This window comes from Pygocentrus nattereri, chromosome 19 (assembly GCF_015220715.1).
Source record: "Pygocentrus nattereri isolate fPygNat1 chromosome 19, fPygNat1.pri, whole genome shotgun sequence".
Classification (NCBI taxonomy): domain Eukaryota; kingdom Metazoa; phylum Chordata; class Actinopteri; order Characiformes; family Serrasalmidae; genus Pygocentrus; species Pygocentrus nattereri.
Genome location: NC_051229.1, coordinates 15896456 through 15958166, shown reverse-complemented (window position 1 = coordinate 15958166; position 61711 = coordinate 15896456). Strand labels below are relative to the sequence as shown.

The following is a 61711-nucleotide window of genomic DNA, read 5'->3' as shown; positions in this document are numbered from 1 at the left end:
AAACAATACGATGATTTGCAAATCCTTTTTAAACAATATTCATTTGAATAGAGAGACAAGATATTTAATGTTCAAACAGATAAACTTTGTTTTTTGCAAATATTCACTCATTTTGAATTTGATGCCTGCAACGAGTTTCAAAGAAGTTGGGACAGGAGCATGTTTACCACTGTGTTACATCACCTTTCCTTTTAACAGCACTCAATAAGCGTTTGGGAACTGAGGGCACTAATTGTTGAAGCCACACATTTTCAATGTGAGACAGGTCTGGACTGCAGGCAGGCCAGTCTAGTACCCGCACTCTTTTACTATGAAGCCACGCTGTTGTAAAATGTGCAGAATGTGGCTTGGCATTGTCTTGCTAAAATAAGCAGGAACATCCCTGAAAAAGACGTTGCTTGGATGGCAGCATATGTTGCTCCAAAACCTGTATCTTTCAGCTTTAATGGTGCCTTCACAGATGTGCAAGTTATCCATGCCATGGGCACAAACACACCCCATACCATCAGAGATGCTGGCTTTTGAACTTTGTGCTGATAACAATCCGGACAGTCCTTTTCCTCTTTGAATATCTTGTCTTTGTAGTGCATTCAATTGAATATAGGTTGAAAAGGATTTGCAAATCGTATTCTGTTGTTTATGTTTTACACAACGCCCCAACTTAATTGGAATTGGGGTTGTATCTGATTTTGTTCAACAACCGAAATAAGAGTTATGCTAACCCTATTGTATATATTATCGTTTATATATCAGTGACTAGGCAAGGAGTCAGGATTGGTCTATAACACCAGGGCTCGTACTCAGAATGATCTGTCTTGGGATATTAGATAAATGGCTCAAAATTGGGCCCAGAATTGTAAAGATGCTTAAGTAAAATAGAATGAAAGTTGCATTTTACTAGTGGCACAGATACATAAACAAAAGAGCTATGTGAAATTCTACAGTCAAGAGGTCATTTCAACAATCTCTTTAAACTTTTATTTAATTTGTTAACAAAATTAATATTGCAGTACAATATATTCCTTCTGTGATGTAGAAAATGTTCAGAATGAGTCAAAAGGCACAGTTGTTTACATTATGTACAGTTCTGTCTAAAGTATAAATATTTAGATAAAATAAAGAAGCCCAAAGTAAAAGTGCTTAAAATAATTTTAACTGGAAACAATAATAACAATAATAATAATAATAATAATAATAACATACATACAAACAAACATACATACATACAGTCAGTAGCAGTTGTAATAAATTTTGTATTTATTATCAAAGTGTTTTTGTGATTTCTTTTGTACTTGCCAAGATATAAAAGTTTGGGCAGAGAAAGGGTATAGAAATCAGATTCTACAGAAGTTCCTGACCAAAAATGGAGCTACCATGTCTCTTATGTCTCTAACATACACAGTGGGCTCTTATCTCAGACCAGAGACATGGTTTGTCTTTAGTAGAAATGTAGAAAAATTTCAAGGAGCAAATTACAATAACCCACAGTAAACAGTACAATGGTATAGGAAGAAGGAAGATATTGACTGTCCAATCAGTGGAGGACTTTTTTGGGTAGTTTCGTAAGTAATAAAACTTTTAATTCCTCACAACACGAGATATATGAATACCATTGGTTAGTCTGTGAAGTTTTCTCTGAAAAACTGAAAAACAAAGTTTAGAAATACAGTAGTCAGAAATGTACCACAGCCTTTCACTGTGACACATCGCTTAAATGATTCCCTAACTGTTCCTGAGATTACACGAGACCAAGCACAGACTGGAGGAGAAAACTTTGGTGTCACTGCATTCTATGGCCAAAGCCCAGTGAGCGAGTTTACACGTATATTGACTTAGTGTGAAAGATGACTGATATACAGACATAAACAAACATGTCAATGGTGGACAGCAGTGCAAGGCAGTGCAATAGATTTGGTGGCAGGTTAAAATAAGCTTTTGACTACATCTGCATTTGGGAATCAGGAAAAACAAAAAAACTAAGAAAAAAAACAGAACCCTGACAAGACATTTAAAAGTGTTAAACTACCAAACAGGATTATAACCATGACTACCCACTACTACAATGTCCCATGGATATAAATAACAATAATTATAGTTATAATAACAATAATACAAACACCAACAACAACAATAACATCAAAGACAATAAATTGCTTCCATTCCACCTATACAAGAACATGTTGACCTCATAAGAAGAACCTCTTTGAAAGATATCTTGGCTATCTTTTATATATTTATATATATATATATTTTTTTTTTTTTCTGATGCATCTGAAAACTGTTTCAACAGAAAACAAAGGCCTAACAGGAACACTAAACAAGCTATAGATTCATCCTCTAGCTTGAGGGGCAGTTTAATCTTTATTGCTAAGTGTTATGCTCCCTCTGACAGGAGAGGTCCAGTGGTTCAACTGTCAAGTCTTTCACCTTTCATAATGTAATAGGTTCAGCCTAGATACTAAACCAAAAAAAAAAAAAAAAAAAAAAAAAAAAAAAAAAAAAAAAAAAAAAAAAAACAACCCTCTTAATATAGCCAACTTGCCTAATAAATAATTTGGTGTCTAACCCCCAAAGCTAAAACAGGTCCATCTTTAGTTATTTTAGTTAAATAATAATTGGTCTGGACAGTAATAAGTTTATATTATACCTGAGAAAGTACAAAAACAAGCAGTAAAGCAATCAAAGTACTTCATTTGCCTATGGCTGAAGTTTTTAGCTTTCTTTATTTAGCCTAGATTTTATCAACCAGTCTTTCCCTCTACTCAGGCTCAAGCCCATGGGATAATAAAAAAAAATGCATGGGGTCAACAGGTAAAACAGCAGTCTTCAAATCGGTCAGTGAACCCCTCTGGTGAAGCTTAATAAACTTCATGATGGAGCGAGCAAAATGCTGGTCATAATAATAAATATCACTAATCTCTATGTGAGACAGACACACACACGCACACACAAAAACGAATAGTTCCGGTCCTAAAATCTGATTGGCTGAGCCAAAAATGTCTGCAGTAACTGGATACCAAGTGTCCTTCTCCTCATTCAGCGGTCAATGATTCATTAGCCACAATATGTGTAATTGTCAATTATTATTAATAATAACTATCTAAAACAATTGTATTATTTTATGTTGGCTTTGTGTCGTGCCAAAGAACACCCTTCCCCGTGATAAAATAGCAGTAACCCATGTCCTCTCATTACAGCTTTTATTTATTTTATATTTACACTTTTTTTTGTTTTTGTTAACAAGCAACTTGTTGCTACTTCGGAAAAACAAACTCTGCTCACTCACTGCACTACCAGTATGTTTTCCAGCCCTTTGTTTTGTTCCAGCCAGTCTCTAAAACACTTTACAGCCCATGGTGTATTGTATTGTTATTGTAATGGTATTCAATTCATTTCTGTCTAATTCCAGGTTGTTTAGGTGTTCTTCTGTCACAGATGCTGACTGAAAAGCTTGCTCAGTGGTAATGACCGTTTCGGAATTTAGTCTCATATTCAGAGTATGACCAAATCGGCTGTAGGTCAAATGTGATCTTAAAAGTATCAATTTTCTGTTTGTGCGCAAAGTAAGAAGTAAAAATACTCAAATGACTTGAGCGTCTCTTACAGTTGACAAAGTTGTTGCTTAGCAACGGCGTCTCAGTGAGTGATGGTATTTGTGAAAAAAGCATGCTGTGAGAACTCTTCTCAACCAATCAACCGGAATATTATTATTTATATATAATCTTTATAATATATATAAATAAATAGAAATAAAACATACACACACACACACACACACACACACGTTGAAAATTGAAAGACTGCATCTTAAAAATATGAAGGCACTGACTGAACTAAAGGCATTTTGTCCAGGTCTGATTGAACTCCCCACAACAGCAAATCATCAATGATGTGTGATGAAACCATGAGTGAATGACTAAAGAGGTCATGTTAATGAAAAAAATGCATCAACCTTAAAACTACTTAAGATGCATGAACTAGGATTGATCACCCTTTTCTGTTTGGTCAGTGCACTCAAGGCATTTGTAACAAAGTGTAACACACAAGCAAATCTGCCACATTTGGACAAACATGCCAAGAGCTGCATCCTTCAGAAACAGGATAAGAAGTGAGTGACAATTGTCAGTTAGTTACTCCCATTCAACACCTACAAAGAATTTGAGATGACTACAAAACCAAGAGCATCTTAACTAAATGTACCTTGAACTCTGAAAGTGTATGATCATTTTCAGTATAAACCGAGACAGACTGTGTGAGGCATGTACAGCGAAATCACTCCTAAAAGCAGCCAGGGCCGTTTCCCTTATAGCAGATCATGCTAGACAGCTCCAGTCTCATCTGAGCTATGAGGACTACCAAGTTGTCTAACTCCACAAGAGAATAAGAAGCATCCCTAGTTAATGGACCATAAATTTACTGATGAAAAAAACACTGCTGACTGAAACACCTTTGAAAAAAAAAACTAGCTTATAGCCAGTGGACGACTAGGGGAACAAATTGAAGAAAAAAGAGGGGAAAAAACCTCTTCTACTTCTGAATGAGAAACACCTGCTAGACAGACTTGAGATCACAAATAAAATTAAGGAGAGTCCAATTCTGGTCCTGGAGTGCCTTTGGCCAGCACATTTCAGTGATTTCCCTTAACAAAAACTTACTACACCTGGTGACTAACTTCTGAAATCAACTGCATGCGTATAAGCAGGGAAAGCCTCAATCCACACTTGACCACGGCCTTCCTGGACTGGAGTTGGACACCCCTGCAATAATGAGAACTGACAGTACTAACATGTGCGTGTACAGTGGTGTTGTAGATTCATAGGCACTCTTTTGAGTAGCCACTAGCTGTCCCAGTCTAGCGGTTTGTACTGAATGACTGACTGGCGCCGGTCAGCGGAAGCTCCACGAGTCATGAGGTCCAGCGGCTCACGTGCGTCCAAAGCATCCATGCTGCAATGGCCGTTGACTTGAAGGTGAGGCCGCTCGGAGGAGGGAGCAAAAAGGGAGGAGGAGACTGAGTCTGAGAGGGCAGAGGAGAAGAGCGACAATGTGCTCTGGGAGGAGCAAGAGAACAACTGAGAAGAGGAGGATGAAGCTTGAGGAGCTTGAGAGGAGAATGTGTATGGAAGGGGTGAAGCATGAACGGGCGAATCAAAGTCAAAATCGAAGTCATCCTGTGGTGCTGTGGAACTTTTTAGCACAGGCTGGCTGCTGATGGGTTGCGATGATTGCTGACATGTTTTTAGTGAAAGTGATGCGTGTTCGTTAACTGACACTTGCCTTTCTAGCGCATGCGGGCGCATGCTGGGGTTGTGGGTGTGTATCGATGCATGTTGATGACGGCCCTGCTGTAATGGTGAGGGTACCAGTGAATGAGACGCACGTGGCATGGTATCTGTGCGCTGCTGAAGCTGGTGACTGTGCAACGTGTGATTAGTTAGAGTGTTAACTTGCGGCTTATGCTGTGCAAGTGGCTTGCCCTCATTGTTCTGGAGCCGCAGTATCTGCGGGTTAAACCGAGCTACTGCCTGACTGGAGTCCTGCGAGCCGAACACACTGGGTGCGTGCGCCCTGCTTTGTTGAAGCACCCCTAATGCCGTGTGCTGCTGCTTCAGCGTGTGGATGGTCTGCGGGCTGTTCTTCAGCTGTTGCTTCAGAGCAAGGAAGTTGTGGGGGGCCTGTGACAGGCGTGACTGAACGTGGGCCATGACCCCCTGTAATGGAGCTTGACGTTCCCTCTGCTGCTCCTGTGAGATCAGTTCTTCCAGGTGAAACGTTTCAGGAATCTTTAGCCCTCCACTTCCTCCTCTTCTTTGCATCCCAAAGCCACCATTTATGCAAACTGCTCCGTTCAAAGCTGAGCTTCCATTTGCACCATTGGCTATGGGTTCAGGGGAAGGGCAGGGGCTGAGAGTGAGGTCAAGTACCTCGTCCACATTCTGGGTCTTAGGTGGTGCGGCCTGGCCTGGGTGGGTGCCTGGGTAGGGTGGAGGGTGTTTGCAGCTGAGCAGCGGGAGCTTCTGTTGCTCCAGGCATAGGAAAAACTGACGGGTGCGCTGCTCCTGCAGAAGCTTCTCATGTGCAAGCTTCTGCCTCTCCTGCCGAGCACGTTTCACCTCCGCATCCATATGGGACAGCTCACTGCGTATGCGCTCCACACAGTTCTCCGGGATCTTTATACCTGAGACACATTTAATACAACTTTACGACTACACAAGTGGCACTACTACACAACATTAGTCACCACGGAAAAAAATTGAAATATATTTCTGATACTCACAGTTAGACGTGACGTTTGACTAACTAATGAGGATTAACCGCCAAATTACTTAAACTGTCACTTCTAAGGTAGACAGACTCAATTATACGACTTGATTGAAGCACCCACACTGACATGGATTTTACTGTTAATGCAATGTTCATATGACTCCCATATGACTGATATGGGATGTGTTGGCTACAATGTGATCCTATTAGTGTTATAGCACATTCAATTTTTTTTATTTTAGACAGAAAATTTAATAGTGGCAGTGGGAAAAGGAAAGGAATTGAAGGTCACATGATTAGTTGCAGCCATAAACAGCTGAATCACTAAACAGCTGTGACAATTTTAATACCCACCAACTTGCTTGCTGTTCTGTTTGGTTTTGAGGCGCACAATTTGTAAGATGCTGGAGTTGGTGATATCAGACACCACATCTGCGACCCGCTTCCACACTCTCAGCAATGCTCCACATAGCATGTGATACTGCCGTAGACGCATGCCCAGCCAGCACTCCTGACCCTGTTCCACCTGCTTACACTTACCCTTCCTATATATGCACACACATAGAAAACACAGAAAAACAGTGTCAGGTTTGCACTCCTGGGGCCCCCTTAGATCATTGACAGTATTTTTAAACTGGACCCAAGACACCTCGCAGTTTTCAATGGCGAGTAGGAAAAATTGATCATGTCATTTCCAAATTGGCTTCTTGTGCAGAGGATTAAGTGAGACTGAGCAAACGCCTTAATGACGCAAACCTCTAGCGTGCAGTCCAAAAAACAAAAAACCCAGCAAATTCTTTAGAACATGCTGAAGGGAATATAAATCATCACAACCATTCACCTCCATAGTACACCATCACCAAACAACACATTAGTTGTTTGTGTAAAATATACTGTATAATAGCCTCAATTAAACATGTATGATAGCGCTGATCATTATAAAATAAATACATAAATGAATAACAATTGCAAATTATTGTAGCAACAATAATTTTTTTTGTTTCAATTACCATACAATAAATTTGCGTATTGATGAACTACTTCAAATAATACAGCATAAATCTTTTTTCAACTTTATCATATCATTTCCTACACCATCAACAATAAATATTTATTTTAAAGCTATATAGTGGTTGACAGGCCTGTGGAAGAGGACAGGGCCATAAGGTAATCTAAAATGGATCAGGTGTGCCTATTCTTATGGACTGAGACCTGAATAAAAGGAAGTTAATAAAGAGTTTCTCTCAAATGGCCTCTTGTGCCTAAGAAGCTCACTTCTGTTAACACGGTTTGGAAGAGAAAAGCTGGGGGCCTGACTTATATACATCATTCCTTCTATGGAAAGGGTGATCAATCCTATCCACAAAGGGACAGTGGGGCTGGAGGATTTCATTCCAAGCATGCTACAGCACACTTTATTCCACTTACTTATTCAGTTGAGTCGGTTTCTGTGCTCAAACAATAAGTCGTGTGCTACTGCTTTGCTGGAACGAAAACCTGCAGCCACACTGTCCTTTTGCAGGTAAGATTAGACTGCTTTTCTGCCACAGTCCAGCTGCTTACGCTTACACTCCAAGCATGAACATACATACAGCAGTTGTATGCTTTACACACTCTTGACCAATTACATATGGAATAATTATAACCAAATTTATTATTATAGCTCAATGCCTGTCCAGTGTTTTGACACTCACCAGTTGGCATGGCTGCATTTCTTAAAGGAGAAGACAAACTGATTCTCCCAGCAATCCTTGGCTTCATCTGCGGTCACCTACAGTAGCACAAACCAGAGAACAGTCCAATAGTTTAAAGGTTACTCTATAACTGCATCCTGTTGTACAGCAATTCAACCACTAGGTGTCATTATGCAACCTCCACTGGCTGCTTCAACTTTTAAAGTTAGACAAAGTAAGACAGGTTTAAAAGTAGCTTATTTAATATTAATTACCCTCAATTTTACACAGGGATCACCAATTCTGTTCTTGGAGATCTTGAAAACCAGCACAGTGTATCAAATTCCCTGCTCAAGCACCACAACTAAACATGGCAATTAACTTAAGAGTTCAATCAGATGTATTTGAGCAGTCAATCTCAGAACAGGGCTTGACTCTGGGCCAACAAACCCAGAACTGATCACCCCTACTTTATACTTACCCTGCTGCACTGTCACCATTTGGCAGCAATACAATATTACACTTATATATCGCTGTTGTCGGAACAAAACCTTGTATCTTCATTTTTGTCAATTTTCAGTTGTTGACATAATTTGAAAAATGCATGTTGGCCTTTATATTATGCGTAAATTTCATGAAGGATGGACTAAAATAAATGGGCAAAAATTACTTGGAAAAAAGTCTGGCTCCATCAACATTTTTTATATATATATATATATATATATATATATATATATATATATATATATATATATATATATATATAAAAATAGGGCTGTCGAAGTTAACATGATAACACAATCTCAATTTAACGCAAATTTTTGGAAAAAAAAAAGTGCCGTTAATGCAAATTCTGTTTGGCCCTGCGAGTCATCCGTAGTTGATGTTGAGACTGTGCACAGCATCTCATTAAGAGTAGAGGAGCGAGTGGCTGTGCTTACATGCAAAGATTTTTGCCAATCCGATTGAAAACAATCAGATTACAAATTCAGAGTGAGGTGTTTATTCTCACTCTGTTCAACAATCTGATGAAAATCTTCGTTTACATTCTCGCTAAAAGTAATCCGATGCAAAATGCCACGCATGCGTGGAGCAACTCTTAGAGTAAACGTTACCATGACAGCGAGCATCACGGGACTTCCAGTCGGCATGATATGAGTTTCCAGTTGGCACGCTTATGGTTTTAACTGCTTTAAACTGACGTTAGCCTCAAAGACATATTCTGAGACACATAAGCTGGACGTCTGTCCCACCGCTGTCTTTTAAAGATTAGAGCAAAAACTATGTCTCGCCTGTGTCTCGTTTCTGCTCCGCTATGTTGAACGGTTTAAATCTTTCGCTATGACGTGCCGCGCATGCGCAGATTATTTAGAGGGTTACGCACCTCATTTAATCGGATAAAAAATTGTATTCTGAATGGCCTCAATCGGACTAGACTATTCCGATTGAGGTGTTTACATGTATACATTCTATTCCGATTGAGCTATTAGTTGGATTATTAGGCTGCAGGTAAACGTGGCTAGTGAGTAGCCACGTTTACATGCTGTTTACAATGCTGTAGCACTGTGGTATGACACAAAGTCCAACTTTGTGTAATTTATTTTTGTTTGCGCAGTACAGTGAAGTCCTATATGCTGTGACTGAATACAACTTCAGCACAACTTAAGTTTTATTTAGTTTTTATTTTCTTTTGTTACACATATCTGATCTGAGACACAGTAGTATGTGACTACATGTCTTAAATTTGAGACCGCAGCTCCTTAATCTTTTACAAATCCAATTTTGTGTTTTGTAGGTTCAGTATTACTGCCTAGTATGTGAATTCCCTTAGTTTTCTTAGTATATTTAGCATAAAATGTGTTCACCATTTTAATTGTAACATTTCATGTTAAAGTCCTTATTTTCTGTAACATTTACACAGAAAAAATATGTGTATATAAAAAAAATGGGCATATATATATATATATATATATATATATGTATGTGTGTGTGTGTGTGTGTGTGTGTGTGTGTATACACACACACACACACACACACACACACACACACACACACACACACACACACACACACATATATATATATATATATATATATATATATACACACACACACACACACACACATACATATATATATATACACACACACACACACACACACACACACACACACACACACAGCTCAAAAAAATAAAGGGAACACAAACAAATCAAACTGTCCACTTAGGAAGCAACACTGATTGACAATCAATTTCACATGCTGTTGTGCAAATGGAATAGACAACAGGTGGAAATTTTTGGCAATTAGCGAGACACACTCAATAAAGGATTGGTTCTGCAGGTGGGGACCACAGACCACTTCTCAGTACCTATGCTTTCTGGCTGATCTTTTGGTCACTTTTGAATGTTGGTGGTGCTTTCACACTCGTGGTAGCATGAGACGGACTGTACAACCCACACAAGTGGCTCAGGTAGTGCAGCTCATCCAGAATGGCACATCAATGCGAGCTGTGGCAAGATTTGCTGTGTCTGTCAGCGTAGCGTCCAGAGGCTGGAGGCGCTACCAGGAGACAGGTCAGTACATCAGGAGACGTGGAGGAGGCCGTAGTAGATCAACAACCCAGCACCAAGACCGCTACCTCCGCCTTTGTGCAAGGAAGAACAGGAGGATCACAGCCAGAGCCCTGCAAAATGACCTCCAGCAGGCCACAAATGTGCATGTGTCTGCACAAACGGTTAGAAACATGTGCACGTGACAGACGTGACAGAGCCTGGAGACGCCGCGAAAAGCGATCTGCTGCCTGCAACATCCTACAGCAGGACTGGTTTGGGGTGGCATTTCTTTGGAGGGCGGCACAGCCCTCCATGTGCTCGCCAGAGATAGCCTGACTGCCATTCAGTACCGAGAGGAGATCCTCAGACCCCTTGTGAGACCATATGCTGGTGCGGTTGGCCCTGGGTTCCTCCTAATGCTAGACCTCATGTGGCTGGAGTGTGTCAGCAGTTCCTGCAAGATGAAGGCATTGAAGCTATGGACTGGCCCGCCCGTTCCCCAGACCTAAATCCGATTGAGCACATCTGGGACATCATGTCTCGCTTCATCCACCAACGCCACGTTGTACCACAGACTGTCCAGGAGTTGGCGAGTCCAGGTCTGGGAGGAGATCCCTCAGGAGACCATCTGCCACCTCATCAGGTGCATGCCCAGGTGTTGTAGGGAGGTCATACAGGCACGTGGACTTGTTTTAAGGACATTACATAAAAATTGGATCAGCCTGTAGTGTTTTTTTCCACTTTAATTTTGTGTGTGACTCCAAATCCAGGCCTCCATTGGTTAATAAATTTGATTTCCATTGATGATTTTTGTGTGATTTTGTTGTCAGCACATTCAACTTTGTACAGAACAAAGTATTCAATGAGAATATTTCATTCATTCAGATGTAGGATGTGTTATTTGAGTGTTCCCTTTACTTTTTTGAGCTGTGTGTGTGTGTGTGTGTGTGTGTGTGTATTATATATATATATATATATATATATATATATATATATATATATATATATATATATATATATATATATATATATATATATATATATATATAAAAATATAAAATACACACACACACACGATCTCCCAAAAAGCCTCAGACTAAAATCACATGAAAATGAACACCAGTTAATAATAGGTAAGATTCTGTTTAACATTGTGATGCATTTGGGGAAGGCCAGAATGAATAAACAGCGTGAAAATATAGCTCTGACAACCATAGCTAGCAGCTAAATGTTCCACAGAGATTACATGGGTTCAAATGAATGCGGGTGTCTGGCTCACTCCTGACCTTGCGGTAGCGCAGCTGCAAGTTATCCAGGTTCTCAGGATGGGCCTGTCTGCCAATGTTGGGCTTGTACAAAACGAGATTACGACCTCTGCCTTGCTCTGCCAACAACACGCATGGCTGGCTCCCTCGTAGCTGTACACACATACAGACAATTAAAAATTCTAGTTCTAAAATATATACAGTTGTATAATTTATTAAATAAACAAACAGCAGTTGCAAACACATCCTAATTAATAAAGATTAAAGTGATTATAGTTAAACTATTAAGTACCTTGTGGGAGAGATAAAAGCCCTCATGTTCCCTGGTCAGCATCTCTGCTTTCCTGCAGGCCTCACCCCATGGCATTCCCCGATCCACACTGATCTGAAAGCAAAGAGATAACGCATGTCAGTTTGTGCAGTATTACAAAACATTTCTGCAAAAACTACAAAAAGAGTGAAGTTTCAAAAGTTCCCATTGCTTCCCAGAGTAATTAAAAAACTAGGGACAACATGGGATGTGTATACCTTATACAGAATAACCTGGCCTTCCTGGGGGTTTCCAGGGGTTAGAAAAACTTCCTGTTTCTCCTCGTGGATCTCATCATTACCTGGAGCCAAATCTGATAACAGGACAACAGACAGCTTAACAAACATCCTCCATATACAGTCTCCAAGTAACAATACTACGTTAGCCGTTTCCCAGCCACAACCCCCAGGACTTCCCCGGTGTTTTCTCTCTTCTACTTTTTCTGATTCAATAAATGGAGGGAGTGGCATTGAACTTATAAGTTGTAACAGGTCAGAGAACAAGAAAAAAAAAACTTCACTGTGCAATGTCTGGGCATCCCTTACTGGGACTGGAGCTGGAAAACACTGCTGTGAGCAATACTTTCAGTTTCAATATTGCAGTATCTGCGGCACTGCCAACACTTGTAGTAAAAGCAGTATAAAAGGTAGTGTAATTTGAGACCAAGATGTGCCCAGAGAACCGAAATGTGGAAACACAATTTGATTTTATTAGAACAGAACCACTTCTGATTCCTAAAATGACCCATTAAATATTTGCATCAGTGAAGAGCACTGTGGAGTGCAATCAAATTTCAAAGTTAGAACCTTTAAGAGTACTTCAGTATACTAACATATGCGATACAGAACACAAACTGCAGGACATCTTGCTAATATGACAAAAGGGAGAGAAAGATATGCTTAGCTTATTTATGTAGTTATCCACTGTTCCACAATTTTGCAATTGAGCCATTAGCTAGGCACTGAAGTTTAATCTTATATTTGTAGCTTAACAGGTAGTGATGGGGAGAGAAGATATCCTATGCAATATTCAAACAGTTTGTTTACCTCACACCACTTAGGAGCACAAGCTGCTTACCAAGGATGCCCATGTCATATTTGCCTTCCTTCTTGTCCTTTTCAATCAAGTAGTCAAAGTTGTCTGTGAAATATTGGAAGAGTGAGTTCTGTTGATGCACTTCCAGGCCCAAAATCCGGTTCAGGAACTTCGTGATTGTGCAGTCTATGATATGACAGGAAAAACATGCCATCCCAATTAAGCTGGACCAATAAACTTCTTAGGAGAATTCAATCAAAACCAGAATAAATAAAAATGCAAGAGGGATAAACTGAATTCTAGCATGAACTTTAATTAAAGTTTAATCTGACAGTGACAGGCATTTTTAATCTTTAATGCTCTCGTCCACAAAGCTCCCAACCTGACAGCATTTCATATTGTAAATGAAGAAGCTCAATGAAAACTCAAGAAAGCACTGAGATTGAGGTCAGTTGAGATGATCAAAACGACTGTCGACCTGCCTGCAACATATAGACCAAAAGTAAGTTTTTATTGGATTAAGTGAACGCCTTGATTATAAATACATGATGCTATCAAAATCATATCCATAATTGGTATATAATAGCTTATAACAAAAATCGACAGATTTGATTTGACTGATCTCAAACCAGTTTTAAAAAATCCTTTTATACATTTTGCTATATTTGTGGCAAGCATCAGCCTAAAATTCTCATGTGTGTGCATCTCTACCCTTAAAAATGTAATAACATTAACAAATAACATACTGAGCACCCATACTATGAAGAACAATAACTATGATGCACTGGTAGAGCTTGCTAAATGCCATTAGCAGACAGTTGAAAAAGAAAGCAGCTTTAGGCAGTGTCACTGTGACAGCTTTGAACAGTGTATTTTTGTCATTATCAATGCATTACCATTACCCTTCTCTGTGTTGAGTCCAAATCGTGGTTCCTTACAGAAAATACCCACATCAATCATGCCTTTCTTCATTTCTGAAAGACACAAACAAGATTGTTTATAAGTTACACACTGAAATAAGGATGTTGGACCTCTTTAATGAGGCATCTCATTAACGATGACTAAAGTTAAATTAATTATCTAAGAAAACATCAACATAAACTAACAACACTGTATGCATACAGACAACATGGCTTTGACTAAAAAGTTGTCCCAACCTGTGAAGAACCTTGCTTCACCCCCTGGATAACCTTTTGGTGCAGGAACTTTATTTTCAATGTGTCCCAATATAGCTTTAGTGATCTTATCCAAAGCTTTGGTGCCATACTAAGCAAAAGAAGAGAGACAAACAGAAGAAATATTTATTTGTTTCAGGCAATATTTCACAGCTGTATTCCAAAAGTGAACTTCTGCCAAAACATAATTTTTATATACTAAACCTGGATCTAGATGCAACAATGCATGGAAAGAAAAGCTGTTACAAATGTAACATTTAACAGACCCACTACAGAACACTGTAAGAGATATAAATCTTTCAAATCTTACTAAATTGCCATCAATTCCTTTTTCATCACATTTATCTGGAGCATTTTTGTCCCTAACATGAAAGCACGGAACTAAGAAAGCCTGTGTTCACTTACTTTGTTTTCAAAGTTGTATTTGCTCAGGTCTCTGCTCTCTGTGGCTCGTCTGTCACCATGCGTCAGGGCACCCTGATGGGGAAATATACTGCCATGAATATCTGTTACATTTATCCTACTTCAGTTTTGTGCAGCATGTTTACATGAATGCTGAGCAGCAAAGGTCAGTGGCTATACTGCGTCATTACCAAGCTCTCCAGGCGCTTGGCCACAATGGATGCGAAACGTCTCTCTCCCGCCAACTCTGAGATCAGAAATATATACTCTGGAGCAGTCACCTGATTAGAGCGATGAGTGCGACCTATAGAAGCAGAAATGCACTTCAGCCAAAGCCATACTCTACTTCAAACAGTCTTCCAATGTTATAGAGAACTGGAAGAGAACTGTAGTCCTAACAATTCAGCAGGTACACTTTTTCTCATACACACGCACCAAACTGCTGGATGGCACGGTCAGCACTCCAAGGCAGCTCCAGGGTCATGTGTACCCTCCTCCTCTGGTTTTGCACTCGTTTATCTGCCTGTAGAGAGATCCCTGAACTTGCTGCCTCCGAGATGATCGCCACCAGCTGAGAGACAGAGAGAAAGAAATAACAGAAAGCGGGCAGAAGACAGAATAAAAAGCTGAGGCATGCTACACACAAAAAAAAAATATAGCAGTAAAGAAAAAGCAGTAAATATAATACATAGCCTGAGATAGAGGGCTGTCTTTACCTTCTCTCCTCCCATGAAACGCTCCTTCTCTTTGACATTAACGTGGTCAATAGTGAGCCCCTGCTCCGCCCGTGATTCATACTGGACCCTTCCATCCGGCCTTCGCACTACACGACCCTTGCGCCCTGTCATCTACATGTATGCACATTCAGTGCGATTATTATATCATTTATATAACTTTGAATATTTGAAATAAATGAAGCCTCATTACCTACACACCTATTTAAAATTACATAAGGTGACCGTTTGTTTTTAAAATCTTTACGAAGCTTGATTTGTAGTCATGTGAATATTCACCTCAGCCACTTTCTCTGGCCCTCCGAACCGGTCAATCAGCTCATCCAGTGTGTTAAGAGGAAGCTCTTTCCCCAGCTCCGCTATCTTAGCCAGCAGTCCATGCCTCAGTTCCTCCAGTTTTGCTGAGAGCAGGAGAAAAATCATAAGTCACACACTCGTCGACAAGCCCAGTTGAGAGACGGAAGAAAGCTGAATTGCTCCCATGTGATTTAGTAGTCTAGACAAGAAATTACCCTCCGATTTAATAAGCACACCAGAGCTGAAATCAAGACAGACTGAAACACTGGGTTTCAAGGCACAGATGCCTAGGAGAGTCAGATAGAATGAGCTACTATGATACAGCAGAAATAAAGTGATGGAATGACTCGGCTATAAAGCCAGTGATTTTACACACTAGCCTGAATGATTTTTAACCCTCTTAGCTCTTAGGTTATCCATAGGGTTTGAATCACAAAAGCTTAACAATATTCTTTTTTTCTTTCTTCAAAACAGCCAGACTCAGTGTCCTGCTCCAGTCAACATACCAGTAGGTCCATTGATGTGGTGGACGAAAATGACGTCGTCGTTGTCCTGCAGTGATTCAGGTGAAGAATTTGAGTCACTGTCTATATCCTCAAAGTCCGAATCAGAGTCATCACTAATCTTAATGACCCCTCCCACCTCCACACAGTGCTTTGGGAATTTGGGTGGTCGACCTCTGGGCTTTCCTATGAAATCCAAATCAGGAACTATTACTTACGACAAATTCATGAGTCACATTCCAGTGCCAACACAAGAAAAATGTGTGCATTTGGGTAAATACATTGCCCAGCATATTAAAGGGCAAAATATTTGGTGTATTCAATTTAATTATCAATAGGTGGTGGATGGTCACCTACGTTTTCTTTTATTTCCAGTAGCCTTCTCTCTCTTCGGTTTCTCTAATGGAAAGTGCTTCTGAACCAGAGAATGGAACACACGCCTAGAAGCAAACACCATAATGAATCTCTCCCATATCTCTACCACAGAACCACTCATAAACATGCTATTCATTTAAAGTAAAAATCATATTTATTTGCAATTCTGTATAATCTTATAGTTGGACCCACAATGCAAATACATGCAAGTATATTCCTATTACTGTACGTTAGTCTTAAACCTATGTCTCATACTATGGTCCAGTAAAGAGAACTTCAAGTGGTAGTCTTGATGGTAGCTTTGAATTACACATTGTGAAACCTTGTATGACTGGCAAAGAAAAGTACACACAGCAGACATATTTTTAGACTTGAAAGAGCATTAAGCCAAGCCTCAATATTAAGCATATCAGGGATATCAGGACCTTCAAGGGATACTTAAAACTGTCAGCAAATTTCAAACGACGGAGGAACTAAACGAAACAGAACTACTGCCGAACACTGTATTTTAAGCACACTTAAAAATAACTAAGCATTGGCTCCCGCGTGGCTCAACCATCTAAGCTTTGACCCTCTCATGACGACATCGTGAGTTTGATCCCTGGTGATGCTACAGCCATCCGTAGCTGGGAGTCCAAGAGAGCACAACTGGCCTCACTCTCTGAGTGGATAGGATGGCCCTCCCTTCTCCCCCAGCACTCAACATGATGCTAGTCAGCGCAGGCATCTGTTGGCTGACATAACAGATCTGGTGGCTGGCACTTTCTTCCGAGTGTGTTCAGCTGTCCAATGACGTTGCGTGAGCGCCAGTTGGAAAAGACTGGAAAAGACCCTCCTAGCGTTGATAGTATCATGTGATTGGGGGAGTCAATTAGAGGGTGGAATTGGAGACAACTAAATTGGGGAAAACTGGGTAAAAATAACAAAAAAAGAAAAAAAAAAAGAAAAAAAAAAAACTAAACAAAAACCCTCAGCATCCCTAGAACCTACTCTGAGCCATGGACCATATGACCAACGACAGTCAGAGGGTGGTCTCTTTTTAAAATAAAAAATTTTTTTTAAACAAATAAAGGAATAAAAATTATGCAGTGACTAGGAATTCCATGTCCATTTATAAAGAAAAAAAATTTTTATTTACAGTTAACTGCAGGCTTTAAGTGTCACTTCCTTGATACTGCATGGCAGTTACTTCCAAATTGCGTACATTACCATAAAATCCATGAGAGTGATTACTGTTTTTTTTTTTAATTTGTGGATAACATTACTATGACTAAGGCTTAAATGCCAGCTTATCTCAATCTTTCTCATATCAGCAGAAAGTTTAATTTATATTTCTGGCAGCTTCAGAAGAACTGAATCTGGTCATCTATCATGAAGCAGAAAAAAGTACTGTAATCGCATGTTGACACACATGCACTCTTATTATATGGTCTGCAGGGTGCTTATAAAACTGTAATTCTTTTAGCAGCTGTTCTGCTCAGACATCATAATGACCAGTTAGCTGCTCTGCAGAACAGGCTCATGTTACAAAGAGAATACTTTGGTCCAAAACTGATAAACGGTCTGAAATAAACCCTGATTCACATCCTAGATCAGAGTTTTGCTCTTTGAATTCCTTGAAGAAAAAAAATCAAATAAAAAATACCGGCCAAATAATGTCGATTATCTCTTTGATTCATCCCAAGGATTAGAGTTTGGTCACATATGGACGGAGCTCCTGTCAAGTTCATACTCATGTGGCTAACAATCACAAATTGAAAGCTAATGCAACAACCATGTAATGGATTGTAAAGCATGTTAAGGTAATTTTGGGGCGACTATATCCCTTCCAGAGCACAAAGGCAAAAACCAACACAATGTGAATACAAAAATCTGACATTTACCAGCTCACAATTACCAGTCCTAATATTCAAGCTGCTGCAAATTACTAGTCTGTTTCACACATGAAGAAGCTGCCAAGCAGTCATCTAAGGAACAAGATGAGGAGAGCCAAAGGTGGAACTGGAGTACAGAGGTAAAGAGGAAACAGTTTGATTCAGTTATGGACTATGAACTCACTCGGCTGCGGAGACAAATCGGTCCAGGTGGCCATCGTTCTCATCCAGCACCTCTCGTGTACGGGCCTCACCGGTCGACTGTAGCCCAATCACAATGCACTACATATTTGTGTACACACACAGACACACATACACACAGCAGAGTCATCAAAAAAACTGATTGGAGCTCGATGCTGAAGTACTTACTTCTCCATCACAATTGACAAAAAACATCAAATTAACCTATTTGCCCATACTTACACTGTAGGCTCTGGCTTTGGTTTTTCAATCACAGTGGCCATTTCAAAGACCGCTCATCTAATCAGTAAAAACAAAATTTAATTTACTGTCTCTCACCTTGCCCTGATCCATCTCAGCCTGCGCAAGCTCCACCAGGCGGCGCACTTTGGCAGCAATGCAAAGGTATTTAAAAAAGCGCTGGTGAGAGGACCAGAACTGGCCCCAGAGGGACTTGCGCGAGACCAGTCCTAGCACATCCGCTGCCCTGGTGAACAGGTCCAAAGCTTCGGCCCACTGAGGGAGAAAAAACAGAAAGAAAAAAAGCCCAGAGAAAGCAAAGATTAGTTCACACATGATATGTTAAGCCTATGTTACTTCATACTGGTCCAAAATGCTGAGGGTAGGTCACACTAGAGCTTTAATTGGCTCTGAAATTTTGAACAAAACTTGAATACAGCCCAGGAACATCCTGCCCAAGTTTGGTTAAACCCCCAGAACCAAGCTTTGAAAAACAACCGAAGCCTGACAAAACACTGTCTAAACCCAGCCATAAATGTGATATTATACTACTGTACTTGCATCCATTCACAAGCACTGAATAGCCTTTGTGATTCTACCATGCCAGAATATGGAAGAATAAAGTAGGAAAAAAAAAAAAAAACCTAAAGCAGCAGTACATGTCTAATATCCGTTCAAATTCTGACTCAACCCCAGCATGACAAATATTTGAGAAATGACATCTGAACTAGGGCTGTGTAGATGTTCAGACATTTGTGCGTCCAAATCTCTCTCAATAATTCAGGCAATAATCGGCCTGGACCACATCGCTCTAAAGCCAGGGATACACTGTGTGATTTTGGAAATGTCTTCACACTGCACATTTGAGTATACCATTGTGTACGGACAAAACCTACAACTAGTACACTCACATTGTACAAAGGCACTCTGTCTGATTAACATGATACAAATTGAGTGCTCACACTTCATGTGAAAGGCAGCCCGAAAAGACATCTCTGTCTACGGACAATTTCAAACAAGCTATTTCATTCAAAATAACACGCCCGAGTACCAAGTAAAAAAATAGTAGGTTGAATCTCCATCTCCCTGCTCTCTACCTAGTGCACTACAAAGGCATTGAAATTCTCGCTCCCACACCTGAACAGTGCACAATGTCTAATACGCAGTCATTTGGGATTCAGCCATGTGTGCAGTTTTGATGTAGAAGGTGGAATTTCATAACTACCATAGTACACTATATGTAGGAATGAGGAAATCGTCTGAGATTGTGTGACTGACAAACTGTGATACAGGAGCTTTGCTAACTTGTGCCACACTGTGCACTGAAACAAAAACCAGGTGCTTTATTTTGATAGGACAATACAGCCTCTAAATACTGTATTAAGAGGTTTATACCTTACAAATCTACATCTAAATGAAACTGAAGTTTGGCCCAGTGATGAAATTAAGTCAGATACAAACAAATTAGTCTTAAAAACAGGCCAAAATCACACAGTATATGCCTAGTTAAGCTTAGGTTGACTAAGAGCTTAGTCAAACCATAAAAATCAAACCTTGCAGTTATCATGAACATATCTTAGCCTAACAGTCTTAGTGAAATATTTTACCACTAGTGTGCAAGTAAACACAATAAATTACTTTCTAATAAAACTGTTACTAAGGGTCACAATCCCCACTCCCAAAGTTCAAGCTTTGGTGTTATCATCCAGTGTAGGTTATATAGTACATGCATTCAGTTCACTTCATGACATAGAAACATTAATGGTCTAAAGAAGTGATCTCTCAATCAAGCCTGTTCATAGAGCATTACAATAATGCTATTCATGTTGTGTTATCTGGAATTCTCTCACCAGACGGGCCGCCTTGTTGTAGACCACCTTGAACTCCTCATCCAGTGTGATCTCCTCAATCCGGAACGACACACCAGAAAAGCTGAGCTGACGGGCTATGTACATGCCACTGACTTTCATATCCATAGCAACTATCTCCATGGCACCAACGCCCCTATAAGAGACAAGTAAGCATAGCTGTTGTTTGGCACCAAGTTTAGAATGGCAGCTGCTCATTAGCCATGGCTTATGCACAATTAAACGTCAAGCTAACAGTGAGAACATCTATACTTATTAAACAGGTATTTTTAGAACAACTGTGTTATTGGGACTAACCTCTTCTCGATGGCATGCAGGAAGTCTTCAAATGTCTTAAAGGGTGTTCCCTCTCCCCAGATCCCCAACCGGCTCATATAGATCATGTTCTTTGGCTCAGAGGCACCTAAAGAACAACAGAGAAAAGGCCAACACAGGACAGACATTAAAGTAAAAACAATGTAAACATCTAATCACAGTATATACACACTGTGTGCACAAACGTGTATTCCGTCTACAAACCTGTGGCACTAGCATAGACCACCCTGGCCAGGGGCAACTTGTTCTGCAGATCCAGTACAGCTTTGCCCATCTTAGTGGACGTTGCATTTTTGGCTTTATGGCATTCATCAAAAACAATCTGAGAGAAGTCAAACGTCAAGGCAAAAGTATTACTTAACATAACTAAAACTAGAGCTGCTCGCTAAAGAAGCCAACTCTTCCTCTGCATGGACTAATTACATTTACTCTCGGTACAAAGCCTTGAGTACATTTTTCCACTGTGATGGTTATGTTTTTAGTATGATTAAAATCATGTTACTTTTACTTGAACTGCATTATACAGAGTAAAAAAGTAAATGTGCGTTTCAGCAGACCCAAATATAAGGAACATTCAGTTCTGAAAGCCAATCAAAGCAGAAACTGATACATTAGGAGGCCTTATGTTATATTACATAACTCATAGATCATCTAATCACGATAGGCATGTAGTCTGAAGCAAACCTTGTGTCTTACACAGTACACAGAAAAATGTGTAAATAATGTGCACTGGTCTCAGGTGTCATAACATTTCATTAGCATCATAGTTGCCTGTATTGTTTGTACAGCTTATTTCCAATGAGCCAAGCTAACTATGAAATATTTTCAAACTGACTCACTGTAACTGTAGATATACAAAAAAAACAACTTGTTTACTTTATTGATATTTTCACTTGTACTCTTAAAGCATCACTACAGCAAAAGCATTCTTATGCAGTAATTTTCAGTGCTCTATAGACGTATGTGACCTAGGAGAATATAGCCTATGGACTATCCTGAACTAACACAGATTTGATAAAATAAAGATATGCATTATCTCAAGCTGAAAAGTGGGCATTACTAGCCAGAGGCACTATACAAAAGGATACAACTCCATCAAAGTCAGGTTTACACCAGTCCAGTATCTGTTTGAGTCTGGTGCGGTGCTGTCCTCCTGCCTGACTCTCCCCGATCAGCGCAGAGTACGTTGCAAACAGGACACCCTCTGAGGTAGCTGTGTCTCCATACTTAATCTGGCACACAAAAATATACAAAATAACTTTATACAAGGCACTGGGACAGCTATACAGTGGTCACCAAGAAAAACTACATATGCAAGCCAAGTCTTTTTAAATCATTTTGAAAGTGTAGCACCTTGTTTAAAGCAAAAACAGGAATATTGGGGGCCTCTATGTCCTTGAGGTCTCTCTCTGCATCGTACTTCAGATCATTAGACACACTGAACCTGAAGGAGACCAAAAAAAATAACATTGAGAATACAAAAAGAATACTCTTTTGCAAACATGTCAATTCATACAGCCAGAGATATAACTCCCACTCCATTTTAGATTATACTGTTTGTCTTTGGTTTCAGAAAGAGGTACATTTCAATCCAAAAGGAGCACACCACCCTTAAACCCTTTGTATTTTAAAATAATCAAATGCAAGACAGTAGACAGTGACAGTGCTTATTTTGAATGTAGCAGTGCTTAGTCACAAGTAAGAACTGCTATGGTGCATCCTATAACATGGATTTCCCTAAGTGGAAGTGGTTCGAGTAACAATTCTGCTTTGCAATGAGGCCTTAAATAATATGAATTGCCTGCCTTACCACAGGGCTCTCTTCCTTCCCTTTAAGTAGTTCTCCAGTATGATGCCAGCCACAGTGCGGCCCTTCCCCACACCAGCTCCATCCCCAATCAGAAAACCTGCCCTCTGGTTATTCTGCAGAATCACCTCATGTTGCTGAAAAGCCATCAAGAAAACCCAAGTTAACATACAGGCTATGTTAGGCCTCTCATTCCAGCTAAAAATGTCATTTTGCATGGGTGAAACGAGAATCAACCATGGCAATACACTTGGTAAAGGACAATTAATTATTTAGAACTACTATAAACTAATTAACTGCACCAAAAAGTATATTTGTTCATCAAAGGACCAATGTCTGACAACATTTTGGTGCTCAAACATTAGCAGTTTGAAATTCCAATAACACTTTTTTAAAACGCTCAATAAAAGATCATTTCAGAAGCTAAACTTAAAGGTTACAAATAAGGCCAAATTTCTGTAGTTCTTTTGGTGGTTCATTCGTTGCCCTGGCTGGTTCGTGTACCTGGCAGGCGTAGATGATGGCCTCAAGTTGTAGGGCGGACAGCAGACCAGTCTGGATGGCATTGTCTGGGATAGAAAGAGTGTATGTGACGTCTGGAGGCGGTACGCTAGAGAGAGTGCTGGTCTCTACCACAATATCTGGGTGAGAGATTCCAATGGTAGCTGCAAATATACAGAGAGAGATATGATAAGCATCATCATGTAACCTTTACTGCAGAACACCCACAAAGGAACAAGCAAGACAAGAAAAAACAAACAAAGTGACTTTCTAAAATCTGGGGAAAACACTCATTCACTTTGCCAAAAACAGGGGTTGCCTTTGCTAATATGTATTGATCAACTGACATCTGCAGCTAAATACTAGAAAAGTCTGAAGAGCATACATGTTCCATGTCCTTACTAAAGTAATGAAGGCAAAAACTGTTCATAGCTCAGCACTAATTCTGAGCAACCTGATACACATACCACAGGCCCTTCTAATTTGCCCAGTGTATTTTGTAGCAAAACTTCATGTTTCAGCATTAAACGTAATAGAAATGTACTACATTCGTACATTTGGATGGCTTGTATTCAGCATATGTGTCCATGTGGCCGAGTTCTTCTGTCTCTTCCACATCTGCCTCCTCCACTTCCTCAGGTGGAGGCTGAACAACTTCAGGCAGCTACACAAAGAGCAAAACAGAAGAAGAGAGTTAATGACCAACAGAGAAAGAGAAAAGAGAGAGGATGTCTTGTAATCCTACATAAAAAAACCCTCCCAATCAAAGATGTGATGAAATGAAGTGCAAAGTGAAATAAAGGGCTCTAAACTACCTTATGTCCTGCTATCGGGGTGTTGCTCAGGATGGCACTGATTTCATCCAGACTGTTCAAACCTGAAAACTTGTGTGAATGAGGAACTGATGGGACCAACTGATGACACAGACACACACACAAACAAATACACAGAAAATTAACAATGACTGAAAGAAACTCAAGAATGAATTGGATGCAAGGCTCTCGATGATTAACTGCACAATGTAGAATTGCATTGGTTTACATTGGTTTACAGTACACTTAAATCCAGACTATGACCATGTACTGACAGCAGACTTGTCTACTGTACCTGTAATCCTTAAATGCAAATGTGTTTAGCCAAAATTATTAGTTGGTGTCAATTGTTTTACACATAAAAATTTTGTAATTAAACAAAAACTAGAGCTACACTAAGATTTTGGCCAAAAATAGTCAAAAGTTAGAGAAAAAAAATATTATACAGGACTACAAAGATAAAATTAGGTAAAAGATTAAATGACAATAAAAACAAAAAGTGACTAAAAAACACAATTTATTTCCAAGCTCTCTTGCTCATCCCGAGTATCCAAAGAGGGCAAAACACCCATGAAAGTCTCCACTACAGGTCTAATACCACTTGAAAACACATTTATACATATAATACAGCAAAACAAATGCAGACATGAAAGTCCCTGCAAAAACTCTTATGGATCTGTGGTCACATGTTTTGAAATGTGGAAAAAAAAAAATTTACAAACTGTGTAAAAGTGCAAAGTATAACTAAAAATAATGGAATTCCTTGCCTTGAACAATCAATGTTCTGTCAACAAGGACACTGAATTTAATAGGCATCTTGTGGAGGCTACATACACATTGTAATCATTTAAGCTTACTTTATGGAAACTAGTATCAGCTCAGTTTTGTCCTACTGTATTCTTATATTTAGTATGTTCTTTCAAATGCATAAATAATACGTTAATTGAAAAGAAAAAAAAAAAAAAAAAACATTTCAGCTTTAGCCAGGTGTTTCAGTCAGATGTGTCCTGAATTTTGGTGCATCACTAAAAAAAACTACAGCAATAGCCTGCTTACTGAATCTTCATAATCAATACAAAATGTTCCACACTATTAAAATGACCAGAGCAAGAAAAAAACTTGACAATGGCAAATGTTTAGATTAAATTTTACTAGGCTTCCCTGGCATGGATTTCCATGTTCAATGTTTATGCCTTACATTCTTTCATTCCCACCAGCCCTTTAGTGAATGCTAAACATGGACACAGTAACACAGACAAAACCACTTGGACAAAAACCACATTGTCAGCAAGCTGGTGGAACATTATTAATTTTTCTAAAAACACAATGTCCTACTATGGTTGCCGAATTTGGCTCACATCCCTCTCAGACAATGGAGAGTGCTTTTTGTTTATTTAACTCCTAATCAGATGTCATCTTAGCAACAAGTATCTGTGTATCTGGCTCTGTGTCTAGGTGTGGACCCACTCTTTGATACACAGGGCTGAGAGATCTGGTTGAATGGCATGCAGATCATTTCCCAGTTTTAATATGCAGGTGATTGATGGGCATGCAAATATGTTTACCTCTCTCTGACTGTGCCCAGGGGTTTCCCACAATGCTGGTACAGATGTGGAGCCTTGGCTTGTTCCGTGGGCCAGGCTGCTGAGGTCGAAACTGGCAGGATCAGCATACTCAGACAGAGAGTCAGGAGTAGAGGAGAAGAGAGATGTATTGGACAATTCATCTATACATGAAAGATCCTGTAAGTGAGGAAAAAGGGGGGGAGGAGAGAGAGAGAGAGAGAGAGAGAGAGAGAGAGAGAGAGAAAATGAATGAATAAATGAATGAATGAATGAATGAATAAATAAATAAATAAATAAATAAATAAGCAAGCAAAGTCAGGTTTAACAGGTCCATTTCTAAATCTGGATGGCTTATGTGTGGACAACTAAACTACCTTGACAATTGAAATAACATTTATTTTAATATTTGTTATGAGTCACTTTGAACAGTAAAATCAAAATTAGTCACTTTTTGTCACTATATGCATTGTGTGAACAATGATGTCATTTATTCACACACGCACATACTTTCTAATCTGCTTATCTCTGCATGGGAAGATGGAGCCTATCCCAGTGGTCTGGGCAAAAGGCAAGAAACACACCGATGGACTGTCCATAGGGCTGTCATTCGTTCATTTAAAGGAAATACAGAAGTCACAGATGACTTCAGACATGGCTGCCATCCAAAGTAGTTGCTGTAAATCTGACAAAGGATGAACATTCTTGTTCCTGGAATCTCTGATAGCAGTCCTGTTCACAATCTGTACCACTCCATTTCTCTTGACAGAATTGCATTAAAGCCAGAGGTGCACCCAGGTACTGAGAAGCCTCAGTTTTATTGGCGGTTTCAACAAATACATATATATATATATATATATATATATAAAAAAATAAAATAAAAATTAGGGCTGTCGAAGTTAACATGATAACACATTAACGCAATCTCAATTTAACGCAATTTTGAAGAAAAAAAACAAGGGCCGTTAATGCAAATTCTGTTTGGCCCTGCGAGTCATCCGTAGTTGATGTTGAGACTTGACTGTGCACGGCATCTCATTAAGAGTAGAGGAGCGAGTATAATATATAAATTTGAATACGTAACACACACAATGTTAAACAAACTACTTAACTGAGAATAAGCAAAATACCCCCGCATATACACTATTTTACACAACAATAAAATATAGTAAACATAAATACATATGTATTGCCTAAACTAAGCTAAAGAACACAACATTCGCTCTTTTCATCTGTATGTACAATTTCTGGGCAGACAATATATTCTGGTAGTGGCTGACAATTTAGGTCCCTAGTCTGAACTTCTGCTTGCAGTGACACACTTGAAGCCATTAGTGGTCGTAACTTTCAATCTTTTAAAATCAAGAGAAATTTCAAAATTATAATGCATTTTGCTTTCTTTACAGTAACACATCAGGAAGTGGTCGAAGAGTACAGGAAAACAAGATTTTTGCATTTTAAGTAGTTTGATAACACTATTACCAGGGACTTGATCTAATCAGGTTTTTTAAAAAAATCCATTTTGAGTCCATTTTGATGCAAGATTGACTTTAAATTCAAACAAATGGAGCACAGTAGATTACACCACTGCTGCATGCATGCACAAATTCAAGAATCTGTCCATGCAGGAAACCCACTGCTAGAAAAACAAGGATTGCAGTGCGAACTTGTTTTAAAATGCAAAAAAAAAGATCTTTTTTATTGATATCGGCATCAGCCACAACAGTCTTTATTATCGTTTATCGTATTAGCCCAGAAATTCTGCATTAGCCGATCCCTAGTAGAATTCCTTCAAATTGTCCCTGAATGCGCAGAAGGTGAGATTGTACAGGCAAAACATTTTTTTTAAATTAACAATTTAATTAGAAACACAGTCAGAGCTCAAAAACACACAAATCAACACCATAATCACAGCACACACACTTAATGTTAATCGATCATGCTGTGTAATTTAAAGGGCAGGGGGAAAAGGGTTTACAGGATGGGCCTGTGTGTCTACTAAACCAAGCTGGATATGCATCTGTGTAGAGGAGATAAGACATTCTGCTAGTGTGACGTTAGTCCTCCTTTCCCTATAGTAACAGTTAACATCCAGCAGCAATCGCTCTCTGAGCCGTGCTAATGGAAGACGCTTTCTTTTTGCTCCAGTCACCCTAATCTGCAATTTCCAAGTGTTAATGGTTCAACAAAACCACTCCAGCTAACCTTTAAGCACAGCATAAAAATGATCTGCCGATGATGACGTACATTAAAAAAAAGGATTTAATTTCTAACAGTCAGACTTCCAATGACACACATTTCTCATTTGCGAAAGAGTGGTGGACTATTTGGTAGAGGGTCAGACTAAATTATAAGAAAATAACAGCCATTTCAGAGTGCCAGGTTTGTGTGAAGCGCTGACTGTGCAGACAGATCTGTACTGGGATACAACTATTCTTTACTATATCTAGAACTAAACATACATGTCAATATACTTTTGGCAATTGGAGCTCTCACAAAAATGTGATTCTGGAAAGGACATCATCTGATAAATGGTCGTTGGCTTTCTCTGTAAAACACAAACCACACTCAAACTAACATCTGTACACAAGAACAGGAAACCTATTTTTTAAATGCATCTGTCATCTAAAACTTATTGCAACAGAACTACAACTAGAAGTATTCAAAATAAACTCTTGCCACAACAGTTAACCCCTTCACTCTTACAAACAAATGAGAACTGCAACATAGTTTCTCTCAACAAGCAAGCAAAAACCTGCATGGAAACAGTAGCAAGTACCTTGAATCATGCTTTATTATTAGTTGTAAGCAATGAAGTAATAAAGCAACTGAAGCGATACCTTAGGCAGTGGACGTCCCACCTCTGCAAAGTATTTAATCCAAAAGTGCAGCCTAGGCATTACACAGATCGTTCCGATGGGAAATTAACACAAAAGAGGAAATTATACATAAATCCATAAGCTAAACACAGCAGCTGCAAACAACCAATTCAGAGTAATCCAATTTGTGCCATTAATTGCAACTCAGCTATGCATAGCAATGCCTCAAATTTATCACTTGGTATTTGTATCAGCACTAATAAGACTCATACCACAATTGGAACTACAGGTAAGAGTTTCAAAAGGAAACTCTCAGAGATAACAGCCTGTGTGCCTTCATGCCTGTGAATGTGTGAGAGAGAGATGGGGGTGGGTCTCCTTTCAGGAAATGATGCTTTTGTTGGAGTGTGACCGAGATTACTGGCAGTCAGAACCCAATTTTACCGTATGTGCTTTACTAAGAATCGAACACAGCTTCGGAGGACACTTTGCGTACCTCTAACACAGTCTCTCCAAATTAAGGCTTGGGCCTAAAAGCTGTTAGCATAAAGATGTTGCATCAGTATATATATATAAAAGCTTAATGAAACAGATAAACAACAAATCATCTTAGCAGCAGCCATAGCCAAATTTACTATGTTGCTGTCACATTTTGTATAGAATATTGGTCACTGTCATTTTAAAAAGCCTTTAGGTTTTCAGCTTTTTCAAATCATCTGCACATTTGCATTTTATACATTTCATTATGAATGGATAAAAAAAATAAAATAAGAGAATATACAACAGACAAGAGGTTTTGTTATAAACGTGACTGTTATGGGCCAATATAAACTAATATTGCTGTATATGAGAAGGTCTGAGACTTGCACAAAAAGGTTATGGGTTAACAGGTTTGTCTTGCAGGGCAGGTTCATCACCCCCCCCCATTTGTGATAATGCTGTTATATTATTCTGTTTTATTTTGTAAACCATACTGTTTGAACTTCGTGTCAAATGTTTACATATTTTAGAAGAGATTTTGAATATAATGTAAGAAGTGTGATGTACAAATATATGAGTATTTTAAAAGAATCATATGAAGCACTGGGGGAAGGGCAACTTCACTACACAGCCGTTATGCTTGCAAAGTGTCCTGCTTCTGTGCTTTGCTAAACAGGTTTGTGGAAAGTAGGAGTCTGCTACAAAGCCAAAAGCTCAGTTCAGGGAAACCACAGGTAAAAACATCTAACTCATGAAACCAGACTTATATAGACGATTTTCCCCCTTCTAAATTACTTCAACACTGAGTAGGTGCATAAAACATCAACATTCTTATCTTCAGTAATGATTTTTACTGAATTTTAATATCATTTGACAGAAAATTAGGGACAAGCATGCAATAGTGCATTAATTAATCTTTTGAATAACTTAAATAATAAATGGAATATTCTACCCACTTGTCTCTCAACATGAACCCACCTCAAGAGAGGTAAAGCATTGCGTGACAAATACAGAGTTCAGAAAACAGTCAATTTACTATGCAACACTCAAAACAGGAACTGTTTTATTCAAAAGGAAAGTGAAAGTGCCAGTTAGTTTGTGTGTCACTTGATAACAAAACCAACCTCACAAGTCAATATTGAAGGCTCTGTCCTACCAAGCCCATATTACATTTATATTAAGCACTTTCCTATTTGCTCACTATGACCTTTTGATCACTTATAAAACACATGCAAGCAACTCCAAAGTGAATAGTGTGTACATCTACGCAAAGTCACAGGACAAAACGGTTCTTATTGCGGAACAACCTCACAACCCCTCTCTCTCTCGGCCTCGCTCTCGCGCTCTCTCTCGCTCTCTCTCGGCCTCGCTCTCGCGCTCTCTCTCGGCCTCGCTCTCGCACGCTCTCTCTCGGCCTCGCTCTCGCACGCTCTCTCTCGGCCTCGCTCTCGCACGCTCTCTCTCGGCCTCGCTCTCGCACTCGCTCTCTCTCGGCCTCGCTCTCGCACTCGCTCTCTCTCGGCCTCGCTCTCGCACGCGCTCTCTCTCGGCCTCGCTCTCGCGCGCTCTCTCGGCCTCGCTCTCTCGCTCTCTGTCTGGGTATTGGAAAGCTGTCCATCAGGCTCTTTGTACTATATTTCAGACTAATATACCCTTTGACTTTGGATTTCTTTATCTGGGAAATCATTCTTTAGACTTAGGTCAAAACAATATGAAATTGTTGAAGGCCTTGCTGTCTGCAAGTAAGAAAGCAATCACAAGAAAATGGCTGTTGAAATGGCTGTTTACTATCTGACTGGTATGACACTGTTCATGAAGTTTATATTATGGAAAAGCTAACTTATTCCTTTAGAATTCACATCGGTAACTTCGGCCACATTTGGTCTAAGTGGCTATTATATAGATAAGACCCTGGTGACCAGAATTTATGTAGGTTTTAATTACCTATTTATTTGTTTGTTATTTCCTCTCTTCTTAATGAAAGACTATGCTTCCCCTTTTGCAATGTAAATAGTTTTTTTTTGTTGTTTTTTTCTTTCTCTATTTAAGGAGCTTATCTGAAGGGAAACTTTTTTCCCCTCCTTTCCTTCCTCTACATATTAATCTTATTTTTTTTTTCTTTCTTATTATTATTATTATTATTACTATTATTAAGTTTTACCGCTCTCTTGAAAAGGAATATTGATTTGGATGGTAAATATGGATGGTCAAAATATGCTTACCATAAGAGAAGCAAAGATTAGAAAAAGAGGTTTATGTATATGTATGTAAATAGATATTTATGTGTGTATAAGGACATAAAAGTACACGAGCATTGAAAGTAAAGAACCTCAATAGGCCCACAATGGAACTGTCCTTAGCTGTAATTGTGGTGCTAATTGATAATTGTAATTTGGTGTTTTCTTCCATGTTCTTTTCAAAAGACTTTCCCCTAAAAAATTTTTTTTTAAATAAATAAATAATATAATATACTAATAACTTGTTGATCTCTGTTCTATAAGCAAGTTATGGGATTCGAGTTGACAGAAGGCTGCAGAAGGCTATAGAATGTGGCTAAAAGCAGCAGCTTTGCATAATAATCAGATATGGGCAGCAACTGCCCATCATTGAAATAAACAGCAGAAGTCTCACAAGCTAGATTTCTGGCTACCCACAAATTGTCCTGTAGGTAACATTGCTCCATGTGGCCAAGAGAGCAAAAGAACAAAAGACAAACGCTTTTGCGTGATGCATAGCGGTAGGCAATTTATGGTTTTTAGATCAGAATAAAGACAATGACTGTTGTCTCAAGATTGCTCCATGTGGCCAAGACTGCCATTTGACCAAAAGGCAATTGCTTTTTTTGTGATGTTTAGCAGCAGGAATCTTGCTCCAGAATGCTTGCTGTTGTCATGGTATCCAAAGCAGGCAACTGACTGCCATTTAGCAAGATAAACACAAGTTTGGTTCTCATCAGACTAATTTTTAAAAAATGGTGCATACACACAGTTGTGTGAATAGTCAATAGGAGTGTAACTGTGTGGCCGTCTGCATCAAATGGTTCGTGCAAGTCTGTGGATTAACAATGTAAGACTGAGATTAGAGATGGAGGGGGATTAGACTGAAACTTACCGGCGCAAAGTCTCCATTTCTGCTTGATGTGAGGTCAGAGAAGTCCATGTCACTGAACACACCCAGAGATGCAGAGTTAGGCTGGTACTGTCTGAAAGCAGTAGGCAAACAAAAAATGTAATAAAACCAAAACAATTTCTCATCAGATTTATATCCCTCATTAGAATTCCGACTTTGGTCTGAGATTTGATTTCATTAGGTTTCAAAAATTTTGAGTGACCTGAATCATACACTACATGACACTATTGACCAGCTTGCTATAAGCCACTTATCACCAAACAATACAGGTGTACTTTCCAAAATGACAGAACAGTGTAACTAGGGTTGCAACGGTATGAGATTTTCACGGTATGGTAACCGTGCATTTTAATACCGTGGTATACCGTGGTATACCGTGGATCCGGTTACCGCTGCAACCCTAATGAGCCTGTGTGCGTGTCTGACCAACTACTGTTGTAAACGTCCGTTTTACTGCCAAGTTAATATAATCAGAGACTGCAGAAAGAGGGGACTATCTATTTTATACATGATCCTCACAATAGAGGCACGTCAGATTTTAAATATAAACTCGTGCAAATTAATGGCGTCTTTCACGTTGAGTCCGACTCCGGAAAAATCCAAATTAGTCTGTGAGGACCTGAACATGGACACGCGCATCCACCACAGCACGCGCTTCATAGCCACAGGCATAACGTTACTTCCAGCACCTGCATGCTCATAGTTCGGATGACTCAGCACTTTTGTGGGCGCTTAACGCGTGGGCTGTGCACGAATACAAAGATAGGTTTTATAGTCGAAATTTCACGCATTTAGGGTCGGACTGAAATTATAAACGAGTACAGCGGGGTGGTGTTCTCGGAGATGGGAGAACAGGTTAGAGGTATTCCCTCCTTTAGCTGCCACTTTCCTGCCACATTGATTACAAATCGGATTCCCATCCTCGCGTGCATTTGGCGGGTATCCGAAGTAGTCCCACACTGCTGACTTTAGTTTAGCCTTTTTTTTAGGGGGACGGAGATTTGTTAAGTCTGTGGCACTCTCTGCCATTCTCACTGCTGTGTGCTTGTGTGACTGAAACGGAGCGGAGCTGCGCATGCGCGGGTGAGTTTCTGAGCTGGGTTGTGTTTTACCGGTAATGAGCAAATGCCCACGGTATGATAACCGTGCATTTTAATACCGTGGTATACCGTGGAACCGGTTACCGCTGCAACCCTAAGTGTAACTTAATGCTACACAGTAGACAGAGTACTTCAAACGGTATGAGAGGTGTAGTTTGCACATGAGTCAAATATAAAGCCAGAAGGAAGTAGTAATTGTAGCAAAGAAGATTCAAACCTGGAGGAAAATAAGTCTGGAGACTGACTTTTCTATGACATGCTTTGGTTTCCTTTTTGAATGCCTGTGGCCTTTCATTTCTAGTTCTCTAATATCTTAAAAGTAAACTAACTAAATTCTAGCACCATTTGTCCATTAACATAATAGAAATGCCCATATAAGAAATGAGATTTGTCACCCTTGGTTTCAGGGCATTCTGATAACAATATAAGTGGTATAAGTTGTACAGTACATTGTACCAGAATCCAATAAAACATCAACAAATAAAATCCCGTTACTGGCATCATAAACTTGTGTGTGATGAGACCAAATTCTCACTGTACAATATGAACAAAACATATTTTGGTTAACTAGTTTCTACCAACGTGTACTGCACTGCTGTAACACACCTTAGTAGACATAACTGCATGTTAAGGCTGCACAAAAAATGTATTACAATCACACTTCATTCGTTACTCAGTGTAATTCAGTTAAAGAACAGACCAAACTGCAAGAGGGCCGAAATGTCACAATACCGCCTTAGCTGATGACCCCAGTTTCACTGCAGTAATAGGGAACTTTCAAGAATGCAAATCATGTTTCGAATTGTAGCATCATATAGCATACTCTTATCAAAGTGCAAAGAGCGGCACTTCTGCGTTGCACACAGCAAGCTTTCTGCATTGACTGTACTGTATCAAGTTTACCTGGAACTGTGTGCCACTTAAGGAATGCACAAAAATACAGATGGAGCTGTACAAAGAATCTACTTCTCTACCATGCTGCGTGGCTTTTGGTATAAAACAAGTTCACATTAGCCTAAGTTGCGCTGTTGATATTTTATCCTCAGTGAGACAGTAAGTAGACTATCTAAAGCTGAACCAAGTTAGCCTAATGCCAAGACACAGCCCAATTTTTTATTAACATCAATGAAGCACTGAACAGACATTCAAAAGAAAAAAAAGATTTGCAGACATGCAGCCTCAAACCATCTGGGTGTTGAAAATTCGCCACTGCAACAAAGTTGGACCCTGAAAACGTTTATTTTGGCCTGGCAGTCACCCTAAAGCCACCCCTTGACATAATGAGAGAACAGACTTATTTTTATACTTAAAATATCTCACAAAATTCTTTATCTTTTAAACAGTATTTTTGAAGCACTTCTTTAACAAAATATTGCATACCGTTATAAAATGCGTATTTAAAACCTCAACTTCTATATTTGTATATTGTTTTGTATTTTTGGCCTGTGGCTCACCACAAAAAGTTTGGGCTGTATTTGATTTGCAGGTTAGAATATAGGTTTCTTTTTGGTCTGTTTTACAGGTTTTTTTTATATTTATTTATCATCACCACCCCATGCATGAGACTGGCAGCACTGTGCAGCTCTCTCAATGACAGGCTGCTTCACCCAAACACCTACAAAGCATACTGTGAATTTATCACCTTCTCCTGTATGCAATATAATAAACACTCCATGTGCAATTTTTTTGAAAAATCTCTAGTGTAAATTTTTTAGCTTTCTATTCATAATTGTTTATATTGTTAACTCCTCACCATTCCCATGTGTAATATAAACCAGTACCTAATGTGCAGTACTCCATCTTATCCGTAAATTGTAGTAATCTAACCTAATTTTGTATGTCTTGCACACTTAATCATTAGAAATGGCATATCTGTATTGATGGGTACTGGTGTCAGACTGATATCAGTTGAAAATGCCGGATCAGATAATGGAGAGAAAAACAAATTGATCTAATCTGTTACAGTATTTTGACCATGACAGCCTTCTGTTAGATGTTCATCTAAGGTAAAGTGCTCCAAATAAAAATAGCTTGTTAGTGTTATATATAAAAAAAGATTAGGATGGGCTTAGACCCAAGGCTTCACAATTCTGGTGAATTCTCCATTAGCACAGTTAATGATGCATGCACTTCTTTATCTATATCAGTCTGCTAAATGCATACAGAGGAAACTGTTAGGCTGAGCTAAGGACAATAAATTCTGGTAAGAGTCCATGCATAACACATGTAAATATAGGAAATGTCTCAATGTGTCTGAACATAACATTCCAGTTATAGAGAGCAGCTACTGAGCCCTTGAACAAAAGCTTCATGTCAGACAGAAGTGTGTAATTATATGCATGTCTGAGCATGTTCTGTAGCCAAACTTTTTGAAGGCTGAACTCCAGAAAGTGCATTGTTATACCACAATGACTCATTACAAACAACTTATTCTGAACAATATTTTGTGCCCATAAATATTACAAATAAGCAAAACTTGAATAAGGCTTACAATATGTGATCATTTTGTTTTGGCCTGCCTGAGATGCACTTCTTATCTAACATCAGACTGCGTGTCAGAAAGAGAGAGTTATAGAGAGAAAGAGAGAAGAGAAAATGAGAGACACTAGTGTTTAGTCATCACTCACCTCCCAGATTGTTGCATAGGATAGTGCTGGTTGTAATGAGGCTGCTGGGAGAACGGCGGCCACGAGTTAGTGGAAAACAGCTGACTCTGGAGAGGAAAAGGAAACAAACATCACATTTTTCATAGGCTCTTTGGGGATGGAGTTAAACAACAGTTATAGCATCGTGGGCCATTCAAATGAATTGCTATTTCAGAAAAACAAAGAAATGCTCCTGACCAAAGAATCAATATCAAATACACCCAGCGTGGTCTCAATCTGTGATATTTACACTTTAAATGTGCACCATGGCCACTCAATCTCTGATAAGCTGGTGTACCAAATAACCACCCACAAATTCCACATAGTAAAGGATGTCAGGCCTTAAGGTAACCATGACTCGCACAGCAGTACCATAACTATAATGGAGAATGTTGATGATCCACTCAGCAAATAAATGGCAGATTTCTTTCCAAAGATGCAGGCAATTACAACATCTAATAAGGGAAAAAGAGAGCCAGAGAGACACAAGAAGAATGAGAGACAAAAAGAAAGGATATTTCTACTGTCACAAGTCAATAACAAATAAACAACAACAAAAGGTCCCTAAAGTTCACTGTGCACAAGTGTCTTCACTGAGGTGGGGCATACAATATTCCTTGATTGACTTATTGTTACATCTTTCATATATAACATTAGGTGCTGGGGTCAAACAGACAACAGCAATGGCCAGAAGAAGACAACCTGAAACTACAATCCTACCACACTGGGTCAAATCCCTGGTAGTCACACTAGGATCAGCACAGAGTGTAACAATTTTGATACATAATAAAGATATAGTAAAAAATTAAAGGTTTTAAACAAAATTTAAAACCGTATTGTCTATAAACATCATTTACTGTCTTTCATGGATAATCAAAACCAGGTGCCTCTACACAGAGTAAAGTCAGCAAGGAAGAGGAAGGAGCTTTGCTAAGTATGTACCCACACTCAAGCGACTGGGCTTTTCTTCTGAAGTCACCCATAAATTTTAGGGGGTTAAATTTGTGCAACTAATGTTGTGTGTAGGTTGGCACAGAGGGCAGTGATAAAGTTCTATTTGGGAACTTTTATTTACTTGACAAATCAATCTATGTAGTATAAAATTCGAAATCTGAAGAATCAAGAGATTGTAACACATAAAACATCAAAAACTGAAATCACTTTTAAACTTAATCAAAAACCACATAAAACCTGAAAATGCTTGTTACACTCCCACCAGATACTCTTAAATTTTGCTCCTCTGAAGCCCTTACTGTTGCTGCACAATACAAAATATTATACTCCAATTAGCCGAAATATATTAGTGGAGACTTCAAATTTCTGTATGACTTGAAATTTGTATGAGCTTATCAGACACTGTGGGTGGCACTCTCTTGTTGCATTAATAGTGCATATGTGCAACAAAGCTTTACATCCACATAAGGAGAAATGGGCTGGAGCTGTGAAATTGATCAGCTATGTATCGGTGTCAGCTGATTTTCAGCCCAAATATGTGATCGACCAATATTTCTTGAATCCTGAGAGATTTAGAGACCTTCGAGAGCGGACAGGGCTGAAGTTGGCTTCCCATTTGCCAGCTTCTTGCTCTAAGGTGCCAGAATGTAACTGCTGAACCATTTAAGGTGAAACAGGAAAATTCAGACAAGAAGCCAGAGAAAGTAAACTGACTTCAGCTTCATGAGAGTTCAAAGGCATGAAAAGGGTGAGGAGGTTGCAATATTTCTGCATGACAGTGGATAACATTACCTTACTTTTGCTGTTTCACAGAACCAACAGATCAGAATTGTTTTGTCCTGTTTTCTTATGTTTGAAAAAGCCAGCTTCACAGTAGCAACTGCAGTGACAGTTTGCTAAGATTACTTCCTGTATCACTGTTTGTTATATCATGGTATTTGTCCACATGTTTGCGAAGGGTTTTATGGCCACAAAGATCTTTTATAAAAAATGTTTTGTTTATCTCGGTTTCAGGCATCTCCGATATCTAAAAACTCAATTCAAAAAGATTAATCTGATTTCAAGTGGCATATTCTTACAACCATACGGCGTCTAAGAACCAATCACATACCAATTGTAAAGTGGGGTCATAGAGTTTTGAGACTGTCAGTATGGTAGTGAACCTCCAACAGCTCAGAGCATTCGTTATTACATTTACATTTATGGCATTTTGACAGACGCTCTTATCCAGAGCAACTTACAGTTTGATCATTTTACACAGGTAGGCGAAGGTGGTGTTAGAAGTCTTGCCGAAGGACCCTTATTGGTGTAGTGTAGGGTGTTTACCCAGGTGGGGATTGAACCCCAGTCTACAGCATAGAAGGCAGAGGTGTTACCCACTACACTAACCAACCATCAAACAGTTCCAAGAAAAAGTTAACCAGCATCACCAAATCTCACACCATGTGACTTTTTTGGGGGGGTGCATTAAGGATTCTGTTTATGCACCACTACTCCCAACACTGGATGATCTCCAAATTCACACTGAAAGACCCATGAGTATAGAAACACCTGACATGCTCAATTGAGTATGGGATGTATTTGACTATTGCATTGATGTTGTCCGCACAGCTGGAGGAGGCCCTTATTGAGCACTTGTAAAATTACATAAACTTTATGCTCACTTAAACCAGTTGTAATTTACTGCATTGTTTTGTAATGATTTACGAATTAAATAAATCATTTTGAAATCAGATTTCCTCCTAAAAGGGTGAATAGCAATTGGTTGATTTACATTTGTCATGTTATGTATTTTTATGCTCTATTCTATGCATGTGTAAGGAAAACCACCACCCTGGGTCTATTTCAGTTCATTTAGCCTAAAAAGTGCATGTTTTGGAAACGGTGATTAAATAATTTACTCTCATTATTGCCTGTCACTTTCAAAAACATGATTAATGTTGCATCCCTACAAATTTATGCTCAATATCTAAAAAATGTAAAAAGCTGCTTTTTAAAATAGCAAACAAACCAGCATTTATAAATGAATGAAAACAACTGGGGAAGATACAACGCAGAGAACAGCCTATGTTACCTCCATGGAGTTAGGGAGTGGAGGACTGGGCACACTATACTTTGGGCTCCTCAGCTCTGGGTGCAGGAAGTCCTCCGTGTCCATGACAGCAGATGTGGAAAGAATGGGCATCAGGCTCTGTGCAGCAGCATGATGACTGACCCAGCCAACGTGTCAAAGGGAGCAAAAGGTTTCATCATTTTCCAGCCATCTCTGAGGAGAGAGAAGCGAAAAGAGAGAAAGAGAAAGACATGTCACGAACGGAAACAGACCGAGACAGTCTTTCGTTGTAGTTAATCCTGTTTGCACTGATGTGAAACTAGATACAACCGTGCCCTTGTCTCGACAAATATCAACACGGCAGAGAGATGAATCTTTCTCACGGCGAAAAAGCAACTTCATGAAAGTTAGACTTGCCTTTAGCTAGCTAGCTAGCAAAGTTAAACTGGCTGCTCACACAGCGTGTACGGAGAAATACAAAAAGGCTAGCAGAAGAGTGAAAAACTTAACGCTAGTTAGCTAGGTTAACAATCTACAAGCAAAGTCCATTCGATAGAGCTAGATTAGCAGAAGTAATACCGTTGAAATAGAGATGTTCCAGTTTCATTCAAGGCTGACTTCAACAGAAAGTTAAAATCTGTCAAACCAAGTAGCTAAGTCGCCAGACAATGGACAAATATAGAAAAACAACAGACTGTTTGATTTTCCAATCGTAGAAAAGAGCTAACTTAACCTAGCTAGCTATGAAACACCAGACGTCGAGCTCGTGTCCAAACCCTTAACGAATGTTTCCACGCTCAGCCCATTATAACTTAATGACGAATTAATACGACTATAGTTCACAAAGGAGCACCGTGCGCTCTGTCCATGTTTCTAGTCGTGTTGAACTGCTGGTGAAAGCCGTTAACCGAACCGGTTTATTAACAAGGCCGAATTCTATTGTTTGCCCGGCTAGCCTGGCTGCTAGTTACTCGTTAGCTTGGTCGCTAACGACATTCGCTCGAGCGACACCTCTCTCGCTCGCGCAGATTGAAGAACACTTACCGCACGCGGCTCAGACTCATTATCCCAGCATTGTCCCCCTGCGGGCCGTCTCTCTTCTAACTCTGTTTTTTTGTTCGTGTAAATCGGGACCTTTACGCCATTATTATGTTTTATTTTCTCGGCACAGTTGTTTATCTCACTTCCTGGTCAGCGTCGCCATCTTAATTTAGGAAGGAGGAATCTTCCGCTGGCGTCGATTACGTCACGGCCTCGTCGGCCATAACTGACCGTCCAGCTGAGACGAGATTCAACAAAACCTGAACTGAGGTCCAAAATGTGATGGGTTGATACCTTCCTGAGTACGGAGCACCTAAATCGATGTGTTGATTATTCTTTAATAAGGCGTGGCCACAAGTAATCTTACTCTTGTCCCATATATCCCATTTTGCATCCATAGGCATTAATAACGGAGTTGGTCTCCACTTTGCAGCTCTGCCAGCTTCCCCTCTTCTGGGAATTCTTTCTACAAGATCTGTGGGAATTCATCTAGAAGAACATTTGCGAGGTCAGACGGTGATGTTAGACGAGAGGGCCTGGCTCGCAATCTCTGTTCTAGTTCATCCCAAATGCGTTTGATGGGGTTAAGTTCATGGCTCTGTGTGGGCCAGTCACATTCTTCCACACCTAACTCACCTGGCCATGCCTTCATAGACTTCATGCTGGAACAGAAAAGGGTCTTCCCCAACCTGTTCCCACAAAATTGGAAGCCTGTGGTTGACCAAAATGTCTTGGTAAGCTGAAGTATTTAGATTTTCCTTCACTGAAACTAAGGAGCCAAGCCAACCCCTAAAATACAACCCCATATCAATATCCTTCCTCCACCAAACTTTACAGCTGGCACAGTGCAGTCAGGTAGGTATTTTTTTCTTGGCATTCCTAAATGCTTCCACTTTTCAACAATACCATTCACAGTTGATTGTGGAATATCTATGAGGGAATAAATTTCATGAACTAAATTGTTGCAATGGTGGCAACCTATTACAGGACCACGCTCGAATTCAGTGAGCTCTTTAGAACAATCCATTCTTTCACAAATGTGTAAAGGCAGAGTGTATGGCTAGGTGATGGATTTTATACACTCGTGGCAATGAGACTGAATGGACCACCTGAAATCAGTGATTAAGGGGTGTGTCCCAATACTTTTGTCCATAAAGTGTATTTTTCATAACTTGTGGGCTCAATGTTGTAATTCATACGATACCCCAAGATCTTTATTATTCCCCCTCCAGTTTGCCCATCAGCCTAGCCTGGGAGTTGAGGACGCCATAATCTATCTGCTCAGCCGAGTCTATGCAAACCTGGACAAGCCAGCAAGCACTGTGAGTTTCAAGTTTTTTTTACTTCTCCAGTGCATTTAACACCATTTGGCCTGCTCGCCTGGGTGATAAGTTGACAGTGATGCAAGTAGATGCCCCCCTCGTTTCCTGGATTGTTGACTACCTGACTGGCAGACCACAGTATGTACACTGCAGCACTGTGTGTCGGACAGAGTGGTCAGCAACATTGGAGTTCCACAAGGAATGGTCCTCTCTCCCTTCCTCTTCACCCTCTACACCACAGACTTCAGTTACTGCACAGAGACTTGCCACCTTCAAAAGTTTTCTGATGAAGGTGGAATAGTTGGATGTATCAGCAAGGGTGATGAGGAAGAGTACAGGGTGACGGTGAAGGACTTTGTTGCATGTTGTGAGTGGAACTACCTGCAGCTCAATGTGACAAAGACAGAGGAACTGAGGAGGGACAAGGCACTGGTGACCCCTGTGTACATCAGGGGGGGTCAGTGTGGACACTGTGGAGGATTACAAATATCTGGGAGTGTATATTGACAATAAACTGGACTGGGCTAAGAACACCAATGCCCTCTACAGGAAGGGCCAAATTTGTCTCTATTTTCTGAGGTGCCTGAGGTCCTTCAACATCTGCCGGACTATGCTCAGGATCTTCTACAAGTCTGTGGTGGTGAGTGCTATCCTCTATGCTGTTGCATGCTGGGGAAGCAGGCTGGGGGTGGAGACGCCAACAGACTCAACAAACTGATCCGCAAGGCCGGTGATGGGTGTGGACCTGGACACGCTGACAGCCGTGTTGGAGAGGAGGATGCTGTCTTAGCTGCAGACCATTATGGACAATGGCACCCACCCACTCTACGACACCGTGATGAGACACAGGAGCACATTCAGTGCAAGACTCATTCTTCCAAAATGCACCACAGAGCGCCACAGGAAGTCATTCTTACCTTTGGCCATCAAACTCTATAACTCCTCCCTCAGTGTGTGATTTACAATGTGTGGTTCATCTGTGCAATACTCAATACCAAACTGTGCTGTTCATATGTGTAATAATAATAATTGGGTGCAATAACTCAGGGGTACAATAATTTGAACTGCTTTATACAAGATGTTTCATATTTATTATCACAGTCACTGCCACTTAAAAACTTAAATCTTGTGTATATATTGCAAATTTCTCTTTCTCTTTTGTTTTAAATTATTAAAGTGTTTATTATTTTACATAAATGGTTGCAACTGTAATAACTGCAGTTTCCCTCTGGGATCAATAAAGGATTCTGATTCTGATTCTTATTAGGTCCCTTTTATAGATACTAACACAGCTGTATACCCATGACTCACAGAAAACTCCTATTTCTTAAAGGGGAATTCCACTGACTTTTCAAAACTTCTGCACAATTCAATCGTCAAGATGAAAATAAAGGCCTCATTAACACCTGGCATTTACACACTTGATAGCAAGAAGGTATAGCGGGCTACTGTTGGCAAACTGATGTCAAAGCTGCCGCCCCACTGGCTTTTTGCTCAGCATGTTCTGGTCAGATTACTGGTGGTTAAGCAGAGTACCAGAAAAATATCACTTTACATCACTAATTTCTCACTTACAGTCCAATTTACCCTTTTCCTTCATTTCTTTCTTTCATTATCCTTTGTAAATTAATTTTGTAAATTAATTTTAATATTAACGTCATAAATAAAGCTGATTTCACAGCTGTAACCCATATAGTGTTGGCAATGACATTTGAAGCAATGTGAATTTATATTAGGCCTTGTCATTAATTCTTTTCTCTCAGTTGTTTGTAATTATTTATTTTCCAAAAGTAAATGTGTAAATATCTAAAATGTATCAAATCAGTTTGAGGGGATTAAAAACTAGTTAGACCATGTATGTAAGACAATAATCTGGGTAATGCAATAGCACACAGTCAAAGAGAACATGTCCTGGAAAAAGAGGATTCACCCTAATTAGCATGCGTCCTTGGTGATATGATCAAAAGTGCAGAGCGCTAAGTACCCCTGTGAGCAGAGTTCAGGTGAGGGTCACACATGACCACATAACATTTGTAGTGTCAGTGCTATTGCCTCCCTTATAACAACAAAGGACATCAGGAGCAGAGATCAAAACAGCAGCACAGTTTCTTCCTTTGTCTTCTCTTCTGTTTGTTTACAAGTCAGTTCATTTGGTCTTAACACTTGTAACATCTGGTACATGCACAAGAACAAGGACCAATGGGACATTTTTTGCCTGACAACAGATGCAATGAGAGACTGACAAAGTAAATACCAAATCTGATCACAGGTGGTCAGTGGAGATGCATTCAAGACACATGGAAATGGCAGGTGTAAACAGCTGCACGTTTACTTGCGATCCGATCACCTAAGATGTGTGTTAACCTCTTAAAATCCTAGGCTTGTTACATACTAAGGCTTGTTATCCATTAAATAAAGGGTCTTCAATGCGAACTGGTGAAGGTATTCTTAGGTTATAGACATGTGTAGTGGCCATTTAAAGTGGTGGTGATAGGAGCTAGGGGTCTTGATGGCTACACAAATTTATCCATTTTATTTGCTATCCAAAACTATCACTGAAGCTAAATGTGTTTTGTTTTCATACGTAATATTGATAATGGTGAAATTAGGGCCATATGGCAATATATATGGTTATCATGATAAATTGTCACAACATAACACAGTATGTATTTCAGAACATATTGAGCATATCATTAATATTTGTAGATACTGAACAACTACATGTTTCATTATAAAGAGCAAAATTATTCCCATTTAACTGGATTTAGTGTATTGACAGAATGTCAAAAATTGAATAGTGTGCTGTCTTAATTTCAAAGAACTCTCTGTCTTTTAAGGTAGGCTTAAGTATTTTAGAACTTTGGCTATACTTTGCTAGTTCAGTTATTTTGTGTGTTGTCTCTGCTCTAGCTCTAATCAGCTCAGCAGTTAGGATAGTGTGAATTGGGTGAAACCAAATAGACAATTACTTTGGAGGCGGGTCCAGTTAGCTAGTCCTTATAATCAGCTGTAGTCCGCTACAGACGTTTTAGCACTCTCTGCTTTTCCTGCTGACATTCGCCTTGGCTAAGTATCTTCTCTTTTATCCTTTCTAGTACCTTTTTTGTCTTTTCTTTTATCTTCTCCAGTATCTTCTCCAGTATCTTCTCCAGTATCTTCTCTTATCTTCTTTGGTTAAATACTCATGCCATCAACTAATTTAAATGTTTTAACTGCATCATGCACTTTTCAATCCCTGTCCATGTTTCTCAGAGTCATACACGACGGAAACATTACTGGAGAAAGCGTGAAACCAGCAATCTCACCTACCCTCCACTTGTGACACATGGTCCAATAGTGGTGGCTGGTGGACTCTGGAATTGCCAGTCTGCAGTACAGAAGGTTGATTACATCACAAGCCTTGCTTCTTCTCAGTCTCTTGACTTTCTGGCTTTGACAGAGACCTGGATCACTCCAGAGAACTCTGCTACCCCTGCTGCTCTCTCTTCAGCTTTCTCTTTTTCACATTCTGCCCGCCGGATTGGAAGAGGTGGAGGCACGGGTCTGCTTCTGTCTAAACACTGGCGCTTCACACCACTTTCTTTTCCACAGCTTGTTATCTCTACTTTTGAATTTCATGCTGTCACTGTGTACTTTCCAAGCAAATTTCACATTCTTGTTGTTTATCGCCCCCCTTCTGCACTAGGTCACTTTATTGAGGAGCTGGACACTCTCCTGAGCCTCTTTCCAGTTGGTGAGACTCCACTCATCCTACTTGGTGACTTCAATTTGCCGTTAGACAAGTTACAGTCATCCTGCCTCCTTCCTTTGCTGTCTTCCTTCGACCTGACCCTCAACCAGTCACCTCCCACACATAGAGCTGGCAATGTCCTTGACTTGGTCTTCACCAGACCCACGTCTGCAAAGGATCTTGTGGTAACTCCACTAACCTGTTCGGATCACTACTTTCTCTCATTCTCCCTCTCTCTCTCTTCTCTCCCAACTTTCCCTACTTCATCACACACCACCACAACACGTCGCAACCTGCATTCCATCTCTCCCTCAAACCTCGCCTCTTGTATCACCTCAACTCTGCCATCCCCCGACTCCTTCTCTTCCCTCTCAGTGGAATCGGCCACAGATACACTTCTGTCCTCCATATCATCTTCTCTTGATCATCTATATCCTGTCTCTTCCAGACCGTTAAGATCATCTCCACCTGCTCCCTGGCTGACTGAGGCTGTACATAGCAACCGACGGGCTCTCAGACTGGCTGAGAAACGATGGAAGAAGTCAAGACTCACTGCTGACCTTCTTTCCTATCAAACTCTTCTGTCCAAGTTTTCTAAAGAGGTGACTGCTGCTAAGTCTTCTTTCTACAGAGAGAAGCTTGAGGCATCTGCAGCAGATCCACGTAAACTTTTTAGCATCTTTTCTTCCCTCCTTAACCCTCCCCCTCCTCCTTCTCCCATCTCTCTTACTGCTAATGACTTTGCTTCTTTCTTTAAGGAAAAGGTAAATAAGATCTGTGACTCCTTTTCTCTGACTCCAACCACTGTATGCCACCACTCACTCTCTCCTAAAACTCTTACCTGCTTTTCTTCTCTTTCAAATGAGGAAGTACATCAACTACTAACATCTTGTAACCCTACCACCTGTCCTCTGGATCCCATCCCATCTACACTGCTCCAGTCTATCTCTCATGAACTTCTTCCCTTCATTTCCTCCATCATCAACAGCTCCCTGTCATCTGGAATGGTTCCATCTTCTTTCAAGGCAGCTAGGGTGGTCCCCATCCTAAAGAAGCCGAGTCTCGATGGCACCGACATCAACAACTACCGACCGGTATCTCTCCTTTCCTTCCTTTCTAAAATTCTCGAACGTGCTGTTTACAACCAACTATCTGTCTTTCTCTCTGAAAACCAGCTACAGGACCCCAACCAATCCGGGTTCAAACCAGCCCACTCTACTGAAACTGCACTCATCGCAGTTTCAGAGAAACTCCATGCAGCAAGGTCAGCTGGACTGTCATCAGTTCTGATTCTTCTCGACCTCTTTGCAGCCTTTGACACTGTCAATCACAAGATTCTTCTGTCTATCCTTTCTGGCCTTGGCATTTCAGGAACAGCATGGAAGTGGTTTGAGTCCTACCTAGAGGGGCGCTCCTACCAGGTAACATGGAGGGGCTCAACATCCACTCCATGCAACCTCTCCACTGGTGTTCCTCAAGGTTCAGTTCTGGGTCCTCTCCTATTTTCTCTCTATACCCGCTCACTCGGACATGTTATTTCTTCTCATGGCTTTTCATATCACTGCTATGCTGATGACACACAACTCATCCTTTCTTTTCCTCCTAATGACACACAGGTCTCGACTCGGATCGCAGCATGTCTGGCAGACGTTGCATTGTGGATGACAACCCACCACCTCAAGCTGAACCCAAGCAAGACGGAGATGCTTTACATCCCGGGATCTTCTGGTATTCGGTGTGATCTCTCAATTCCCTTTGAGAACACCCTGATTACTCCATCTACAGAAGCTCGTAGTCTTGGGGTAGTTGTAGATGACCAGCTCTCTTTCACGGCTCATGTTGCTAACCTGACTCGGTCATGCAGATTTCTCCTTTACAACATCCGGAGATTTCAACCTTTTCTCTCTAGAGAGGCCACACAGGTACTCGTTCAGTCTTTAGTCATTTCTAGACTAGATTACTGTAACTCCCTTCTGGCTGGTCTTCCAATGCGTACCATCAGGCCCCTGCAACTGATCCAGAATGCTGCAGCTCGACTTGTCTTCAACCTTCCTAAATTCAGCCATGTCACTCCACTGCTGCGTTCCCTTCATTGGCTTCCTGTAGCAGCTCGCATCAGACATAAAACCCTGATGTTGGCCTACAAAGCCAAAAATGGTCCAGCTCCTTCCTACTTGAGATCAATGGTGAAAGCTAGATCCGTACCCAGAGACCTTCATGCTTCAAGTACGGCTCGACTTGACCCACCATCTTGCAGATCACAAGGAAAACATGCCTCCTGACTGTTCTCTGTCCTGGCACCAAGGTGGTGGAATGAACTTCCCCTAAGTGTCTGAACAGCAGAATCACTTGCTGTCTTTAAACGACGTCTGAAGACCCATCTCTTTACACTACACTTATCTAATCACTAACACTGTCTATTAAAGATCTTCACCTCTTTTTGTTCACTGTATTTTATTACAAACTTTTTTCAGCAGGTTTAGTGTTGTGTAGACTCTGTGTTGAGTTGTAGGTATTTTTCTACTTGTCGTATTTGTTTTAGGTCTCAATGCATAGATAACTTCAGGTAGCAATTTAGAGCAAAGCTCTTTAAAATTATGTCGACCTTTATTAACATGAGATATTCTGAAGTAATGACAAGCACTTTTGTAAGTCGCTCTGGATAAGAGCGTCTGCTAAATGCCATAAATGTAAATGTAAATGTAAATGAATAACAATCTTTGTGTTTACAGTTTTTAATAGTATCTTTTTAATGTAGAACTACTGGCTCTTTTTTCTCAGTCCCAACCAATTAGATGTCTTAAAAAATCAGTATTGTAACATATCATGTACAGCAATTTTTTTCACAATGTTATTTTTTGCCATGATAGGATTATCCCGTAGGATAAATAGAGGCAAACCTGAAAAAAATATTTTGGCACTATTTTGCAAAAATAGATTGTAGAAGATATGACTCACAATATCATAAAACAATGTCTCAAGCATCAGACAGCATATTTGTTTTCATTTCATCTCATAACTTGTGACTGCGATGCATTGAACACTTTGGCCGTCTGATTCCTATCACCACCGCTGTGAATAATTCTGACTCTGTTTCTCCAAAACAGTGCACATCAGATCACTCTGAATGACATTTTAATGATTATGGAAAACATACCAGTTAGCCTCCATCAACATGACACAGACTGCACTGACGTCTGTTCATATCCCTCTTACTGTGTCAAGCTTTCATAATCAACAGATCAATAGAAATGGTCCAAACATGGAAAAAAAATCTTTACATCAACTTCCAATGTAAGTTAAGCCTTTAAGCCCTGTTAACACAAAAAAGCAGCTGTTAAGGTCATTTAATCTGATTTATCAGGACTGTTGCTGCAGGTCAAACTCAATGTAACAAAGCTGAATAATTGTACAATTTTGTTCATGTCACAAAATATAATTCAGAACAAGATGAACACATCAATAATAAACATCAATAATAACATACTTCCCAGTCTCATTATATCATTGCTCTGAGTAAACAAAGTAGATGCAAATTAGTGCATCTAACAATAAAAGTGACCCTTTTATACAGTGATAGAAGAAACAGTAGTGCACTGAAAACCCAAATTTCACATGCTGCACTATTATAACATGGACAAAGTGGACATGCACATCAAATTGTAAGGGGGAGCGAGGAGGCAGATGCATATGCAGAGATAAGCAACGTTTATTATGGGCAAATCCAGGGTCATAGTCCGACCAGTCCAGGGTCATAGAGCCAACACGGATTGATCAGGGGACAGACATGGCAGAAACCAGAATCAAACAAGCAGAACAGTACAAACAACAGTCCAAAGACCAGCGACCAGACAGGGGGAAAACACAGGCTTTAAATACATGAGGAACAGGCGGGAACACAGGTGGATACAATCAGGGGTGGAGTCACAAAATGAGGGGGCTAGACAAAAAAACAAAACAAACAAAGAACACATGGGCTAAACCAAAAAACAACAGGAACACATGGAAAGGACTGGGAGGGGCCAATCATGACACAAATCAGCAAAATCTCAGAATGTATCTTTGGTGAGACATCCGATTTGACAGGGTTGAGAACGTTTTTTCCTTCCCCTGAAAAGTTACTATTACTATTATTTTGTTTTGAGAGCAACACTGTGTTTCTTTGTAGTTGTATGTATTGTCATGTGCAGGACGCAAAATTCAGAAATTTGTGAACCTCTGTTATGTGCTTTAATAAATAAAGGGAATAGTTGTCTATATCATCATCTTCCTTCTCCTCTTTATTTAACATCATCTTCAACATAATCATCATCATCATCATCATCACCACTACAACCACCACTGTGTCAAATACATTTAATTCACCTAAACGGATAATATTAGCCAGCTGGCTCTGGTCACCTGAATGAGCTGCCAGCTATGTCAACTGCATTTTTGGAAAGGAACACTGGAGCACTTCTAGCGTGTCTAAAATCCAGTCCTGGAGGACATTGAACTGCAGTTTATTTCCCAGCTGCGACACAACTGACTCAGCTAAAAATCAACCACAGGACTGGAGCCTGAGACACTGCAGGAGCACAAATGAAGAGTAGAACTGTATATCAACATATACAAAGCTTTGCATCTGTTTACAGGTAAAGGAAAATGTTCTTAATATTCTTAACTTTAACACATGTTAATGTACTTGTCATTAGACAATACCATTGATTCATTCCAGATAACAGTTTGTACAGTGGTGAATCATGTATGCTGATGTAGGCTGCTGCCACTGTAAGTGTGCTAAATGAATCCGTTTGAGCTGAATGTAGGAATGTAGACCCAGCAGCAGCATGTAAAACCATTAGTGTTTTGAATGAAGGAGAAGATTAGGCCCATGGGCAGGAGTCAGCAGAACAAGGCTGTCTTTCAGTGATTCTGGCTGTGTGGCTTTACATTAGCGCCACCCTATGGAAATACATTGTAAGCACATCATGTTATTATCAATACTATGTATTGGTGTTCCACTGTTCATGGACTTTGAGGGCCTATATAAAGCCCCAGCCGCAGGCCTCAGACACCAGTGTGTTAGCAGCTAGGCAGGACTGTCTTTTACCTGCGCTGTCGACGTGATTATTGCACAGGACAGCCTGCATGACTTCATTTTGAAATACTAACGTTTATCTCTGGGTCTCTCGCCGTGATTGAATTGCCCCCCCGCTGCCTCCGTGAGCGTTTTAAAGGATTTGAAGGATGATGGCTCTTCCCCTCGAGATACGCGTTTTTATCTTGTCTCTGGCGGCACCGTTTGTCCTTTACACAGCGAATAATATCTCTTCACTGCTAACGTAAGTTATGCTCTTTAAATCCTTGTAATAGACTTGAAGGTCTTTTGTAATAGACCTGAATATTAGCGTTTGCCGCGATCGTTTTCAGACATCTGTAATCTGATTGGCTAATTAGGGCGGTTCATTAGGGGTCCAAGCACATAGTCCTGGAAATTATGCTGTGAAATTGCTCATATAGCATTCTTATAAAGTTTTCTTTTCCTTTTTCTTTTTCTGCTATTATAGAATTATTATAGAATGCTACTGCAAAGCCATTCAGTTTATTGCCAATGTAGCCTGTTGTTCAATGTACAGTTCATTTTGGTTAGCATATGAGCCAATAGACTCAAGTGGGACAGAGTGTTTCAGGTCCAAACTCTACACAAAATGTTGACGAAATGTCCTGTCTTTTCTCAGTCATGGTTTAGATACAAATATCTGTGATCTTGCTGCTCTAGGCCTCATCTCTACCTGTATTTTTTGTGTTTGCTTAGGCCGCTGGCTATACTGGGACTAGAAGGAGCTATTCTTATCACTGTTTTCTTCATGGCCTACCTGTGTGTTCAAAATGAAAAGACAGTGGATCCTCTCTTCTACGGTAAGTCCCACTGTGTTTAGGCCGATATTGGATAAATAGTAGAAATGTGATTATTGGTTGGTGATAACACTGGAGAAAGTTCCCAAATTCCCAAATGAAAATTAAATATATTGTTATATGATGTTTATCTGATGATGTTTGTATATCCTCAGTGTGGCACAAATGCACCGTTTTACAGCCTTTGAATGTGGCAGCTGCCTTTTACATTGTGTAAACATTTCATGGTGAATGGACTAATAGATGTGGTCCAAATGAACAATAACAAAGTCAAATAAAATAAGCTCTTCATTTAATGTATGTTTATGTTAAGATATTGAATTATTCAAATGGTCATGGTGTTGCTTGCTATTGATACATGCTATTGATTTTTTTCTTTCTTCTATAATAAGGTTTTAAAAATAAGTCTTTGTATATGTTAATGTAAGTCTACGTCAGTTGTCATAAAAGGCTCATATATGTGTCATGTCACTTTACGAATGCTGCCTTATATGGGCGATATGGCAAAAATGTAATATAATGATACTTCAGGATGTTAAACTGGCTGTACAAAGTAGTGCCACATTTAAAAAATACTACCAGAAACTAAGAATGACAGTGATATTTGTTCAACACTTCACAGACCTTGTTGCTCTAAATCCAATTAAACAGGACTAATCATGCTCTTTGTAATCAAACATGCAGCTGGGAAGTGTTTCTGAGGACTGATGCTATCAGCGGCATGCTCAGAACAGCACGTTGTGACATATTGTGATGAAATTTGTCACAATAATGATTAAATTTGTGATATTACCCAGCCATACAGTTAAGTGTTACCCTATTTTAAATATAATCCATTTTTGTATGGGCTACCATTGGTGCATGATGAAATGGATAAAACCGTGAGCCAATATACCTTGATCATCCTCAGATAAGACTATCTGTGCGTATGCATGTGTGTGTGTGTGTGTGTGTGTGTGTGTGTGTAAGAGAGTGAGAGAGAGAGAGAGAGAGAGAGAGTAGTTGTGTTTGTTGGGGGTGAGGCATGCCCAGAAATGAACTTTAAGCTCATCTTTAATCCTGGACTTAGCTGTAATGGAGTCCACTCACCTCTTGGTGGACCGTCCCTGAAACAACACACAGTAATCAATCAGGGGCCGAGCCTCAGGCTCCCTCAGGCTTTCTGTTCTGTTTGTCTGCCTGTCAGTCCTAATCCGCATCCCTCTGCACTCCTTACCGGACTGCTAGGCCTGCTATTCTTAAGCATTAGAAAATGCCCTTTCCAGCGCTGTAGGGTTGACATTCAGGAAAAGCAGGCCTATTTCTTCATGATAGAAATCTAGCCTCAACTACATACCCACAGACCATCATAAACTCCTTTTAAGAGAGAAATCAATAGCTGGAGGGGAAAGGAAAGAGAAAGAGAAAAATGTACAGGAGAACGAGAGAGGTGTACAGGCTGATGGAAAGAGAGAATAGATGAAAAAGGCTTAGGCCTGGGGGCCTAATTATGATCATTTTCTGTGTATTTGTCTCCATTTCAGTATTTGCAGTGTTTTCTTTCACCTCTGTTACTGACCTCCTGGCTGCCCTTGAGCAGGATGGCCATATCAAAGGCTTTATGGCTTTCTACATTAATAAGGTAATATACAGAAGACTTTCAAATACTTGTTCAATTAAGTTATTTTTCTAATTGTTTGACCTTTCTAAAACCGCTGATAATAACAATGAATTGTCGAGATAATTGGTAGATTACTCAATTACTAAAGCAATCAGTAATGACAGTCCAGGTACAATGATGCTCATACTCTAAGCTATTAAACCAGAGCTAAATGCAAGAAGCCAGCATGACATCATTTTCCCACTGTTTTTCTGGTACAGGGTGAGCCGTACTTGAACACAGCCTATTGCATTATGATGAACTACTGGAACGGAGTGGTGCACTTTGTCCTTCTCCTCATGATTGTCCACTGCATGCGGAAAGGGTGAATATCCTGCATACACAGAGACCTAATGCGAATACACACATTAGGGAACCATTAGCGCTTCTGTTTGTGACATCAGGATTGTATTGTATAAGATACAGTGTAGTTGCTCAGCAGTGAATATATCATTTCTTTAAATGTTGTTTTTTCATTAAAATGAAAAGTTTTCTTCTTTAGTTTTGCAAATTGTGCTAACTACATGCCTAAATCATCGCTTGCTTGCCTCAGAGCATGATGAGGTGTTAAGTAATCTCCACTAGACATGTTTATGTGGTTTCTGACACTATATGACAAATTTCTAAGAACGGACAAAACTAATTATAGCAAAACATAGCTACAACAGTAGTAGCCATGTTGAAGCCTGAATTTTGTTTGTAGTTTTGACTATATTTATAAATAAGAACTCCTCAGAAAAAAACTTTCTTTTTGAGATATAACCTTACATTACTGGTTAGCTACATGAGCTTTGTAGCTCCAGTGCAAAACTAGAGAGGCAACTATAGACACTAAACATGTATTGTCTGGACCAAGGAGGAAATTGTATGAATTTGATTTTGGGCCAAGACACTTCTTCAATGCCATATCTTTTTTTCCTTCTCTGTAGGACACCATATCGGAGTATAGCTCTAGTTTGGGCTAGCTCCATGATAGCCACTCAGATCGTGTTCATTCCAGGAATAGTCATAGGTGAGGAACAGAGCCCTTTCTGAACAAGTTGGCTTTATATCTGGGGCTTAAAGATATTCTCTATTCATTTTATAACAGTGTCATTGCTGGTTAACTTATTAACTTATGTCAGTATAACAATATAACAATATGATAGATGCTTGAACATTTGTTTTGCAGGAAAACATGCCAAGTCCATCTATCCAGCCTTTTGGCGCAATATCCTTTTCTTGGTCCTGCCCATATGGGCAGCTGCGAAGCTGTACAACAGGCCAAGGGAACTGCCCATCATTCCGGCAGACAAGGTGACTTTTCCTGATTTTAGCCCCAGCTAAGCATAGATTATAGTCTGTGCTACTCATATCCAATTTTGAAACTGATTTGTTGAGCATAGATAAATGAGTGAAGAAATGAAAGTCATTCAGGAAAGTCTGTGTCTATATCTGTGATGTAAAATAGGCAAAATATGTGTTTAAGGTTGTCGTCTGTATTTGTAGGTTGAGGAGGAGCAGAAGAAAGGACCATTATCTCGTCCCAAAGAACTTCTCCTCACACTCTGTCTGCTTGGAGCCATGGCCTTCATTGTTTTCAGAGGTTTTGTAAGTTTCATTAAATTATTTATTTATTCACGCTTGACAAGCTTAAATTTTCCTCTGTTACCCCCTTTAATTCTAATGACCTATCACTAGGTATGGATACCCATTCTTAACTGCATGACTTGCTTATTAGATTCACAGAGGTTATGAAATAATATACTTTAAGATTATTAACTGAATAATAAAGCTTAGATTTTATGGGAAAGTGTATCTGAAGACTGATAATAGTCAATGTTAAAGAGGAATACTGTTTTGGAACTCTTACAGGTTGCTCTTGAGTGTGCGTTGGATATCTGTTTCACCTACATTTACCAGTTCGAGCCTTACCTGAAGGACAATGTAGCCTTTTCCAAAGTTATGGTAAGTGCTGGTGAGGAGACTGCATTACTCACAATATGTGTATGGAATGTTAAAGGAATGCTCCAGCCAAAATAAAAAGGAAAAAATCTGTTGTAAACATTCCTGCTTTCCTGTTACAGCAATACTCTCTGGTGACATTTTGTAGTTTAACTACTAGAAAAGCTGATCTGATTCTATATGTTGCAGGTGCTAGGAACTTAAAACTGAAGCACTCTAGAACTGGCTGTTTGATTAGTTTTTTCTAGCTGTAGAAGGAAGCCCGATGACTGTCACATCTGTATTGATTACCTTTATATCAGTGGCTATGCTAGCAGAATATTACGTATCACGACAAATAACATATTAAGTGCTTGTTTTTGACCGTAATACCACTTTAATGGATAAACCCAAAAGCCAGGTATGCTAGAGAGAGTATAACACTACTTGTTTAAACCTAATTTGGGCATCTCTGGACTAAACAACCTTGTGTTGTCCTGTTCTGCCCTGTTGTAGATGTTGGTCATCCTCTTCTATGCCTTACCCATGATAATGGCATGCGTCTATGGGCTGAATATTCCGGGGTGCACATGGATGCTGGACTGGACTTTACTCCTTGCAGGGGCCATAGCTCAGGTAAATCAGCCAGGCCACCCACCTTGATTCTGATGCAGTTATTTAACCAATGTAATTATATTAGACCAGTGGACTAATATAACTAAGATTATTCACATTAAGAGAAGCAGAAAATGCAACCAACTTGTAAGACTGAATTCTGGAGGTGTGGACAAATATCCCTGCAGATTTCTTTGAAAAGCTGACAGCAAGTTTCCCCAAAAATAATTGAAGTATGTAACAAAAGTGAAGATTAGACACACCAAATACTGAAAATGATATTATATTTAGTTCTTTGGTTCTTTTTTATTAAATATGTTTTTTTTTCTTGATGCTGTGTAAATGAGTAAGTGGCCCTTAATAGTTGGTTTGGACAGGGTGGATGACTTTTGCACAGTACTGTATTAGAGACTTCAGGAACAATGGGCAGAGTTAACTAAATTTCAATTACAGTGCCTGAGGACTCATATCATAAGCTAGAAATATTCAAAATAAGACATTTTATGAGAACTAACTAACTAACATTATACAAAGCATAATTTTATTATAACAAACTAATAATCTAACAAACCAATGCCATGTTCCTCCAGACTCAGTGGGCCCACATTGGCGCGTCAGTGCACTCCCGAACCTCCTTCACGTACCGCATCCCTAAAGATGAGTGGAGGCTGGTCATGACGCTTAATGTGTTGTTCATGGCTGTTCCTCTGCTGCTGGCTCTGCACGTCTACAGACAGCCAGCCTTCTTCATGAAAACGGTGCCACCAGGACAAGCCAACAATGACAAAAAGCGAAAGTAGACACGATACATGTGCAGAAACCACTGTCCAGGCCACACAAAGACTTGTGAAATTACGGACCCAAACACCAGTGACAGCAAGGCCTTTGTGACCACATTTGGATAGGACAAAATCATTTTTCCTTACAGGTGTATCACATGGATCCCGTGTGATTAAAAACAGGAAAATACTTATACTACTGATTGTGTGAGGGTTCTGGAGAGGGTAGATCATGCCTTCACATTGATCCATCTATTAGTAAGTGCTAAACCTGCACCCTTATTGGGTTTTTCCAGGCACACAAAGTTGATGGAACTTGCCTCTTGCCTCCTCCCAAGTGCCTCTTGTCTCAGACTATTGGACTCAGATCAACATCATTCTTTTGGAGCAAAGCTTATCTCACCATTGAGAATGAGTCATTTGATGAAATCCAGACTTAGACAGACTCTGGACTCTGAACACACACGTTTCTGCCCACACAACTACAAGCATAGAATTACTTCATACTGTTAGTCTTTGAAGACAGTTTACAAAAGGGAATTGGGTGCTGACTCGCAGTGTCTATTGCAAAGATGTCTTAAGAATCAAGTTTTTCTAACAAACCATTGTAAGATACATAAAATAGGACTATTTCAAAAAATGCTTTATCCATTTTTTTGTTGTTTAAATTATCTTTATTATGACCCTTTTGTTGTTCTTGCTTGTTTTGTTTGTTAAGATTTAAATCAAATTACTTGAGGATGAAGACAACCGTAAACTATTTCAGTGATTAAAAACAAAAAAACCGAACCTTCAGCATCTGGAAGTGCGAGACCAAAGCCAGCAAGTCTTATTTATGGGTGTGACTTTCCTTGATATGAACCCTAGTCTAGTCTTGTGAAATTCACTTTATTATTCACGTTTCCTCAGGTTCAAAGACACAAACTATTGGAGACTTGGGCCCAAACCCATTCAGGGTTGTTCCATTTTGCAGAGAAAGATTTCAACCACTACCCCTTGTAAGTTCTAAGGGGCAAGATGACACTCCAAAACAAGGGGTAGGGGTGAAAATAAGAAATGGGATTGGGCTTTAGAGATTAGATTCTCATTAAAGAGGTGTGACTTTAGCTTATGACTTTAAATAAGAGCTGTAGGAGCACATGGCCAATACAACCCCCCATTTTGTTGCCTTGCCAAGCCCCTGCCTCTTGGCTGTATGCCTCACTGATGATATCATGCAGGCCGTGGACTGAATGAAACTACAGTTGGCCTAGTGAACTCTGACCCGGTTGCTTGCTCTTTGACAAAGATAACCAGGGAATGTCTGTGAAGTTTTGCAACAGTGCTGTTAATCAGAAACTGGCCTGTCACGGAGTGGCTCTTGGCAGAATGGAGATTAATGAAGTCATTTCGGTGAATGTAGAGATAAGCTATTAAGAGGTTAGGTGGTGTCATTATCAAGCAACCGGTTTCAAAATGTCATTAAATGTGTGCCAGACTCTTAGGAAAGCGCTCTGCCATGTTTCTTTTGTTTATTTGATATCATTGGAGCTGCCTCTTAGCACAAAAGCTAATCCTGTCAAAACGTTTCATAATGACTCAAAATCTCACTGAAGTTCTTGAATTAAGCCTTGTTACAACAAAACAGATGTTACTCAGATCACATCGCTCTAGATATTCAAAGCAGTGGCAAGCCAGGACATTTGCTGAAGTGCTTTTTGAGCAAAATGTACTTTATTTCCAATACATTACAAGAGTGAATTGGATTAATGAGTGTGCTCGTTAAAAAGATGAGTTATCTGCCACTGTCCTTTAGCACAGACCTCTGAAGTCATGTGATGCTTCAGTCCAGCATTTATTTGGGCATTTCAGAGTGTATAAAATGATATCTACATTTTTATTGTTTTGTATACTACTGGCTAAGCACTATTTAGGAATTACACTTTGTTTGGCTTGATCTTGAGACTGACTGACAGATTGACACTACAGGCCTTTTAACTCTGGATCTTTAACTCATTTAAATCTGGAACTAGGCCTTCTTACTAAAAATGTACTGCTGTTATGGTCTGTAAGCGAATACAGACAGAAATACTGACACCCATTTAGTTTTCCAGATAAAGCACCAATTCTTTTAGAAAACTGTTGAAATTAGAGTGCTTTGCCACATACAATGGGGGTCCAAAGTCAACTAGAACTAAATTAGACCAAATCTGGTTTGCTTTCTTTTCTAATTTCATGCAACTTGTGCATAACAATTTAAGTGAAAAGTAAAATCTTTGTAATGTTTTCATGAATCTCAGATTGTATTTGGTTTGTCCCCCTTTTTTGTTAAATGACTGTGTGCACTCAAGCTGGCCTGTATTTTGTAGTTTGTGCAAAAGCTTCTGATGAGCAGATCAGACCTACCTGAGAATTGTCTGAACATGAGCTTCAGTTAAAGACTAAAAATCTGACCTTTACTTAAAAAGCCCTTAATTATATCACAGATGTATTTATCCACAAAAGCCTTAAGTATGTATCTAAGTAAGTCTATTATAACTTTGATCACATGAAAATTGTGACCTTTAAAGTGAAAAATCCCAGATTTTCAATGTGCTCTAAGACTTTTAGACCCTGTAGCTTGTGTTTTCTTTGTTTGCTTTGGAACAACACAGAGAAAAAAAGCCAAATCTGATCTTCTTTGACATACAATTTTAAATATGGACTGGAAAATATTGTTGGCACATTTCAAGCAGGTGAACCTTCTTTGATTTGTGATTAAACACACATTTAACAAGGTACAGGTATGGGCAATATAGAAATCAACCACTACAAGTAGAGAAGAGTTGAGTCAAGCTTTATGTTTGTCTGTTTGCACCACACTGAGCAGGGAGAAAGGGGGAAGGAATCGTCTGAGGATTTGAGAAACAAAATTGTAGAAAGGCATGGGCCACAGCTACAAGTCCATCTCCAGAGATCTTAATGTTCCTGTGTCCACTGTATGAAACCATCAAGCAGTTTGCAGCCCATAGCACTGTAGCCGACCTCTCTGGACATGGACAGAAGAGAAAAGCTGATGAGAGTTTGCAGCGAATGTTTGTTCAAGCAGTGAAAGAAAAGTCCTTCACTCAACTTCCAAATACATTCTAGATGAGCTGCTGAAACAGGGTACAAGAGTGTCAGCTCACACTATCCTGGTAGGAGGCCCAGGAGAACCTCACTGCTGCTACATAGAAAAGCCAGACTGGAACTGGCAAATAACTTACCACAGAAAGCCAAAATCTTGGGAGAATGTCTTGTGGACAGGTGAGACTAAAATAGGTCTTTTGGTAAAGCACATCATCGTCCTGTTTACAGAAAATTAAACTTATTTTAAAGAGAAGAAGACAGTCCTCGCGGTCAGACCTGGAGGTTCATGGATGTTTTGGGATTGCTTCAGTGCTTCTGGCACTGGGTACCTTGAATGTGAGCATGGCATCATAAAGTCGAAACATTACCAAAGAGTTTTGGTGTGCAACATAAGGCCCAGTGTCAGTAAAGGTGCAAAGGCAAAGGTCATGGATCTTTCAGCAGGACAATGACCAAACGCAGTGTTTCCCAACCCTGGTCCTGGAGGCACACTGCCCTGCACATTTTAGTGCTTTTACTGCTTTAATGTACCCTCTGTAGAATGTAAAATACGCAGGGCAGTACCCTTAGGAGGAGGGCTGTGAAACGATGACCCCAAGCATATGTCGAAAAGCACCCAGAAATCGTTTGATGAAGCGCTGGACTTTTCTGAAGTGGCCATCAGTGAGTTCAGATCTTAATACCATAGAACATGTCTTGAGGGATCTCAAAGCAGCATTTGGGAGATGATGTGTGGACCAGATTGCAAAAATTCCAGTAGAGGTAAAAGAATTGATTCATGTTTGATTTAGTTTTGATTTAGGGTGCCTATAATTTTGCCTATGCCATTTTGCACAGCACAGTATTTGTCCTCCTAACTCAAAATGTTATATTAGCAGGATGTATGTGATGCTTCAGTCCAGCATTTATTTGGGCATTTCAGAGTGTATAAAATGATATCTACATTTTTATTGTTTTGTATACTACTGGCTAAGCACTATTTAGGAATTACACTTTGTTTGGCTTGATCTTAGACTGACTGACAGATTGACACTACAGGCCTTTTAACTCTGGATCTTTAACTCATTTAAATCTGGAACTAGGCCTTCTTACTAAAAATGTACTGCTGTTATGGTCTGTAAGCGAATACAGACAGAAATACTGACACCCATTTAGTTTTCCAGATAAAGCACCAATTCTTTTAGAAAACTGTTGAAATTAGAGTGCTTTGCCACATACAATGGGGGTCCAAAGTCAACTAGAACTAAATTAGACCAAATCTGGTTTGCTTTCTTTTCTAATTTCATGCAACTTGTGCATAACAATTTAAGTGAAAAGTAAAATCTTTGTAATGTTTTCATGAATCTCAGATTGTATTTGGTTTGTCCCCCTTTTTTGTTAAATGACTGTGTGCACTCAAGCTGGCCTGTATTTTGTAGTTTGTGCAAAAGCTTCTGATGAGCAGATCAGACCTACCTGAGAATTGTCTGAACATGGGCTTCAGTTAAAGACTAAAAATCTGACCTTTACTTAAAAAGGCCTTAATTATATCACAGATGTATTTATCCACAAAAGCCTTAAGTATGTATCTAAGTAAGTCTATTATAACTTTGATCACATGAAAATTGTGACCTTTAAAGTGAAAAATCCCAGATTTTCAATTTGCTCTAAGACTTTTAGACCCTGTAGCTTGTGTTTTCTTTGTTTGCTTTGGAACAACACAGAGAAAAAAAGCCAAATCTGATCTTCTTTGACATACAATTTTAAATATGGACTGGAAAATATTGTTGGCACATTTCAAGCAGGTGAACCTTCTTTGACTTGTGATTAAACACACATTTAACAAGGTACAGGTATGGGCAATATAGAAATCAACCACTACAAGTAGAGAAGAGTTGAGTCAAGCTTTATGTTTGTCTGTTTGCACCACACTGAGCAGGGAGAAAGGGGGAAGGAATCGTCTGAGGATTTGAGAAACAAAATTGTAGAAAGGCATGGGCCACAGCTACAAGTCCATCTCCAGAGATCTTAATGTTCCTGTGTCCACTGTATGAAACCATCAAGCAGTTTGCAGCCCATAGCACTGTAGCCGACCTCTCTGGACATGGACAGAAGAGAAAAGCTGATGAGAGTTTGCAGCGAATGTTTGTTCAAGCAGTGAAAGAAAAGTCCTTCACTCAACTTCCAAATACATTCTAGATGAGCTGCTGAAACAGAGTACAAGAGTGTCAGCTCACACTATCCTGGTAGGAGGCCCAGGAGAACCTCACTGCTGCTACATAGAAAAGCCAGACTGGAACTGGCAAATAACTTACCACAGAAAGCCAAAATCTTGGGAGAATGTCTTGTGGACAGGTGAGACTAAAATAGGTCTTTTGGTAAAGCACATCATCGTCCTGTTTACAGAAAATTAAACTTATTTTAAAGAGAAGAAGACAGTCCTCGCGGTCAGACCTGGAGGTTCATGGATGTTTTGGGATTGCTTCAGTGCTTCTGGCACTGGGTACCTTGAATGTGAGCATGGCATCATAAAGTCGAAACATTACCAAAGAGTTTTGGTGTGCAACATAAGGCCCAGTGTCAGTAAAGGTGCAAAGGCAAAGGTCATGGATCTTTCAGCAGGACAATGACCAAACGCAGTGTTTCCCAACCCTGGTCCTGGAGGCACACTGCCCTGCACATTTTAGTGCTTTTACTGCTTTAATGTACCCTCTGTAGAATGTAAAATACGCAGGGCAGTACCCTTAGGAGGAGGGCTGTGAAACGATGAC

General features: G+C 39.7%; 2 protein-coding genes across 5 annotated transcripts; one reads left to right on the top strand and one right to left on the bottom strand.

The window, feature by feature from the left end:
• Positions 1 to 2500: 2500 nt before the first annotated feature.
• Positions 2501 to 40124, bottom strand: sbno2a (strawberry notch homolog 2a). 4 transcript variants are annotated; one of them, XM_017697128.2, is made up of 32 exons: positions 39972 to 40124; positions 38949 to 39140; positions 35903 to 35988; positions 32158 to 32248; positions 25751 to 25927; positions 24189 to 24287; positions 23929 to 24037; positions 23377 to 23537; positions 22876 to 23009; positions 22419 to 22509; positions 22154 to 22297; positions 21270 to 21387; positions 21048 to 21153; positions 20733 to 20886; positions 18982 to 19158; positions 18647 to 18744; positions 16571 to 16653; positions 16217 to 16399; positions 15693 to 15814; positions 15396 to 15527; positions 15115 to 15250; positions 14871 to 14983; positions 14683 to 14754; positions 14260 to 14368; positions 13999 to 14076; positions 13145 to 13288; positions 12286 to 12380; positions 12050 to 12142; positions 11779 to 11910; positions 7959 to 8035; positions 6619 to 6809; positions 2501 to 6178 (listed from the first exon to the last, which is right to left on the bottom strand). In XM_017697128.2, the coding sequence occupies exons 2-32, from the start codon at positions 39057 to 39059 to the stop codon at positions 4839 to 4841; spliced, it is 4956 nt and encodes a 1651-aa protein (XP_017552617.1). In that variant the 5' UTR covers positions 39060 to 39140; positions 39972 to 40124; the 3' UTR covers positions 2501 to 4838. The 4 variants fall into 4 exon arrangements, with proteins under 4 accessions (XP_017552617.1, XP_017552618.1, XP_017552619.1 ...); XM_017697129.2 differs by having other exon boundaries at positions 14005 to 14076; XM_017697130.2 differs by having other exon boundaries at positions 32158 to 32209.
• A 9952-nt stretch (positions 40125 to 50076) lies between these two features.
• zgc:85843 (uncharacterized protein LOC405880 homolog) lies at positions 50077 to 57362 on the top strand. Its single transcript, XM_017697049.2, has 10 exons — positions 50077 to 50344; positions 50818 to 50921; positions 52442 to 52539; positions 52779 to 52882; positions 53487 to 53569; positions 53729 to 53853; positions 54046 to 54147; positions 54412 to 54504; positions 54997 to 55116; positions 55686 to 57362. Exons 1-10 carry the CDS (start codon positions 50250 to 50252, stop codon positions 55893 to 55895), a joined length of 1134 nt encoding a protein of 377 aa, XP_017552538.1. The 5' UTR covers positions 50077 to 50249; the 3' UTR covers positions 55896 to 57362.
• The last annotated feature ends 4349 nt before the right edge of the window (positions 57363 to 61711 follow it).

Coding starts and splice junctions, on each gene's coding strand:
- zgc:85843 (XM_017697049.2), top strand. CDS start 50,250: ATGATGGCTCTTCCCCTCGAGATACGCGTTTTTATCTTGTCTCTGGCG. Junction 52,883..53,486: donor GTCCACTGCATGCGGAAAGG/GTGAATATCCTG, acceptor CCTTCTCTGTAG/GACACCATATCGGAGTATAG. Junction 54,148..54,411: donor TCATTGTTTTCAGAGGTTTT/GTAAGTTTCATT, acceptor GAACTCTTACAG/GTTGCTCTTGAGTGTGCGTT.
- sbno2a (XM_017697128.2), bottom strand. CDS start 39,059: ATGCCCATTCTTTCCACATCTGCTGTCATGGACACGGAGGACTTCCTG. Junction 32,249..35,902: donor CCTATGCAACAATCTGGGAG/GTGAGTGATGAC, acceptor TACTGCTTTCAG/ACAGTACCAGCCTAACTCTG. Junction 14,984..15,114: donor CCGTGCCATCCAGCAGTTTG/GTGCGTGTGTAT, acceptor CTGCTTCTATAG/GTCGCACTCATCGCTCTAAT.